Source organism: Triticum aestivum, chromosome 1A (assembly GCF_018294505.1).
Source record: "Triticum aestivum cultivar Chinese Spring chromosome 1A, IWGSC CS RefSeq v2.1, whole genome shotgun sequence".
Taxonomy (NCBI): Eukaryota; Viridiplantae; Streptophyta; class Magnoliopsida; order Poales; family Poaceae; genus Triticum; species Triticum aestivum.
Genome location: NC_057794.1, coordinates 551,999,367 through 552,071,455, shown reverse-complemented (window position 1 = coordinate 552,071,455; position 72,089 = coordinate 551,999,367). Strand labels below are relative to the sequence as shown.

Below are 72,089 nucleotides of genomic sequence, written 5' to 3'. Positions count from 1 at the left end.
CTGGGCGCGCCCTCAACCCTCGTGGGCCCCTTGTGGCTCCCCTGACGTACTTCTTCCGCCTATATATCTCCATATACCCTAAAAACATCCGGGAGCACAATAGATCAGGAGTTCCGCCGCCAGAAGCCTCCGTAGCCACCGAAAGCCAATCTAGACCCGTTCCGGCACCCTGCCGGAGGGGGAATCCTTCTCCGGTGGCCATCTTCATCATCCCGGTGCTCTCCATGATGAGGAGGGAGTAGTCCACCCTCGGGGCTGAGGGTATGTACCAGTAGCTATGTGTCTGATCTCTCTCTCTCTCTCTCTCTCTCTCTCTCTCTCGTGTTCTTGATTTGGCACGATCTTGATGTAGCGCGAGTGAGGGAGTCCTGGATTAGGGGGTCTCCGGACAGCCGGACTATCTCCATTGGCCGGACTGTTAGACTATGAAGATACAAGATTGAAGACTTTGTCTCGTGTCCGGATGGGACTCTACTTGGCGTGGAAGGCAAGCTAGGCAATGCGTATATGGATATCTCCTCCTTTGTAACCGACCTTGTGTAACTCTAACCCTCTCCGGTGTCTATATAAACCGAAGGGTTTTAGTTTGTAGGACAACAATCACAACATACAATCATACCATAGGCTAGCTTTTAGGGTTTAGCCTCTCTGATCTCGTGGTAGATCCACTCTTGTAACACCCATATCTTCAATATTAATCAAGCAGGATGTAGGGTTTTACCTCCATCAAGAGGGCCCGAACCTGGGTATAACTTCATGCCCCTTGCCCCTTGCCTCCTGCTACCATCTGGCCTAGACGCACAGTTCAGGACCCCCTACCCAAGATCCGCCGGTTTTGACACCGACATTGGTGCTTTCATTGAGAGTTCCTCTGTATCATCGCCGTTAGGCTTGATGGCTCCTACTATCATCGGTAGCGATGCGGTCTAGGATGAGACTTTTCTCCCCGGACAGATCTTCGTATTCGGTGGCTTTGCACTGCGAGCTAATTCGCTTGGCCATCTGGAGCAGATTGAAAGCTACGCCCCTGGCCATCAGGTCAGATTTGGAAGTTTGAACTACACGGCCGACATCCGTGGAGACTTGATCTTCGACGGATTCGAGCCACAGCCGGGCGCGCCGCACTGTCTCGATGGGCATGACCTAGCTCTGCCACCGGACGGTACTCCAGAGGCCGCGCCCACACCAGCTCTGACCCTTATCTCGGAGCCAACTACGCCAATCGAGGACGGGTGGCTAGACACCGCCTCAGGGGCTGCAATCTCGACGGCGATCGAGCCAAACACCAGCATAATCCTCTGCGCAGCCCGTGACTCCAAGGTACCGGACTCTCTTCCGGACCCAGAACCATCCGCGCCCCTGCCAATCGAATCCGATTGGGCGCCGATCATGGAATTCACCGCCACGGATATCTTTCAGCACTCGCCCTTCAGCGACATCCTGAGTTCACTAAGGTCTCTCTCTTTGTCAGGAGAGCCCTGGCCGGATTATGGCCAACAGGATTGGGATGCGGACGACGAAGAAATTCGACACCCACCCACCACCCACTTTGTAGCCACTGTCGATGATTTAGCCGACATGCTCGACTTCAACTCCGAAGACATCGACGATATGGACGATGATGTAGGAGACGAACATGAACCAGCACCTATAGGGCACTGGAAAGCCACCTCGTCGTATGACATATACATGGTGGATACACCCAATGAAGGAAACGACGATGAGATAGCGGAGGATGACCCCTCCAAGAAGCAACCCAAGCGCCGACGTTAGCGGCGCCGATCTAAGTCCCACCAAAGCAAAAGTGGTGATACCGGCACATGAGATAATAACACTCTAGATAGCGCCGAAGACAACAACAATCCCCTCCAACAAGATTTAGAGCAGAAGGATAAAGGAGCCAGCTCTCCTGAGAGGGCGGCTGGCAGAGAGGAGGAGGATGACAATTACATGCCCCCTCTGAAGACGAGGCAAGCCTCGGTGACGATGAATTCGCCGTACCAGAGGATCCCGTCGAACAAGAGCGCTTCAAGCGCTGGCTTATGGCCACGGCAAATAGCCTGAAGAAAAAGCAGCAGCAGCTTTAAGCTGATCAAGACCTGCTAGCTGACAAATGGACTGAAGTCCTCGCGGCCGAGGAATATAAACTCGACCGTCCCTCCAAGAGTTACCCAAGGCGCAGGTTACTACCCCGACTGGAGGAAGAAGCGTATGATACGGCTGATCGGCCACCTCGTGGCCGCGATAGAGAGGCATTCCAGCCAAAAGCTCAGCCTCCCCCCAACGCCATCCAAATGAAAAGGCATGGGGAGATACGCCAGACCTGCGAGACATATTGGAGGACAAAGCAAAGCATTCAAGATCGATCTATGGATCACGAGGGCGCACCACTCTACGAGACGGTAAATGTCACGCCGGATACAGTAAAAGCAAATCTGGCCGGGCCGAACACAGTGGGCAGGACTCATACGAGCTGCATCGCGATATAGCCCAATACAGAGGCGCCGCACACCCCTTATGCTTCACAGACGAAGTAATGGAACTTCAATTCCCAGAAGGTTTCAAACCTGTAAACATTGAATCATACGACAGCACAACAGATCCCGCAGTATGGATTGAGGACTTCCTCCTCCACATCCACATGGCCCGCGGTGACGACTTACATGCCATCAAATACCTCCCACTAAAACTCAAAGGACCAGCGCGGCATTGGCTTAATAGCTTGCCAGCGGACTCCATTAGCTGTTGGGAAGATCTGGAAGCCGCATTCCTCGACAACTTTCAGGGCACTTATGTGCGACCACTAGATGCCGATGACTTGAGCCACATAATTCAGCAGCCAGAAGAGTCGGCCAGGAAATTCTGGACTCGGTTCCTTACAAAGAAAAATCAAATTGTCGATTGTCCGGATGCGGAGGCCTTATCAGCTTTCAAGCACAACATCCGAGACGAGTGGCTAGCCCGGCACCTTGGTCAGGAAAAGCCGAAATCTATGGTAGCCCTCACGACGCTCATGACCCGCTTTTGTGCGGGAGAAGACAGCTGGTTGGCTCGCAGTAATAACATATCAAAGAACCATGGTACCCTAGATACCAAGGACGGCAATAGTAGGTCACGTCGCAACAAGCATAAGCACCGCATTAGCGGCGAAAGTACTGAGGATACGACAGTCAATGCCGGATTCAAAGGCTCTAAACCCAGTCAGCGGAAAAAGCCATTCAAACAAAGTACGCTAGGTCAGTCCAGCTTGGACCATATACTCGATCGCTCGTGTCAAATACACGGGACCCCAGACAAGCCAGCCAATCACACCAACAGGGATTGTTGGGTGTTCAAGCGGGCCGGCAAGTTAATTGCCGAAAACAAGGACAAGGGGCCGCATAGCGATGACGAGGAAGAACCCCGACAGCCGCACACTGGAGGACATAAGAGGTTTCCCCCACAAGTGCGGACGGTGAACATGATATACGCAACCCACATCCCCAAGAGGGAGCGGAAGCGTGCGCTCAGGGACGTATATGCGTTGGATCCAGTCGCCCCAAAGTTCAACCTTGGTCCTTCTGTCCGATCACATTCGATCGCAGGGACCACCCCACTAGTATCTGTCATGGCGGATTCGCCGCACTGGTCCTAGACCCAATCATTGACGGATTTCACCTCACTCGAGTCCTTATGGACGGCGGCATCAGCCTGAACCTGCTTTATCAGGACACAGTGTGCAAAATGGGTATAGATCTCTCAAGGATAAAACCCACAAAAATGACCTTTAAAGGCGTCATTCCAGGCGTAGAGGCCCACTGCACAGGCTCAATTACACTGGAAGTGGTCTTCGGATCCCCAGACAACTTCCGAAGCAAAGAGTTAATCTTCGATATAGTCCCGTTCCGCAGTGGTTACCACGCGCTGCTCGGACGAACCGCATTCGCTAGATTCAATGCGGTGCCACATTATGCATACCTCAAGCTCAAGATGCCAGGACCCCGCGGAGTTATTACAGTCAATGGAAACACAGAGCGCTCTCTCCGAACAGAGGAGCACACCGCGGCCCTCGCAGCAGAAGCGCAAAGCAGCCTCTCAAGGCAATCTACCAGTTCGGCGTTTCAAAGCCCGGACACCTTCAAGCGCGCTCGGGGCAATCGGCAAATAGACCGCCTGGCACAATCTGAGCTCGCATAGCAATACGACGGCCACCTCAATCCCATCCCAACAACGTTGTTTGTGCCGCACGTACATAACTACGCATTAAAAATACCATGGGCACAGATGGGGAGGGGGAGGCACAACTACGGCACGCCCCAAAACGCGGCCTAAACCGCACCAAGGGCTTCCCATTTGGTTATTTTTCTTTTTCTTTCAGGACTTCAATCTCTGGAAACACTGTCCGGCAGCTCTATTGCCGAACACATGATACAGCAACCAAGGAGGCCAACAACTACGGAATTCCCAGGTGGATTACAGATTTCATATAATTCCTCAGCTCGCCCTTGGAAGGGACATAGTCCTACTCTTTTGCTTATTACACTATCTGTATCACTCTGCTTTAATGCAATTCTTTAATATACAATGCATGACATTACGACTATTATCGCATTTTTGTTATATGTATACATATCTACGTGTTCATTAATGACGCCTAGCAACCGTACACTCTGGTACGGCCAATGCACCAGTGGCTTACGTACCTACAATATGGTGTGAAAAGTCCGAACACTTTCACAAGTGTGGCTACCCGAACTTATAGCATTATATGCATTAGCTCTGAATCATGTCTTTGGTCAAATGTTGGGTTTGTCCGGCTCCTATGTTTTGGTACCTTATGTTCCGCTCCATCAGCTAAGGTAGCGCTAGGAGAACTACTGCGATTGTGCCCCGGTTCTGCTGGGCCGAGCACCTCAGTAGAGAAAGCTAAAACTGACTATCATGATAAGGCGAGAGACTGGTCGCTTTTCGGCGAGGTTTTTTGAGTCCCTAAAGACTTATGCCGCTTAGGGCGAGGGGCCTGCTCCGTCTGGCTTACAGGCGTGTATCGCTCCCTGAATTCGGCCTTCCGAATACCAGGGGCTTCGCTGAAATTTAAAATTATAGAATTCTATGGCGAAGTGGGAGTGATAAAGCATTATTAGTCTGGTTGCCTTGTTCGTTGTGCTGAGCACCTCCCTCGAAGGACCCAAACATGGGAACAAGAGTGCTCAGGTTTATCCCGAACACCCCAGCACTCGTGGCATGGGGGTAGAAGCCGAGGACTAGCCATCTCTCAGATTGGATAAACAGCCAAACAGAAGGTAATATTTTAAATTCACACAAGCGTTGCATAGCGAAAATGATACAAGTTTTCATACATACAGGACAAAATGAGCAAGTCTCATTCAAATATTACATTTTGCGAACACTCATTCGCGATAAGACGGGCGCCTGGCAGAACACCCTTGTAGTACATCTCGGGGTGGCGGTGCTCCTTGCCCTCCGGCGGCCCCTCCTTGACCAGCTTCACGATGTCTAGCTTGACCCACTGCGTCTTTACACGGGCGAAGGCCCGGCGTGCACCTTCAATGCAGACGGATCACTTGACGACCTCCAGCCGTGGGCAGGCATCCACAAGCCGCCTCACCAGGCCGAAGAAGCTGTTCGGAAGGGCGACTCCAGGCCACAACCGGACTATGAAGCCCTTCATGGCCTGATCGGCCGCCTTATGTAGCTCGGCCATCTGCTTCAGCTGGTCGCTCATTGGCACCGGATGTTCGACCTCAGCATACTAAGACCAGAATAGCTTCTCCGTCGAGCTTCCGTCCTCGGCCTGGTAGAATAGTGCGGCATCGGACACACTGCAGGGCAAATCTGCGAATGCTCCTGAAGAGCTCTGGATTCGGGTAAGTAATCGGTAATTCACCTTTACATGCTTGCGTCGCATATAGAAAGCCTTACCGGCCGCTATCTTCTTCATTGCGTCGCTCTCTTGAAGGGCCTTCTGGGCCTCGGCCTTGGCACTCTTCGCGCTCTCACGGGCCGCGGCAAGCTCAGACTCTCTCGTCTTCAAGTCAAGCTCCAATGCCTCGTGCTTCGTCACGAGAGCTTGGAGCTCTTGCTGCACCTCGCCCACCCGAGCCTCGTGCCTCTCTCGCTCGGTGCGCTCCTGGGCCGCCTTTTCTTCGGCCTGGGACAGCGCTTGCTTCAGGGTCGCCACCTCGGTCGTGGCCCCTGGCAAACATACAATGATCCTGTCTTTTAGCAATCGCGTCCTTTTTCTCATCTACAGACGGGGTATCACTTACCCTTGTTCTCCTCGAGCTGCCTCTTAGCAAGGCCGAGCTCCTTCTGGGACCCCTCGAGGGCCTCCTTCAGTACGGCGACCTCCGCAGTTAGTGCAGCGGACGCCAGCAGTGAAGCCTGCACATGCATATTGACATACTTATATTAGACTCTTGCGATATTATTTGATCCTCTGTTCGGCTTTTCTTTGTGAACACTGAACAAAGCATCAGGGGCTACTGTCTATGCGGTAACACTTCTACTACATTTTAAAACACTTACCTCGAAGCTTGTTAGAAGGCTAGTACAGGCTTCAGTCAATCCGCTCTTGGCGGACTGAACCTTCTGGATCACCGCACTCATGATAGTGCGGTGCTCCTTCTTGATGGAAGCGCTATGAAGCACTTCCAACATAGTGTTCGGCGCCTCTGGGTGGACAGAGGTCACCGGCACAGGCGTCTCACCCTCCTTAGAAGGGGACCGCCTGCTCGAGCTCGGATCCGTTGGAGGGTTCGAGCGGTGTTCGGCTGAGGGCCGAACTCGGAGCTCTCGGGGACCCCGTCCCCTCGGCTCCCGGAGTCCGGAAGGTCGCCTTGAGGCGCCTCCGGGACTATCCCCCTCGATCCGGTGCCTCTTGAGACAGCACCTTGGCATCGTCGGCTGGATGAGGGGAGGTGGCGGTCGGGACTGGATCGCTATCCATGTCTGACGAGCCCAGGGAGCCGTCCGAGGATACCTCGATATTGGCTCGGGGCGGCCTGTACAATTGAGTTCGGCGCTAGGGAAAGCAATGTGACAGAGGAATCCTATGGGTTACTTTGGTATCCGAACACTTACGATCTCCCCTGGGGCTTGCCCCTGGGCAACCACTCGTCTTCACTTTCGTCGGCGGTGGTGGAGCTATCCGGAAGGAGCGTCCTTCCCTTCTTGGACCCTTCGGCCTCCCCAGTTGGGGCGGCCTTCCTTTTCTTGTCTCCCCTAGTCGGTGGGGGAGCCTCTTCTTCCTCTTCCTCATCTTCGGGGGAAGAGTGCGCCGCAGAGTCATCGGACAGTGAGTCCGACGACGCCTGGCGTCGGGAACTCTTTCGAGCTCCCTTGGCCTTCTTGGTCTTCTTTGGCACCTTATAAGGGGCCGGAGTCAGCATCTTCGTCAGAAGAGCATCTGCGGGGCCTTCGGGCAAGGGAGCCGGACAGTCGATCTGTCCGGCCATCTTCTGCCAGTCCTGTCAAAATTACGGGAGTTTAGATCCCGCATAGAGCCAATATATATATATATAACAAATATCCTGTAAGAGGTAAAACAACTTACCGCACTAGCATGGCGCTTCGCGCTGAATCCGCGATCCTCAGTAATGGGGGGAGGGACCGCGGCGCCCTTGAACAGCACCCTCCAGGCATCTTCATGAGTCGTGTCGAAGAGCCTGTTCAGAGTTCGGTGCTGCGCCGGATTGAACTCCCACAGGGTAAACTCCCGTTGTTGGCACGGGAGTATCCGGCGAACGAGCATAACATGGACTATGTTGACAAGCTTGAGCTTCTTATCCACCATGTTCTGAATACATGACTGGAGTCCGGTCAGCTCTTTTGAATTACCCCAGGACAGGCCCTTCTCTTTCCAGGAGGTGAGCCGCATGGGGATGCCAGATCGGAACTCGGGGGCCGCTACCCATGCGGGGTCGCGCGGCTCGGTGATATAGAACCACCCCGATTGCCACCCCTTTATGGTGTCCACGAAGGTGCCCTCGAGCCATGTGATGTTGGGCATCTTGCCCACCATGGCGCCTCCGCACTCCGCCTGGCGGCCGCTCCCTACCTTCGGCTTGACATTGAAGGTCTTCAGCCATAAGCTGAAGTGGGGCTTGATGCGGAGGAAGGCCTCGCACACGATGATGAACGCCGAGATGTTGAGGATGAAGTTCGGGGCTAGATCGTGGAAATCCAGGCCGTAATAAAACATGAGCCCCCGGACGAAGGGATGGAGAGGGAATCCTAGTCCGCGGAGGAAATGGGTGAGGAATACCACCCTCTCATGGGGCTCGGGGGTGGGGATGAGCTGTCCCTCATCTGGGAGCGGGTGCACGATGTCGTCGTGTAGGTATCCGGCTCTCCTCAGTTTCTTGACGTCTCCCTCCGTGACGAAGGAGACCATCCACTTGCCTCCCGCTCCGGACATGGTTGGAGAAGGTTGATATGGAAGTGAGGACTTGGGCGCTAGAGCTCGAGTATGCGGGAGCGGATGAGCAGAGGAGGAAGAAGGCGTGGATGGAAAGGTGAATCCTTATCCCTTTATATGGGCGGACAAAATTAAACATCCCCACTTGCCTAGTAAAACTCACTTATCCCCCAAGCTCCGCAATTGATGGCGCGGTTGGGTTACCCACGCCCGTATTGATGAGAATCCCGTAATAAGAGGACACGATCTCTGCTTTGACAAGACATGTTAAAAAACTGCCTTGTGTTATGTGCGGGGCTTGCTAAAAGAAACAGTTTGAATAGTCACCGGGCCATGACATGACATCATGCTATCAAAACAAGCCAGCAAATTAGACCTGCGAAAAAACATTATTCTCTCTATGGTGAAATGTGGGACTTATTTTGCAGGGTCTGACACTATCCTCGTATTCAACTTCTTCTGTAATGTATTTGGAGAAGGAACTCGCCTTGCAATGCCGAAGACAACTGCACGCCGGACTCATCGTCATTGAAAGTATGAACCCTAGGCCTTGTTTCAACACATTGCAATACCGTTTACGCTCACTTTTATCATTCGTTACCTTGCTGTTTTTATATTTTCAGATTACAAAAACTATTATCTACCATCCATATACCACTTGTATCACCATCTCTTCGCCGAACTAGTGCACCTATACAATTTACCATTGTATTGGGTGTGTTGGGGACACAAGAGACTCTTTGTTATTTGGTTGCAGGGTTGCTTGAGAGAGACCATCTTCATCCTACGCCTCCTACGGATTGATAAACCTTAGGTCATCCACTTGAGGGAAATTTGCTACTGTCCTACAAACCTCTGCACTTGGAGGCCCAACAACGTCTACAAGAAGAAGGTTGTGTAGTAGACATCAAGCTCTTTTCTGGCGCCGTTGCCGGGGAGGTGAGTGCTTGAAGGTATATCTTTAGATCTTGCAATCGAGTCTTTTAGTTTCTTGTTTTATCACTAGTTTAGTCTATAAAAGAAAACTATATAAAAAATGGAATTGAGTCTACCTCATAGGCTTCATCTTTTTAATATGTTTCATGAGTATGATGGAAAGGAAAATTGTGCTCAAATGCTAGAAGAAGAATTACATAGAATTATTGGCATAAAATATGTGAATGATGAGCATGATTGCAATGTTGTTAGTACGAATTCTTTGAATATCCATGATACTAATGATGATTGCACTAGTTATGATGAAAATGTCTCGTATAAACATGTCAATTTTTGTGGAGTGCATTGGGTTTGCAAGTACACACCAAATAGGGAAGATAGATATTGCAAGAGGCATAAGTACTCAGAGACTAAATTGTTGCAAGAAAGTCTAGATGTTTGTGCTGAAGATTTAAATTTTCTTGGCCATACTTGTGAGCTTTGTAATGAACGTGGTCATTTAACTATCCAATGCAACTTGTTTCATGATCTAATCGTGTCCAAAAATTGTGATGACTTGATTTCCCTTGCACATTATAATGAACTTAGTTTGCTTATGGGCTACGAAGAAATGAAACGTATAACTAAGGATATTCCAAAATTTTCCCTTTATAGTGTTCTTCATTTTGATCTAGAGGAAATTTATATATATTGTGCGGTAAATTGCATTGAAAATCCTTATATTGCCAATTACATAAAGAAAAGAAAACAAATAGAAGATGAAGAGAATACTAATTAAAGGGAAGAGACTTCCCAATATCCTCCTATTATTTCTTATGATGAATCAGGTAACGAGGAGGAGCTTCCTATTCAACCAATCTCATTAATAAGGAGCTCCAAAAAGAGGATTGAACCCACACATGATGTGGTGAAGAAGAAGAAAAGAAAAAGGAAGAGAGGTAAAAGATATCTCTCCCAAATAATGCTGCTCCTATTACTATTGTGCCTCATGAAAATATAATTGTGGAAGATAATGATACTTCTTATGATCTTGAAAACCTTTTTGGCACTTGCTTGGAAGAATATGATAATTGCTATACTATTGGTGCTATCCATAGTATTAATTATGAGAGTGATTATGCTTATGATATGAAAAGGCCCAAGCTTGGGGATGCTACGTTTAATGAAGATGATATTTTTAGTCTCCCAAGTTTTGATATTCAAGTTTATAATGATGATAGCATGCCTCCTACCTATGATGATTATTGTGATGATACTTATGCTATAAAAAGTAGTGATTATATTTATAAAACTTGTCATGATTATGATTACCCCTTTTCTGAACATTACTCTTTTAATGTGGAAACAATTTATAGTATTCGAGTCTCTTATGATACTCCCACTATTCCGAATGAGAAGAATTTTGCTTATGTGGAGAGTAATAAAAATTCTATGCTTATGCATCATGAAAATAATGCTTTAGGTGCTGGTTATATTGTTGAATTAATTCATGAAGATACTGAAAAAAATATTATGAGGGAGGAACATATGCTTGTAGGAATTGCAATAATATCAAGTTTCCTTTCTATGCGCTTAAAATCTTGAAGTTATGTGTTTTGCTTTCCTATGCTAGTTGATTATTGTTCCCATAAGTTGTTTGCTCACAAAATCCCTATGCATAGGAAGTGGGTTAGACTTAAATGTGCTAGTCATACTCTTCATTATGCTCTCTTTATGTTTCAATTCTTATCCTTTATGTGACCATCATTGAAATCATCATGCCTAGCTAGGGGCGTTAAACCATTGCGCTTGTTGGGAGGCAACCCGATTTTATTTTAGTCCTTGATTTTTGCTCCTGTTTAGTAATAAATAATTAATCTAGCCTCTGTTTAGATGTGGTTTTATGTTTTAATTAGTGTTTGTGCCAAGTAGAACCTTTGGGAAGACTTGGGTGAAGTCTTTATGATCATGCTGTAAAAAACAGAAACTTTAGCGCTCACGAGAATTGCTGCCATTTTTTATTGGGGATTGATATTTAGTTAATTCGTTTTGCAGATGATTAATAGATAAATTCCTCAGGTCCACCAATTTATTTGATAATTTTATGAGTTCCAGAAGTATATGTTTGATCCAGATTACTACAGACTATTCTGTTTTTGATAGATTCTGTTTTTCGTGTGTTGTTTGCTTATTTTAATGAATCTATGGCTAGTAAAAGAGTTTATAAACCATAGAGAAGTTGGAATACAGTAGGTTTAACACCAATATAAATTAAGAATGAGTTCATTACAGTAACTTGAAGTGGTATTTGGTTTTCTTTCGCTAACGGAGCTTACGAGTTTTCTGTTAAGTTTTGTGTTGTGAAGTTTTCAAGTTTTGGGTAAAGATTCGATGGACTATGGAAAAAGGAGTGGCAAGAGCCTAATCTTGGGGATTCCCAAGGCACTCCAAGGTAATATTCAAGGACAACCAAGAGCCTAAGCTTGGGGATGCCCCGGAAGGCATCCCCTCTTTTGTCTTCGTTCATCGGTAACTTTACTTGGAGCTATATTTTTATTTACCACATGATATGTGTTTTGCTTGGAGCGTCAATTTATTTCATTAGGATTTGCTTGCTGTTTGAATAAAATACCAAGATCTGAAATTATTAAATGTTAGAGAGTCTTCACATAGTTGCATAATTATTCGACTACTTATTGATCTTCACTTATATCTTTCGGAGTAGTTTGTTGTTGCTGTAGTGCTTCACTTATATCTTTTTAGAGCACGGTGGTGGTTTTATTGTGTAGAAATAGATGAACTCTCATGCTTCACTTATATTATTTTGAGAGTCTTTAGAACAGCATGGTAGTTTGCTTTGGTTATGAAATTAGTCCTAATATGATGGGCATCCAAGAGGGATATAATAAAAACTTTCATATAGAGTGCATTGAATACTATGAGAAGTTTAATACTTGATGATTGTTTTGAGATATGGAGATGGTGATATTAGAGTCATGCTAGTTGGGTAGTTGTGAATTTGAGAAATACTTGTGTTGAAGTTTGTGATTCCCGTAGCATGCACGTATGGTGAACCGTTATGTGATGAAGTCGGAGCATGATTTATTTATTTATTGTCTTCATTATGAGTGGCGGTCGGGGACGAGCAATGGTCTTTTCCTACCAATCTATCCCCCTAGGAGCATGCGTGTAGTACTTTGTTTCGATAACTAATAGATTTTTGCAATAAGTATGTGAGTTCTTTATGACTAATGTTGAGTCCATGGATTATACGCACTCTCACCCTTCCACCATTGCTAGCCTCTCTAATACCACGCACCTTTCGCAGGTACCATATACCTTCCTCAAAACAGCCACCATACCTACCTATTATGGCATTTCCATAGCCATTCCGAGATATATTGCCATGCAACTTTCCACCATTCCGTCATTATGGCACGCTTCATCATTGTCATATTGCTATGCATGATCATGTAGTTGACATTGTATTTGTGGCAAAGCCACCATTCATAATTCTTTCATACATGTCACTCATGAGTCATTGCACATCCCGGTACACCGCCGGAGGCATTCATATAGAGTCATATTTTGTTCTAAGAATCGAGTTGTAATTCTTGAGTTGTAAGTAAATAAAAGTGTGATGATCATCATTATTAGAGCATTGTCCCAGTGAGGAAAGGATGATGGAGACTATGATTCCCCCACTAGTCGGGATGAGACTCCGGACGAAAAAAAGAGGCCAAAGAAGCCCAGATAAAAAATAAAAAAAGAGGCCATAAAAAAAGAGAAGGCCCAAATAAAAAAATGAGAGAAAAAGAGAGAAGGGGCAATGCTACTATCCTTTTACCACACTTGTGCTTCAAAGTAGCACCATGATCTTCATGATAGAGAGTCTCCTATGTTGTCACTTTCATATACTAGTGGGAATTTTACATTATAGAACTTGGCTTGTATATTCCAATGATGGGCTTCCTCAAAATGCCATAGGTCTTCATGAGCAAGCAAGTTGGATGCACACCCACTAGTTTCTTTTGTTGAGCTTTCATACACTTATAGCTCTAGTGCATCCGTGGCAATCCCTACTTACTCGCATTGATATCTATTGATGGGCATCTCCATAGCCCATTGATACGCCTAGTTGAGGTGAGACTATCTTCTCCTTTTTGTCTTCTCCACAACCACCATTCTATTCCACCTATAGTGCTATGTCCATGGCTCACGCTCATGTATTGCGTGAAGATTGAAAAAGTTTGAGAACATCAAAAGTATGAAACAATTGCTTGGCTTGTCATCGGGGTTGTGCATGATTTAAATATTTTGTGTGGTGAAGATAGAGCATAGCCAGACCATATGATTTTGTAGGGATATCTTTCTTTGGCCATGTTATTTTGAGAAGACATGATTGCTTGGTTAGTATGCTTGAAGTATTATTGTTTTTATGTCAATATTAAACTTTTGTCTTGAATCTTAAAGATCTGAATATTCTTGCCACAATAAATAGAACTACATGGATAAATATGTTAGGTAGCATTCCACATCAAAAATTCTATTTTTATCATTTACCTACTCGAGGACGAGCAAGAATTAAGCTTGGGATGCTGATACGTCTCCAACGTATCTATAATTTTTTATTGTTCCATGCTATTATATTATCAACCTTGGATGTTTTATATGCCTTTATATGCTATTTTATATGATTTTTGGGACTAACCTATTAACCTAGAGCCCAGTGCCAGTTTTTGTTTTTTCCTTGGTTTAGAGTATCACAGAAAAGGAAAATCAAATGAAGTCCAATTGACCTGAAACTTCCTGGAACTTATTTTTGGATCAGAAGAAGCCCAGAAGACTTGGAGTCCACGTAAGGGAAGCTTCGAGGAGGCCACGAGGTAGGGGGCACGCCCACCCCCTAGGCGCGCCCTCCACCCTCGTGGGCCCCTCGTGGCTCCCCTGACGTACTTCTTCCGCCTATATATATCTCCATATACCCTAAAAACATATGGGAGCACAATAGATCGGGAGTTCCGCCGCCAGAAGCCTCCGTAGCCACCGAAAGACAATCTAGACCCGTTCCGGCACCCTGCCGGAGGGGGAATCCTTCTCCGGTGGCCATCTTCATCATCCCGATGCTCTCCATGACGAGGAGGGAGTAGTCCACCCTCGGGGCTGAGGGTATGTACCAGTAGCTATGTGTTTGATCTCTCTCTCTCTCATGTTCTTGATTTGGCACGATCTTGATGTAGCGCGAGCTTTGCTATTATAGTTGGATCTTATGATGTTTTCTCCCCCCTCTACTCTCTTGTAATGGATTGAGTTTCCCCTTTGAAGTTATCTTATCGGATTGAGTCTTTAAAGATTTGAGAACACTTGATGTATGTCTTGCCGTGCGTATCTGTGGTGACAATGGGATATCACGTGATTCACTTGATGTATGTTTTGGTGATCAACTTGCAGGTTCCGCCCATGAACCTATGCATAGGGGTTGGCACGCGTTTTCGTCATGATTCTCTGGTAGAAACTTTGGGGCACTCTTTGAGGTTCTATGTGTTGGTTGAATAGATGAATATGAGATTGTGTGATGCATATCGTATAATCATACCCACAGATACTTGAGGTGACATTGGAGTATCTAGGTGACATTAGGGTTTTTGTTGATGTGTGTCTTAAGGTGTTATTCTAGTACGAACTCTAGGGCTGTTTGTGACACTTGTATGAATAGCCCAATGGATTGATTGGAAAAAATAACTTGGAGGTGGTTTCGTACCCTACCATAATCTCTTCGTTCGTTCTCCGCTATTAGTGACTTTGGAGTGACTCTTTGTTGCATGTTGAGGGATAGTTATGTGATCCAATTATGTTATTATTGTTGAGAGGACTTGCACTAGTGAAAGTATGAACCTTGATGTCTACTACACAACCTTCTTCTTGTAGACGTTGTTGGGCCTCCAAGTGCAGAGGTTTGTAGGACAGTAGCAAATTTCCCTCAAGTGGATGACCTAAGGTTTATCAATCCGTAGGAGGAGTAGGATTAAGATTGTCTCTCTCTCAAGCAACCCTGCAACCAAATAACAAGGAGTCTCTTGTTTCCCCAACACACCCAATACAATGGTAAATTGTATAGGTGCACTAGTTCGGCGAAGAGATGGTGATACAAGTGCAATATGGATAGTATATAATAGTTTTTGTAATCTGAAAATATAAAAACAGCAAGGTAACTAATGATAAAAGTGAGCACAAACGGTATTGCAATGATAGGAAACAAGGCCTAGGGTTCATACTTTCACTAGTGCAATTCCCCTCAAGAATACTAACATAATTGGATCACATAACTATCCCTCAACATGCAAACAAGAGTCACTCCAAAGTCACTACTAGCGGAGAACAAACGAAGAGATTATGGTAGGGTATGAAACCACCTCAAAGTTATTCTTTCTAATCAATCTGTTGGGCTATTCTATAAGTGTCACAAACAGCCCTAGAGTTTGTACTAGAATAACACCTTAAGACACAAATCAACCAAAACCCTAATGTCACCTAGATACTCCAATGTCACCTCAAGTATCCGTGGGCGTGATTATACGATATGCATCACACAATCTCAGATTCATCTATTCAACCAACACAAAGGAACTCAAAGAGTGCCCCAAAGTTTCTACCAGAGAATCATGACGAAAACATGTGCCAACCCCTATGCATAGGTTCATGGGTGGAACCCGCAAGTTGATCACCAAAACATACATCAAGTGAATCACGTGGTATCCCATTATCACCACAGATACGCACGGCAAGACATACATCAAGTGATCTCAAATCTTTAAAGACTCAATCCGATAAGATAACTTCAAAGGGGAAACTCAATTCATTACAAGAGAGTAGAGGGGGAGAGAAACATAAGATCCAACTATAATAGCAAAGCTCGCGATACATCAAGATCGTATCATCTCAAGAACACGAGAGAGAGAGAGAGAGAGAGAGAGATCAAACACATAGCTACTGGTACATACCCTCAGCCCCGAGGGAGAACTACTCCCTCCTCGTCACGGAGAGCACCGAGATGATGAAGATGGCCACCGGAGAGGGATTGCCCCCTCCGGCAGGGTGCCGGAACGGGTCTAGATTGGCTTTTGGTGGCCACGGAGGCTTCTGGCGGCGGAACTCCCGATCTATTGTGTTCCCCGATCGTTTTAGGGTATATGGAGATATATAGGTGGAAGGAGTACGTTAGGGGAGCCACGAGGGGCCCACGAGGGTGGAGGTCGCGCCCCCTACCTCGTGGCCTCCTCGAAGCTTCCCTTACGTGCACTTCAAGTCTTCTGGGCTTCTTTCCTTCCAAAAATGAGTTCCGTGAAGTTTCAGGTCAATTGGACTCTGTTTGATTTTCCTTTTCTTCGAAACCCTAAAACAAGGTAAAAACAGAAAACTGGCACTGAGCTCTGGGTTAATAGTTTAGTCCCAAAAATGATATAAAAGTGTATAATAAAGCCCATAAACATCCAAAACAGTAGATAATATAGCATGGAGCAATCAAAAGTTATAGATACGTTGGAGATGTATCAACATCCCCAAGCTTAATTCCTGCTCGTCCTTGAGTAGGTAAATGATAAAAACATAATTTTTGATGCGGAGTGCTACTTGGCATAATTTCAATGTAATTCTTCTTAATTGTGGCATGAATATTCAGATCCGAAAGATTCAAGACAAAAGTTCATATTGACATAAAAATGATAATACTTCAAGCATACTAACTAAGCAATTATGTCTTCTCAAAATAACATGGCCAAAGAAAGTTCATCCCTACAAAATCATATAGTTTAGTCATGCTCCATTTTCGTCACACAAGAATGCTGTCATCATGCACAACCCCGATGACAAGCCAAGCAATTGTTTCATACTTTAGTAATCTCAAACCTATAAACTTTCACGCAAAATATGAGTGCGAGCCATGGACATAGCACTATGGGTGGAATAGAATATAATGAGGGGGGTTATGTGGAGAAGACAAAAAGGATAAAGTCTCACATCAACGAGGCTAATCAATGAGCTATGGAGATGCCCATCGATTGATGTTAATGCAAGGAGTAGGGATTGCCATGCAACGGATGCACTAGAGCTATAAATGTATGAAAGCTCAACAAAAGAAACTAAGTGGGTGTGCATCCAACTTGCTTGCTAACGAAGACCTAGGGCACTTGAGGAGGCCCATTGTTGGAATATACAAGCCAAGTTCTATAATGAAAATTTCCCACTAGTATATGAAAGTGACAAAATAAGAGACTCTCTATCATGAAGATCATGGTGCTACTTTGAAGCACAAGTGTGGCAAAGGATAGTAGCATTGTCCCTTCTCTCTTTTTCTCTCATTTTCATTTTTTTCATTTTTTTGGGCATACTCTTTTTTATGGACTTTCTCTTTTATTTTGGGCCTTCTCTTTTTTATGGCCTTTCTCTTTTTTATTTTATTTTTATTCCTCACTTGGGACAATGCTCTAGAAAATGATGATCATCACACTTCTATTTATTTACAGCTCAATGATTACAACTCGATACTAGAACAAAAGATGACTCTATATGAATGCCTCCGGCGGTGTACCAGGATATGCAATGACTCATGAGTGACATGTATGACAGAATTATCAATGGTGGCTTTGCCACAAATACGATGTCAACTACATGATCATGCAAAGCAATATGACAATGATGAATGTGTCATGATAAGCGGAATGGTGGAAAGTTGCATGGCAATATATCTCGGAATGGCTATGGAAATGCCATAATAGGTAGGTATGGTGGCTGTTTTGAGGAAGATATAAGGAGGTTTATGTGTGACAGAGCGTATCATATCACGGGGTTTGGATGCACCGGCGAAGTTTGTGCCAATTCTCAATGTGAGAAAGGGCAATGCATGGTACTGAAGAGGCTAGCAATGATGGAAGTGTGAGAGTGCGTATAATCCATGGACTCAACATTAGTCATAAAGAACTCACATACTTATTGCAAAAATCTACAAGTCATCAAAAACCTCGGCACTATGCGCAGGCTCCTAGGGGGATAGATTGGTAGGAAAAGACCATCGCTCGTCCCCGACCGCCACTCATAAGGAAGACAATCAAATAACACCTCATGTTTCAAATTTTTTACATAACGTTTACCATACGTGCATGCTACGGGACTTGCAAACTTCAACACAAGTATTTCTCAAATTCACAACTTCTCAACTAGCACGACTTTGATATTATTACCTCCATATCTCAAAACAATCATCAAGCATCAAACTTCTCTTAGTATTCAAAACACTCATAAGAAAGTTTTTACTAATCTTGAATACCTAGCATATTAGGATTGTTTAAGCAAATTACCATGCTATTTAAGCCTCTCAAAATAATATAAGTGAAGCACGAGAGTTCATCTATTCCTACAAAATAAAACCACCACCGTGCTCTAAAAAGATATAAGTGAAGCACTAGAGTAACAACAAACTACTCCGAAAGATATAAGTGAAGATCAATGAGTAGTTGAATAATTATGCAACTATATGAAGACTCTCTAACATTTAATAATTTCAGATCTTGGTATTTTATTCAAACAGCAAGCAAAAAAAATGACATCTAAGAATAGCAAACATCATGTGAAGAAGCAAAAACTTAGGATCAACCGATACTAACCGATAGTTGTTGAAGAAGAAATGTGGGATGCCAACCGGGGCATCCCCAAGCTTAGACGCTTGAGACTTCTTGAAATATTATCTTGGGGAGCCTTGGGCATCCCCAAGCTTGAGCTTTTGTGTCTCCTTAATTCCTCTCATATCACGGTCTCCCTAAATCTCAAAAGCTTCATCCACACAAAACTCAACAAGGACTCGTGAGACAAGTTAGTATAAACATTGCAAAAACCTTATCATACTCTACTGTAGCAAATCACTAAAATTATTATTCAACATTGCATACTAAATGCCTCTGCATATTTAATAGTCATATCCTCAAATATAATCATTAAAGAAGCAAACATATGCAAACAATGCAAACATAACAGCAATCTGCCTAAACAGGACAGTCTGTAAAGAATGCAGCAACATCCATACTTCCCTAGCTCCAAAAATTATGAAAGAAAATTCCCACTATAGTAAATTTATAAGAGCTTAATATGCAAAAGGTTTCAACATTTTATCGCATTCTGACTTTTCTAGGGAATTATTGCAACGGCGGTAAACTTTCTGTTTTCAAACAGCAACAAGTGGACTTCTATCATAGGCATAGTAAAGGCTATCAATGCCACTTATATTGAAATAAAAGATGCAAAACATTGTTCTAAATAACAGCAAGAAAATCTAAAAAAATAAATTTATGCTCAAGCAAAACACATATCATGTGGTGAATAAAAATATAGCTCCAAGTAACGTTACCAATGAACGAAGACGAAAGAGGGGATGCCTTCCGGGGCATCCCCAAGCTTAGGCTCTTGGCTATCCTTGAATATTACCTTGGGGTGCCTTGGGCATCCCCAAGATTAGGCTCTTGCCACTCCTTATTCCATAGTCCATAGAATCCTTACCCAAAACTTGAAAACTTCACAACACAAAACTTAACAGAAAACTCGTAAGCTCCGTTAGTATAAGAAAGTAAATCACCACTTCAAGGTACTGTAATGAACTCATTATTTACTTACATTGGTGTTAAACCTACTGTATTCCAACTTCTCTATGGTTTATAAACTATTTTACCAGCCATAGATTCATCAAAATAAGTAAACAACACATGAAAAACAGAATCTGTCAAAAAAAGAACAGTCTGTAGTAATATGGATCAAACGTATACTTCTGGAACTCATACAATTATAAAATAAATTGATGGACCTGAGGAATTTATCTGTTAATCATCTGCAAAAATAATTAACTAAATAGCACTCTCCAAATAGAAATGGCAGCAATTCTCGTGAGCGCTAAAGTTTCTGTTTTTTACAGCATGATCATAAAGACTTCACCCAAGTCTTCCCAAAGGTTCTACTTGGCACAAACACTAATTAAACACATAAAACCACATCTAAACAGAGGCTAGATGAATTATTTATTACTAAACAGGAACAAGAATCAAGGAACAAAAATAAAATTGGGTTGCCACCCAACAAGCGCTATCATTTTAACGCCCCTAGCTAGGCATGATGATTTCAATGATGCTCACATAAAGGATAAGAGTTGTAACATAAAGAGAGCATCATGAAGAATATGACTAGCACATTTAAGTCTAACCCACTTCCTATGCATAGGGATTTGTGAGCAAACAACTTGTGAGAACAAGAATCAACTTGCATAGGAAGCTAAAACAAGCATAACTTCAAAACTTTAAGCACATAGAGAGGAAACTTGATATTATTGCAATTCCTACAAGCATATATTCCTCCCTCATAATAATTTTTAGTAGCATCATGAATGAATTCAAAAATATAAGCAAAATTCTTACTCTCCACATAAAGCATTCTTTTCATGATCTACAAGCATAGAAATTTTATTACTCTCCACATAAGCAAAATTCTTCTCATTCGGAATAGTGGGAGCATCATAAGAGACTCGAATACTATAAATTGTTTCCACATTAAAAGAGTAATGTTCAGAGAAGGGGTAATCATAATCATGACAAGTTTTATAAATATAATCACTACTTTTTATAGCATAAGTATCATCACAATAATCATCATAGGTAGGAGGCATGCTATCATCATTATAAATTTGCATATCAAAACTTGGGAGACTAAAAATATCATCTTCATTAAACGTAGCATCCCCAAGCTTGGGACAAACATTAATTGCAGCAAATATATTCTCAAAAACATTATCTTCATCAAACATAGCATCCCCAAGCTTGGGCCTCTTCATATCATAAGCATAATCACTCTCATCATTAATAGTATGGATAGCACCAATAGTATAGCAATTATCATATTCTTCCAAGCAAGTGCCAAAAAGATTTTTAAGATCATGAGAAGTATCATTATCTTCCACAATTATATTTTCATGAGGCACAATAGTAATAGGAGCAGCATTATTTGGGAGAGATATCTTTTTACCTCTCTTCCTTTTTCTTTTCTTCTTCTTCACCACATCATGTGTGGGTTCAATCCTCTTTTTGGAGCTCCTTATTAATGAGATTCGTTGAATAGGAGGCTCCTCCTCGTTACCTGATTCATCATAAGAAATAAATAGGAGGGTATTGGGAAGCCTCTTCCCTTTCATTAGTATTCTCTTCATCTTCTATTTGTTTTCTTTTCTTTATGTAGTTGGCAATATGAGGATTTTCAATACAATTCACCGCACAATACATATAAATTTCCTCTAGATCAAAATGAAGAACTCTATCAAGGGCAAATTTTGGAATATCCTTAGTTATACGTTTCATTTCTTCATAACCCAAGAGCAAACTAAGTTCATTATGATGTGCAAGGGAAATCAAGTCATCACAATTTTTGGACACGATACGATCATGAAACAATTTGCATTGGGTAATGGGTATTGAAATGATCATGTTCATTGCAAAGCTCACAAGTATGGCCAAGATAATTTAAATTTTCGGCACATTCATCTAGCTCTTCTTGCAACAATTTAGTTTCTAAGTACTTATGCCTCTTGCAATATCTATCTTCCCTATTTGGTGTGTTCGTACAAACCGAATGTACTCCACAAAAAATGACATGTTTATAGGAGACATCATAACTAGTACAATCATCATTAGTATCATGGATATTCAAAGAATTCATACAAACAACATTGCAATCATGCTCGTCATTCAAAGTTTTAGTGCCAAACATTTTATAGATTTCTTCTTCTAGCACTTGAGCACAATTATCCTTTCCATCATACTCACGAAAGATATTAAAAAGCTGAAGCGTATAAGACAAACTCAATTCCATTTTTTTATAGTTTTCTTTTATAACCTAAACTAGTGATAAAACAAGAAACTAAAAGACTCGATTGCAAGATCTAAAGATATACCTTCAAGCGCTAACCTCCCCGGCAACGGCGCCAGAAAAGAGCTTGATGTCTACTACACAACCTTCTTCTTGTAGACGTTGTTGGGCCTCCAAGTGCAGAGGTTTGTAGGACAGTAGCAAATTTCCCTCAAGTGGATGACCTAAGGTTTATCAATCCATAGGAGGCGTAGGATGAAGATGGTCCCTCTCTCAATCAACCCTGCAACCAAATAACAAAGAGTCTCTTGTGTCCCCAACACACCCAATAAAATGGTAAATTGTATAGGTGCACTAGTTCGGTGAAGAGATGGTGATACAAGTGCAATATGGATAGTAGATAATAGTTTTTGTAATCTGAAAATATAAAAACAGCAAGGTAACTAATGATAAAAGTGAGCAAAAATGGTATTGCAATGATAGGAAACAAGGCCTAGGGTTCATACTTTCACTAGTGCAAGTCCCCTCAACAATAATAACATAATTGGATCACATAACTATCCCTCAACATGCAACCAAGAGTCACTCCAAAGTCACTAATAGCGGAGATTATGGTATGGTACGAAACCACCTTAAAGTTATTCTTTCCAATCAATCTGTTGGGCTATTCCTATAAGTGTCACAAACAGCCCTAGAGTTCGTACTAGAATAACACCTTAAGACACAAATCAACCAAAACCCTAATGTCACCTAGATACTCCAATGTCACCTCAAGTATCCGTGGGCATGATTATACGATATGCATCACACAATAACAGATTCATCTATTCAACCAACACAAATGACCTCAAAGAGTGCCCCAAAGTTTCTACCGGAGAATCATGATGAAAACATGTGCCAACCCCTATGCATAGGTTCATGGGCGGAACCCGCAAGTTGATCACCAAAACATACATCAAGTGAATCACGTGGTATCCCATTGTAACCACAGATACGCACGGGAAGAAATACATCAAGTGTTCTCAAATCTTTAAAGACTCAATCCGATAAGATAACTTCAAAGGGGAAACTCAATTCATTACAAGAGAGTAGAGGGGGGTGAACATAAGATCCAACTATAATAGCAAAGCTCATGATACATCAAGATCGTATCATCTCAAGAACACGAGAGAGAGAGAGAGAGATCAAACACATAGCTACTGGTACACACCCTCAGCCCCGAGGGAGAACTACTCCCTCCTTGTCATGGAGAGCACCGGGATGATGAAGATGGCCACCGGAGAGGGATTGCCCCCTCCGGTAGGGTGCCGAAACGGGTCTAGATTGGCTTTCGGTGGCTACGGAGGCTTCTGGCGGCGGAATTCTTGATCTATTGTGTTCCTCGATCGTTTTAGGGTATATGGAGATATATAGGCGGAAGGAGTACGTCAGGGGAGCCACGAGGGGTCCACGAGGGTGGAGGGCGCGCCCTAGGGGGGTGGGCGCGCCCCCCTACCTCGTGGCCTCCTCGAAGCTTCCCTTACATGCACTTCAAGTCTTCCGGGCTTCTTTCCTTCGAAAAATGAGTTCCGTGAAGTTTCAGGTCAATTGGACTCCATTTGATTTTCCTTTTCTTCGGAACCCTAAAACAAGGTAAAAACAGAAACTGGCACTGGGCTCTGGGTTAATAGGTTAGTCCAAAAAATGATATAAAAGTGTATAATAAAGCCCATAAACATCCAAAACAGTAGATAATATAGCATGGAGCAATCAAAAATTATAGATATGTTGGAGACGTATCAAACCCTAGGCCTTGTTTCAACATATTGCAATACCGTTTACGCTCACTTTTATCATTCGTTACCTTGCTGTTTTTATATTTTCAGATTACAAAAACTATTATCTACCATCCGTATACCACTTGTATCACCATCTCTTCGCCGAACTAGTGCACATATACAATTTACCATTGTATTGGGTGTGTTGGGGACACAAGAGACTCTTTGTTATTTGGTTGCATGGTTGCTTGAGAGAGACCATCTTCATCCTACGCCTCCTACGGATTGATAAACCTTAGGTCATCCACTTGAGGGAAATTTGCTACTGTCCTACAAACCTCTGCACTTGGAGGCCCAACAATGTCTACAAGAAGAAGGTTGTGTAGTAGACATCAGTGTGGCACACCTTTCATTTGGGAACGCTTATCACTGGCCTTGTTGTGGACGGCTAGCCATTGGGGAGAGCACCACTCATCCACGAACGCCTCCCAATAGTCCATCCTATCCGCACACCATATCGGGGGCACCTAAGTTAGGCAAAGAGAAATTTCAGCGCTACACCTACGAATGAAATCAAGGAAACTAAATACAAGGCCTTAAGAATAGGTAATTACCTTCATGTACTTCTCCTTACTTAGATACCTGGCACATCACTTCTTCTTGGCCCTCCTAATGTTAGTCGAGGCGCAGTAGTCTCGAACAGCCTGCACCCTAGCCTCGTGACGTAAGTTCTGAAGTAGGCGCTTGCACTCGGCTTCGAGAACCGTAGCCGCCTCCGCCTCATGTTCCTCAAGACACCTGTAGAAGGCCTGCAATCGAACAAGACAACACTGATTACTACAATCACTAGGTACTATTCATTTTTAATTCTGTAAAGGAGAAATTACCCAAAACCGCCGCCTCACAATGTAGGCCACCGTCTCGCACAAGACACCGTTGACCCTCTCCTCCGGCGGGGCCGGGGCAGCCACGTACAGCTCCCAGCTCAGTGCTAGTTGTAGAACCGGACCCTCACCGGGCAACGTGACCCACCTCGGGAAGTGGTGCCAGCAAAGCACACCAAGGACCTGGTTGGGCCTGCGGATACCATTGTCTTATTTCCAACCCCTGCAGTATGACAAGGCCAACACATTAGATATTAATTTGAAGAAACATGAAGGACAAAGGTTAAAAAGGAGTAAATGCACTTACTTCTCCCCGTTAGGCTCAATCAACCACCTCTGATCACGGGTAGCCGACATGGCCGGGAGCTTCGTACCACCACACTGGTAGACCTTCTTGCCCCCCTCAACCAGCTCGCCCTTGCTATAACTATCGTCAGGAAAGGTGTCCTTGCCATCAACATGGCCACTAGTCTCCAGAGTCACGTGGGACAAAGACCCCTTGACACCTCAATCCTCGACCCCTAGACCCTCGACTCCTTTTCCCCTCGACCTCAAGCCCTTGAACACTTGGCGACCCTTAGTTTTAAATACTTTGACATGTTTGGCTTGGACAAATACTTTAGTTTGAATACTGATTGTACTACATCAGTCTAACAAGGACCAGACCAGAACAAAGTCAAGCTAGATAGACCAAGCTCCAGTTGAAGCACTGCCAATTTGCTCTCAAGTAAGTAAACATGACCTAACAAACCATTTGATAGAGTAGAAATAAAAATACAACTTTGCCGCTAAACCAATAACACACTGGAATAGGTCGAGCATCACACAACTTATCCAACAGAACAAACAACACGTCACACTACAAAAAAATACACTTCCGTGGTGATACGTGTTTGTCAAAGTAGGTCACGTTTTCTATCATGCATGTACATCCATGACGATTTTATGACAGAATCAAGATAGTTATACTTGTGTTGTCGTAGAAGTGTTCCATGACATTACCAAAATTATCATCACGGAAGTGTCCACTTCCATGATGATAAATGGCGCGTCATGGAAGTGTTTTCGTCAAGGGTAACCGACACGTGGCATCCACCGTAATAGGTCGCCGTTAAGCTACCGGGTTTGGTTTTGGATCTGATAACCCATTAACAACTCTGACCAATGGGGATTTTCCACGTGTAAAATTCTCACTGGCCGGAGGAAACACGTGTTGGCTCACTGTTGGGACAGATGTCATCCACTCATTGGACATGAGGCGCCTATGATACGTCGACACGTGTCACGACCCAACAGAGGCCCATTCCGGTGAAAAGGCCGACCCGTTTGACTTGGTTAAAGGGTAACGGGCCAGCCCACGGAAAGCCTGTTAACGGCCTGTTCGTATATAGCCCATTTATGGCCCGCTAACTCACGGCCCGTTAAGGCCTATCAGAATTAAGCCCAGTAGCTTCATCTGGACCGTCCAATATGATTCCAGCCTGTTGTGGCCCATGATGTCTTTCGGCCCATATGAGGCCCTTTGTAACTCTGGACCCATTAAAGGCCCGAGATGAAACTAGCCCATAATGAATAGTGTATCGCTTTATATCCATTAACGGCCCATTATTCCGTTGGTCGTTTCCAGCCCGTCACTACTAGGGAAAAGCCTAGCAGCAGCGCGGTTTTTAGGCCTATCAGTAGCGCGGGAGGGAGCGCTACTGGTACGACGCTACAGCTAAAGGTTAGCAGTAGCATGGGTCAACCCACGCTACTGCTATATCGACTTAGTAGTAGCGCTTTCCCCAAGCAGCGCTACTGGTAATTAATAGTAGCGCTTCTACCATCCCGCGCTACTACTATTATTCTGTATTTTATTTCATGCTGTATTCATACACCTTTATACAAGTTTTCATACAGCAGCAATTTAGAGATTGTTTTTACGTCACAATGAGTTATTACATCACGGGGTGAAAGGACCATGGACTAGTTTCAAGTGGATGGACCTCCACTTGAAACTAATCCGCGGTTCTTTCACCCAACGATATAATAAATATCATCATCATCATCATATCATTAACAACTTATCATCATAATACATCATTGTCATATAGCACCTCCTCATGATCATCGTTTTCATCAATGAGACATCACATAGCAAGTTGGTCACTAGTCATAATCACAACTACTCCTCATCATCAACTCTAACACATTGTACCACATAATAAACATTGTACCTCATAGGACCTACTACATTCTCTTAAAACCTACTATATTCTCTTAGGTAAAATAGCATAAAACAAGATAGTCCCTGACTCTCCATTACGGAGAATGGAGATTATCCTGTCTCCAATTCTTGCCTTTCACACAATGTTGCTTCCAAGTACCTCCTTACGACTGTCCATACATTTTTTCCATTCTTTGATTTTCATGTCTTCACTGGTTTTAGAAATCCGATATGGACAGGTGAGATTCGTAGGATGACCTGGCCGTATGTTCAAAACATCAAGGCGACCATTCTGATACATCAGATGAGGCACACAATTCTTCGGGATTTTCTGTTGAAAAACATAGTAATAAACTTCGTAGTTAGCAATGTAGTTCAGTTTTAGAAGTATGCAAAAGATGCACATATGTCGTAATAGTAAAAAATCTTACCATGGCATCTCCATGGATGTTACCGTGGTTCAACACGTGCACTAGTGGCACGTATTGACCATAATGTGGAGGAGTTCCATAATAGACATTGTAATTCTCAAGTTTAGTACAAAATGCGATCAGATGATTTTTCTCCTTATAAGTTAATTCGGAGCCATCGGTGTAGTGGGTTTTTTCTACCATCTTCCGCACATTGTTTGAAGAATGAAAATAAGCTGTTAATGGAAATAAGCTCTCAACTATTTTGAAATAAACAATATAAATTAGTTAATAACTATGTTTGAGAAACTCACATAGCGGTAGAATCGGAAGCGTATCAACAAGGACCCAAATGTCCATATTGTCTTGCTCGATGTCAGGATCACCAAGATCCATGGTGACAATCATATCCTCATAAAAACCATACATCTTGCAAAGTGCTTCCCAATTTTGGCAACCAAAATAGGTTACGCTCTGAGAATTGTACAGATTGACTTCAAAATCCATATCATGATGGGTCCTTAGGTGTATTTTCTTTGTTTCGAAATTTCCATGGTCTTCAAAACCCATCCTTTCCAAGACATAGCGTCTTGCATCGCATGGGATAAGCTAGTAGAATTGTAAAAGATGAAAAATACCCATTGAAATAGTTGAAGTCGTGCTTAATTACGAAAAAACACTTGTCGTCGTTGCGTATCGTTTCAACATCGAAGGTCTCCTGGAGCTTAATGCTGAAGCGTCGATCTTCGTCCAGGTGAGGCCTGTCGCATAGACCTCGGTCGTCGTTGCACCAGTCGCACTCCCTGGGAGACTTTCGTCGTCCGAGTACGACATTTTCTATGTTCATAATTCAAAGATTAAACTTGTACAACTAAATATATGTACTACAAAAACTAAATTAGATCATTATTATTCGTCACGAGTTGACTATCAGTCTGTCAAGTCTTTTCTTGAAAACTCTCAGCTCATGTGGTGTATACATTCAACCATTGGTGATGGTCGCTCCTCCTTTTCTTCCCAAGTGCATTACACCAAAATGTCTAGCACACGGGAACGAAGGAGAAGCGACCCCCACGACAACAGTCGGGATTCTTCGTCCTCTCATATATCGTTTAATTATCTTTCTAGAAAATCCAGGCCACTCGATATTTCCTACATATTCTAGCACAAGTCATGCCAAAATTCACGGAAAATTCTGGCATGATCTTTGCTAAAAAAGGACATATCAAGCGCCTGAAATTTGCTGAAACGAATCAACACTCTGGCAAAACATAGGCCACTCAGAGGTGTAACCTGCAAACATGATCGGCCACTTGGGCAACCACATATCCTATTTGAGCAACACAATATACACATGTTTTTATCTATATCATATCTTATAGACTCATATTGACATGGAGATTTGGCTGGTCTCACCTTGAGGTCGGAGGGGGGCGGTGACGGGGACGACGACGGGGATGATGGAGGGGCTCCTAGATTTCTGCAAAAATAAAAACCATATAAATTATCACTAATACATCCCGAACAGTACCATACATATAACATCACTAATACAACTAAAACCCTAGCGAACGACGGGTATCGACGACGAGGATGCGGGATAGGCATCGTCGACGTCAATGCAGGAATAATTGCTTAAACTAAAAAATAACAACAAATATGACATGTTCAACTAGTTCTATTAATTCAACTAGTTCTTACTAAAAATAAACTTACTATAAATAAAGATAAACTAGTTCTTTCTAAAAATAAACTAGTTCAACTAGTTATATTAATTTTCTTACTAAAAATACATTAGTTCTATTAATTCAACTAGTTCTTACTAAAAATAAACCAGTTCAACTAGTTTTATTAATTTACTTCCTAATTATTTTAAACACTTACTAAAAACAGTAAAAAAACTACATTATACAATAGTAAAAAAGCTACAGTAAAAAATAGAAAAAAAAGAGATGGAGGGAGGAGGGGAAGGGAGGAGGAAGGAGAGAGGAGGAGGGGAGGAGGCCGGTGGGATCGGAGGAGGGAGGGGGAGGGGGGAGGAGGGGGAGGGGCGGCCGGAGGAGGAGGAGGGAGGGGTGGACAAAGGAGGAGAAGGGAGGGGTGGTGGGAGGAGGGCGGCCGGAGGAGGAGGGAGGAGGAGGGAGGGGAGGAGGGACGGAGGGAGGAGGGAGTACCTCGGTGGAGGAGCAGCGCGGTGGCGGACGACGGGTTCGGCGCGGGCGAGAGTGAGTGAGAGGGTCGGGCACGTGGTGAGGATAAGGTACGTAAAGTAGTAGTGCGTTTCCGAGATACGCACTACTGCTATGGAACGTAGCGGTAGCGGTGGTTGCAGATACGCGCTACTGCTAAGTGGGGCTAGCCATCTGCGCCCAGTACAAACATAGCAGCAACGCGTTTTCCTAGAATGTGCTACTGCTAAAGTAGTAGCAGTAGCGCGGTTTATTTAAACATGCTACTACTAAGTAGCAGTAGCGCATTGTTTTATCTAGCGCTACTGCTAAGATGTTGTGTATAAGGTTTTCCCTAGTAGTGCGTGTTAACTTTTGGCCTTCTAAGGGTCCATTTATTCTTGGGCTCATTTCTAGAATTCGGTTAGGTACGGTCCGTTACTGGCCTATTCCGTTTGTGGGCCAAATTCAGCCCGTGGTTACATTCGGCCCATTTGTGGCCCATTAACCCGTTGGGCTGTTTTCATAGCGTTATCAAATACGGCCTATTAACGTCCCGTTATTGTCCATGAATAGTACGGCCCATTTGTGGCCCATTAACCCGTTGGGCTGTTTTCATAGCGTTATCAAATACGGCCTATTAATGTCCCGTTATTGTCCACGAATAGTACGGCCCATTTGTGGCCCATTAACCCGTTGGGCTGTTTTCATAGCATTATCAAATACGGCCTATTAACGTCCCGTTATTGTCCACGAATAGTACGTCCCATGTTTGGCGAAATGATTATACGCCCCGTAGAAGGCCAATGGATCCTACGGCCCGTAGAAGGCCCATGGATCATACAGCCCGTAGAAAGGCCATGGATCCTATGGCCCGTAGAAGGCCCATGGATTCTACGGCCCGTAGAAGGCCCATGGATCCTACGGCCCATAGGAGGCTCATGGTTACAACAGTCCGTGTGTTGCCATGGTTATTGTGGCCTGGTTATCAAAAATAGGTTATTGTGGCCACTAAAGTATGCATCTGAATGCTCCAGGGACTTTCGCAGTCCTTCCGCTTCTTGTCGCAGCACAGCTGATCGATGTCTTTCAGCTTGTAGTTGAGACTCAAGAAACCGAACTAATTCAGACAGTGAGTTTGAATAGCTTGTGTAAGCGGTAGTGCTCAGTAACTCGAACAGTAAACCAAGACATGACTTTGGGGTTGTCTCACTATCCTCAAGGTAGTTTTCCTCAGTTATTTTATCAGCTTTGTTGGAGACCAACAAGGATGTCTCACTATCCTGAACCTTATCTGTATTACTTCCTTTACCATTGCTTAATAAGGCACTCTTTCCCAATATTCTGTCAGCATTCTAAAAGAAGAAACAAGCAGACAGATAACAGATTTAGCATGTACTAGTATATGAAACTCATTTTGGTGAACCAGTTCATTAGTAAGATGAACAAGATTAAACTACCAAGTCTTCTATTGCCAAGTAGTACATTATAAAAGCATCAAACAAATATATAGGTTTCTGAGTTCATCAGGTGTGCTCGTGCCTGAAATGCTTTTCACAAGAAGCTAGTCAGAAAAAGGGGCACGCAGCTACGTGATTCTATGTCCTATGGTCACTGCATTGTCTTGCCAAATCAAAATAGAGACACGGTTTAAATCATATTAGTTCAAGAGAAAGCAACACTGAAAGAATACAAAGCGTAGGAAACTACATGGCACAACAAGATTTCAGATGGGTACCACGGGTCTACATGTACAACAGCACTATTGGCTCTGTTGTGATGCAAGTAATGTGCATGATATGAGAAGTCAAATGTTACATAATTGAAATTGAAATCAACAGATCTATTTATAAGAGCAAACTATTAAAGAAACATGCGTAAACAAACATGTTGTGCCATTGGAGTTTCAATTGGATCGTTCAATTTAAAAATAAGTTTGTATGAGTAAATATAGTGATACAAGAGCAAAGCAGTATGCACGATTGCAATGGAATCTTAAATGAGAACAATTTTTCTTCGGGTTTAAGCACTTGTTCTACATGAACAGAGTACAGTAAGACGCAAGCATATAGTACTTACAAAAAATGAGCTCATAGACCTTACCACATTCCTGGCTCGGGACTAGTACAGAACAAGGCGCTCCCAGTCATTGTCCAGTAAATGTGTCTCAGGAGAACGTAAGGGAATTTAATGAGTTTCTTTGCCAATGAAGTATGTTTTCTTCAGGTAATTCCGATATTACCACCAAGCATTCTTGAAGATAGCAGAGGTATTAGCACAAGTTACCTCATCCCGAGTTTCCAAATCGGTCCTTCTCTATAGAGAAAAATGGGAAAATTTGCTGTTTTATAATCATCATGGAGGTAGAATGTATGGGACAAAGCAAAGTAATTGTCATGAATAACATTACTTACACATAACTCCTGGACAAACACCTGCAACTAGCATTTTCCTTCATCTTCAGTATAATATTTCCATGATGGGAAGATACACACATATGATTTAATAACATCAAATGTGATAGATGCTAAACTATGAATGACTGGTTGTGCTTCCTCCACAGGAATAGGTGTACTAACTAGTGGAGTTGGGGTTCGCCGTGGTAGTACTGGCGCTTTGGGCACTGGAGCTGCCTTACTAACTACTCTTGTTTGGGAGCTCTGTGGTGGATATGGTGTTGTGTCAACAGGAACTGGGTTACTATCTACTAGGGTTCGGGTTAGATTGGGTGAAGCTGGTTCTCTGTCCATCGCAGTGGGGGTACAATCTGCGAGAGTTTGGGTTATGTGTGGTAGGGTTGGTTCTCGTGCATGTACAACCGGGGTGCTATCTCCACCAAGAGGTAGCACCGTTTTATTTGAAGACCGTGTTTTTACTCCGCTAGATACTGCCATCACCCGCTCCAATTCAAATGGCTGATAAACAGGAAATATAGTTGAATGTATAGACATTGTATGAGAGACAGATGCAATAGATAGTGTGAAAAAAGAGGGCATGAAATAGTTGACATGTATATTGTTTAACTAAAACAGATAGCATGACATAATTTCACATATATGATGTCTATCTAAACTGGATAGCATAGCATAACATAATTTAAAGATATGATGACTAACTAAACAGGATCGCATGACATAATTCACATACATGTTATCTAAGTAATCAGGATCGCATGATTTAATTCACATATGTGATTTATATGCTAAGCAGAGGGCGCTCACATATATGAATTATGAATTAAGAACATGGTGTTGAATATTGTGTATATGTTGTCTAAACTATGCAATGCAAGACACCATATGCATGATATGAGTAGTATAACCATGTCAAGTTAGAGCATACACCTCGGTGGGGGAATATGACTGATCATCTGTCTCTGAATCCATCTCCGAGGAGCTATCGGGACCCAACAAGAGATCTACTTTGACAGTTAGCACTGTCTGCTCTGAAGGCCTTGTTTTAACTCCCGATTTTTCCATCACCACTCAAATGGCTGATTCATAGGAAGATTAGTTTAATGTACAAACATTGTCGACAAATGGAAATGTAATGAAGAAAAGGATGGGCAAGATATCATTCAAATATATGATGCCTGGTTAAACAGGATGGCATTGCACATTTCACATATATTATGGCTCGCTAAAAGACATGAGACTGCATATTTTCCATATATAATATAAAAACTAAATAGGTGACATTACAGAACATGTATAAACTAAGAAGATGACATATATGATGTTGAAAGTAGGCACTGCAAGGCAACATATGCATGATATGACTAACATCATCATGTCAAGTTAGAGCAAACACCTTGGGGGGTAAATAGGAGTGGTCAGCTGTGTCTGAATCCGCCTCAGAACATATATCTTCCTCTGGATTACAATCTGGAGAGGGGGGAGGGAGGGTTTGTCATTGAACCCACCATGGAGCAATGTCTGCATGACATTGTATTGCCGCGCAAAACTCTTCTCTTTTTCTCTACATGTTCAGCATGACTGTGTACAATATATGACATACATACAAAAAATATAATGAGATTATGTAAGAAGAGCATGTAGAAATCTAGAGTGAAGGTAACAACCAGTGGATGGATCCAAAAATAATGATAACAGACTAGTGATTGCTTTAATTTAATAAAAAAATAGATGATGATTGCTTTACTATTTGTTTCCCATCCAAGATGAACAACATAGGCATACCCTAGGTGAAGCAGATATTAGACAGAGATACTATTCATTGTTGCCTCGATATGTGCCCCACAACTAATTTAGAACTCAAGTTTGAACATTAATTTGGATCTGACTTGGAGTCTAAGAGGTGAACAGGACGATAAAGTAATAGGTAATATTAAGCAATGCATAACATAAGTAGAAACAAAAGAGTGTGACCTCTCTTATGGACCCATGTACTCCTCAGGTTTATCTGCTGAGTCGATAATGGTGATGCCATTGCGGTGGGTGCCGGCGGCACGAAAAGAGATCCAAGGTGGCGAAAGACAGTCATGAGTCGTGATGTCTGGTTTAGTGGATGCTTTTGTCGATGGAGCAGCTCAGGTGAGGTGTACGACGTCGCGGTAGGAGCAGGACAAACCACACAAAGTTTTCTTCTACACGTACCTGTAACCGAAGTAATTCTGTAAGGGCTCACTTGGCTTGCATGATTCTAAAAACGCAGGGATAGGAAAAACACCGGAATAGGATAGGAATGCACATGGGAAACATAGCATTTGCGAACACAAGATTTCTGTTAACTTGGGTGTTTGGTTCACAGGAATTGGAAGAGCAGAGGAATGCAAAGAAGCATGGCCAAAATAAAGTGAAACCATATGAAAGCATGTACAGTTAGAATGTTATTCTGCCACTAATGCACTTGGTCTTGTTTTCATGCATAGGATTTTGAAAAGTAGGTTCAAGTGGATGTTTTGCTCCATTATTTTCAACAAAATGCATGAAAAATTGAATAGTAGAGTGTCATAGAAAAATTTCCTATTGCTATGTTTTTCCGTTGAACCAAAATAGCCCTAATGGATCGACATGAATGTAGAGTAATAAGTGATGCAACAAGTGTACAATCTCTTTGCCGTAGCCGTGTCGACCTCAGCATCATTGGGTTGGTCGGTGAAGAAGTTGAGGCAGAGGTGGCTGTTGGAGGTGTGGAGGAAGATGTGAGGAATTTGTAGACGACGTCCAAGGCACCACTCTGTTATGATGGATAGTTCCATCGTTGGAGCAGCTCCGGCGAGTCGTAAGACGTCGAGGCTGAAGCAGCACAAGACAAACATCGTTAATCTCAAATGGGATTTTAATAGCATTTTCAATAGATGATGTAAAAATACATTATCAAAAAGTGATAGATGTAAAGTTTACATCACCAAAAACCACCAGATTACAACAGATAAGGTAAAAACTGTTGACTCTAAACTTAACTATTGAAACTGAAATTTACTATGGAATCTAAATGTTACTATCGAGACTGAACGCAATGGTAGTAAAGAGGTACTTTACATGTAGTTTAGGAAGGGCCTGCAGTTAATTTTCAACCTACATCCCCCTGGGCCGCCAGCCACCACCGGCCGAACCGCCGCCCCTCGCCGCCCCGAAACCACTCCCCACTGCCGGTCCGCCACCGCCCCGGCCAACCCTCTAGGCCCTCCCCTCCCCCCCCCCCGCGTCGAGATTTTTCTCCGGCGATCCCCACACGACCGCCCCACCACCGCGCCCCCCGTCCCCATCGCCGGCGACCAGCGCCCCACCCTGAATCCCAAGATAGATAGTGGGGTACCTCTTCGGCGAGCCCCCCTCCCCGCTGCGGGTGATTCTTCCTTAACTCTGGCGAGCCCCCCACCCCCGGAAAATCAACTGACCCAAAAGTCGATTCAGTCGACTGAAGTGTAGCTAAATCGAAGCAGAGCAGCAGCACGAGCGAGGGGGAGATCAGCAGCAGCAGCGCAAGCGAGCGAGTAAGAGCCGGAGCAGCAGCAGCAGATCCGGCTGGTACGGCCGCCGCCGAAGGGGCCTCACACTGGTGGAGAGCCGCCGTGGAAATGTCGCCCGCGGCGCCGGCTTCGAGGTAGCCGTGCCATGGGGGTGCGGGATGGAGCACTGTCGGCGCCGGGAGGTCGAGTTAAGGAGAAGGTGCGATGCGATGAGTGTACAACCTCTTTGCACTACTTGAATCAGGGAATTTGTCGTCTGCTAGTTCTTTGTCATCTGCTTGTGGATAGCAAAGGTCTTTACCATCAGCTACCAAACAACAGACGTCAAAGAACTAGTAGACGGCAAAGAACTGATAGACAGTGAAGAAGGTCTTTTTCATCTGTCATTTCTTTGCTGTCTGCTGGCAGACGGTAAAGAGGGGGGCTATCTTTTTTTTGCGGGTAAAAAAAAACCGTTGCCCCCACCTCCTTTATCTCTATCCCCTCTCTCTCCGTCCCTGCCCCACAGCCGAGCTGCCCGACCCCGCCTCCCTCGACCCCGCGCCGCTGCGCCACCTCGCCTCCACCCGCCGGTGCGCGCCGCCACCTCACCGGGCCCTAGGAGCCCTGCCGCCTCGCACTGCCGCCTACGCCGCGTCGTGCGCCGCCACCTCCCCACAAGCTCGCCGCACCGCCGCGGAAGCCTCGTCGCCGGTCACCCCGACCTTGAGATCCGCCGCTACCATGGGAGCCGAGCACCGAGCTTCTCTGCGCCCCGCCCGCGTCCCCACGTCGCCGCCGCCGCACCACGCTGCCTCGCGCCCGGATCCGGCCACGGGAGGTCCGGCCACTCCGGATACGGCCTCCTCCTCGCCGCACGGGCCTCCTCCTCGCCGGAGTGACGCCCCTCGCCGGAGCAGCGCCGGCCAAGCCCATCGGCCACCAGGTTCGTCCTGGGATCAGTTTCCCACAGGCAGCATGTTGTTCCTACTCCTCTACCTACTACAGCAGCACAATGTTCTTCTGTATTGCAATAGAGTAGGAGTATTTGCTAGAGTAGCTAGGACGTACAGCTATGGTTAATTGCCGCCATGTGTATTGTTTTGTTAGAGCAGATGGCTCCCATGATCCCATCAATTTCGCATCGCTGGATGCTTTATGTACACATGCACGGATCTATCCTATTGCCACCGACTAGAAACTATATTCTGATATTCATCAGATTTTCTAGCTAAATTAGTACTGCTGCTGCATAAAAGTTGAAGATTGGATTAGATTAATGGCTGCATAAAAGTTTATATTTCCTCCCAATCAGTAGTCCTCCGTATACTCCGGTGTTTCTCATCTTTAGTTTTTTCTCTTTTTCCATATGGATGCAAGCAATCGTGACGGCATAAGCGCTACATTGGTGCCTTCCAAGAAAGACTGGTGTTCACATTCAGACATGTATGTCAGCGTCTCCTTCCTCTTTTCCAGCGTATATGTGTGGTCTGTATAATACATATGTTGAGGCCTTGAGACTATATACAGAGTGGCATAATGGCAGACTGATAGCGCCTTGATTTACCTCTCCAAGATCGTTTGAGTCTGTTGCCGGTCGTTCCTACCTCACAGCATGGGGAAGTAACCTATTATACGATTGAACCTTTGCTGTATTATGCAGCCCATTGAATTCTTCACAGAAATTCCAATGAATCAGTTTGATCCCTAATTCCTGAAAAAACAAACTTGGTCTTATATGTCTATATATCAACATTGTTGCCGCCTCACCATGCGTGTATCGGATTGGTCTGCATCTCCTCCAGAGGCACCATGTAATTTCTGCAGTAGCACTGCTACATGAACAAGTAGAACACACCTGACAAGACAACTATCAATGAATGCTATGAGGTTTAGGAGAGACTTTGTGGATGTTTTTGCCTGTTACCATGTGTTGGCCACTAGAACAAGTAGACATTTTATATGGCCCTTTTTGTCTGTACGTTGTGTATGTCATGTGTTAGAACTGGGATTGTTTTTGGTTTTGTCCTTGATAATACTAACTCTACCCTTTAGTTCAATCAGTTTCAAGGCCACCCTTTTGCTCTCCACAATTCAGCCCTCTATTTTCCTGTTTGAAAAAGATGTGCTTATGTCATTGTGTTTGTTGAACTGTACATGATAACAAGAGTGGAGTGACTTGCAGGTGCCTCATGTGGATTTTTGTTCAGTAAGATCGACCTGACGCCTCATATTTTAATTTGGACAGTGGGACTTGGTTTTATGTATTTAGTGGTTCTACAAATGGTTCTGCTATGGTTGACATCACAATTCTTCTAATGAGTAGGTAATTTTAACACCCTCTACTATTTTATTGGTGTTCAGTTCTGTAATACCCATTGGCGTTGGCTGGCAAGTATTATTAGTTTATATGAGCCAGTTCATTTATGCTGATGTAACTGATCTGAAAGGATTGGAGTAGTTTGGAGAAATCAACTTAAATGGTGACTCCACATATTTTCACAAGGAGGTTATTACACGCAAAAAAAAAAGTTCCTCTTAGAGCATTGCCTTCAGTTTCCCCCCTTCTACCATATAGTAGTACTGATTATATGTGTCATCTCGATATTAGTTTAGTTGCGACTTTTGCGTATGCCTTGAGAGTTTTGTATTTGCGTCTCAATTGGTTTAGTGTAGTTACAGCAGTATGCCAAATAATCCAAAAATAATTAATTAAATCATTGGACCGTCCGGATATAAAGAGCATGATTTATACCATCAAATGAACATATATTTTTATATGAAATGAAGGCACAATCTTAAACCTGTGGGTGCATGCATTGCTTCCTGCCTCTGTGCTCGCAATTTAAATGCACTATATTTTACTCACTAATACATCTTGAACAATCTAAAAAATATATAGCTTGGTTTATCTTTGTAACTCCTTATCTGATTTTTCCATTTTCCACATTGTTGTGTCTATTTTGTCAGTTTGGTCCTGTGTAAATAGTTGTCTTAGGGGTCTCGGTATTGCATACACACGGAATCTTCAATTTGTCTCAAATGCTCAGTGGTAAAAACCAGCCATGCTGGCGGTTCTTATCAGTGTGATGGTATGCTAACTGTTTCTGATATAATTCTGCTCTAAAAGCCCTACACTATTTTTGTCTTGTGGATATGCCGTGCAAACAAATGCTGAGTTAAAAGGTCATATCTTTACACTAATTTAAGATTGTCTTTATCTCAAGTGCTGGCTCCTACATCATTGCATTTCACCAAGTGAAATGCTACATTTCTACTCCTAACCCATTCTCTTTTTCTTAGTGTTTTTGTTATGCAGGTTGGACGAAAAGAAGAAGATCCAGAAAAGATCTTAGTAATAAGATAGTTTTGACTTTGTGAAACTTGCTACCTATCCATGAAATTGTGTAATATTGATGAAACTATGTATATATATGGATGAAACTTGCTACTATTGGTAACATGTGTTGGATATATATGTGTTCATGACTATTGGTAATATGTGTTGGATATGCTATATATGTTTGATTTTCTATGAAAATGAATTTATATAAGAAAAACAGAATTAAATGGGGCAATATAGGCTCTTCGCCATCTGCCAGCAGATGGCAAAGAGCCATGCCCTTTGCCGTCCGCTGGCTGACGGCAAAGGCCTTTGCATCTTTGCCGTAGCTCGTTTAGCCAGACGTTTTGTCGTCTGCTGGCTGACGGCAAAGGCCTTTGCTGTCTGCAAGGCATGCCTTTGTCGTTCGCCATGGCATATGGCAAAGTTCCTGATTCCTGTAGTGTTGGTGGCATCGAGTAGGCCTTGGCTTCGTCCTAGGAGTCGGTGAGGATGCTGTGATTTTGGTGGAGCAGGTTAAGGCGGCGCTGTATGGATGGAGCAACATCGATAGACGAAGCGATCGTCAGAGCAGCTCCTTGGAGGTGGAGGACGGGGTGGCTGAACCGGCGGGACGACGAGATGGAAGATGGATCCTCATCCGGGGAGGTGGATGAGGGACATCATGCTGTTGCGGTGGATGACGTCGTCGGGGAAGAGGCTCCGGCTAGGTAGCGGTGAGGTGGCGGACGGAGGAGGGTGGGGTTTCGCAGCTAGAGCGGAGAGGTTATGGCAGCCTGGATTTCGAATGGCGAAAAGGAGGCAATGGGAGGGGGGAACCATGACTTAGGGACGCGCTTGTCCAAAATGTAGGGTGTGTTACAAAAGTACCTTCATCGATTTGAACTAGCGGCCCTTTCGGCTTAGGGTTAGAAGGGGGATTTCGCGTGTCGGAATTTGGCAGCTGGAGGGAATTTTCGCAGACGTTGTAATTTTGGGATAGCAAGGTGCGGGTTGTGAAGACGCGAGTTTTGGGAGCACGGTACCTGAGGCCTCCTTTGGTTTAGAAGAATCTTGTAGGAATTTCATAGGATAGGATTTCTATAGGAAAAATTCCTTCAAAGCCCTTTGGTTTGTAAGAATGGAATCCTATTTCTATGGAGAAATTCTTCATATCCTTCACATTTCATAAAAAATAAACATCAACCTAGACTTAATGAAAAAAAAAAATCCTATAATGTGAATTAAAGGGCATCTCCTTTCCTATTCCTACTTATGGGATTTGAGATACATGTCATCTCATTTCCTATGACTTTTCTATTCCTATGATTTTTTTACCCTATGAACCAAAGTAGGCCTAAATTTTTGGGATATAACAGAGCGCAGGTTGAATTTTAGGGACAAGCCTAACGTGTAATATTGTACTTTTACATAACAAACCAATTCGCACTTCCGTCAACGAAAAAAATATAACTATTTACACCACAGAGAGAGAGAGAGAGAGTCTTGTCCCGTTTTACTATACAAATGCTATTCAAAGTTATGAATCCATGTTATGTTCAATTAAATTTTTTCGCTGGCTGTATAATGCATGTAACCTACTCATACCAACATTTTAGTGCATTCCAAATGTCTATACTACCGCTGCAATTACAACTAAATTTGAATTCATTTATCTACTTGAATAAGAATCTACAATCATGATTGTTGCCAACTTCAACCATCATTTATGTATTACCTTAACAACACACCACATGATTACTATAGAGATAGATATGAACTATGTGTACTATATAAACTCGAATTCAATTTTTTGAATACATTTGATGTTGATTCTAGATAATAGTACATTTGATGTACTATCTAAATATTCATAATCTAAACCATGTTCCATACGTACACCGTGTTTATCACACAAAGTATAATGCCCCGCCTCCTACATTATGACAAGTATTTAGCCCTGAGCTGCAAAAGCCACACATTATCCCAAGCTATAATCAATGATCTACAATAAGATATCTTCTTCAAGTATCCGTATCCACTTTTCTATAATGATTTATGACCTCTGTTCATCTTTTACACCTTCACGATCATCTTCTCTTTGTAGCTAGGTAGCGCTAACTTTCTATCGTGCATGCACACACCCGCCCCCTCTCACCCTCCCTCAGTGTCCCCTCATCATGCACATTCATTATTTCTCTTTAGGTCGTTCACCCACGGTGTGTGTAGGTCCCCCGACTCCTTCTTTCCGGCTCACACCGGTCGATATACCTCTCTAGCCAAGTGTGCCTACCACAAACACACACTTCCCCTATTCTCTTCTCACCGTCCATGCCCCCCTATGTCAAATACGGTTCGACGCAGGTGCACACTCCCGCCCCTCTTTTCATCTATCCCATACTCACACACTCCCCCCCCCTCGACACAGTAGGCCTCTCGCACCACCTCCTAGCCGCACCCCTCTCCCCCTGTCCGTCTCTCCAGACCTTATTTGCTTCTAACACATGCATGCATGTATACGTACCGATCTCCCCACATAGCTAGGTCGACTATAATTCTTTTTCCCCACACACCGATAGACTTACCTCACTAGTTATGTCTCTCCCTTTCTCGGACACACGACGGTTGATATTCCTATGTAGTTACGTATGCTTACCACAACCATATCGTCCCCCCTCATCATCCTTGCATACCTCCCGACCCGTCTCTCACATGGACGTGCATAGACAGGCAGGCATCCCCGGCCCTCTCTTATTGATATTGCACTTGCATGTCTACCTTTCTGTTTGCTCTTAAAAAATCAGTTGATACTTATTAAAGTCGGATCAGCCTGGTTGTTAGTCTACCATCATTGATGTATTATTATTCGCAGTGTGAATCGGAAAGTCATGTGTCTTCTTCACTTGGTTACACATAGTAGGACTGCTAATCGATGCTCATTTGATCAATTTGTTGTAGGACTGCTTCTGGATTTCTGGTGGTGCTGCTGCTGTCGAGGGCTCGAGGCTATAGACGAGTCTGAAGTTCCTATGTAATGTTGCGTAGTCTGGTGTTTAACTACAGATAGTACGGTATGGTGTAGTAATGCTTGGGTGATGGTTCTCAGGTGTTTTACTGCCGGATTCACATTCAAGAAACTTACTCCGAACATTGTGTTAAATTCTTCTTTTACCACTTTATCACAATTATCGGAATTCATATTTTTTAAAGCTTCATGAAGATAAAGAATTTGATGCAATTTCACTTAACATCTTTTGTGTAGCTTCCTTTTGTAAACCCAACTAGCAAATAAACAAGAAATTAAAAGATTCAATTGCAAGATCTAAAGTTAACCTTCAAGCACTCACCTCCTCGGCAATAGAGCCAGAAATAATTTGATGTCTACTACACAACCTTATTCTTGTAGACTCTCTTGGGCATCCAAGCATGGAGTTTTGTAGGACAATAGAAAATTTCTCTCAAGTGGATGGATGACCTAAGATTTACCAATCTGTGGGAGGTGTAGTATGAAGATGGTCTTTCTCAAACAACCATGTGCTTAATTAAATTCAATTTACTTGCCCTCCTCCCCCTCCCTCCCCGAGCCGCTCCCGCGAGCGTCCTTGGGAGAAACCCTAGAGCGTCGCCTCCTCCCCTCTCCCCCGCGCTGCCGCCGGGCAAAGCTCGGCTGGCGTCGATGGCGGCGGGGATCTTTTCCTCTTCTTTGCGGTTGCCTGCCAGAGCGGCACGAGGAGGCGCTGGGCTGGTGCAGCGGCGACCTGGGGTCCTGCCGGCGTGCGGCGGCTGCGGTGTGGCGTCTTTCTCGATTAAAAGAAGGTGTGGCCGTATTTAACACCACATCATTTCTATGCTTCCAATCTCCCATAACACAAGGAGTAGCATGGAGTGGAGGTCCTTTTGGGTGCTCGTCGACAGCTCCAATGAAGTGCACCAAAGCAATGATGGCGTGCTACCTGGCAAAAGCATTGTGTGACACGAACCAACATATGATCGGATGGTTGGGAGGACAGTGATATTCCCATCACACCAGAGTTCAAGTCCTAAACTTGACATCGGTGCTTGCATTATTCCTCGATTTATTTCAGGCTTCCAGCGATGTTCGTTCAGTTGGAGGAAACATTCCCGTCAATTGCGAGGCGCGTGTGATGACTTTGTAAAATCTCAAGATGCTATGCTGGCTCAGTCTCTCGAAGGTGGTCATATGGGTAGGATGCAATAATGCTACACGCACGTAGCTGTGACGGGCGTTTCACGGATTGGTTAACGCTAATTGGCCTCTCCCTCCCTGATTTTCAGGGGGTGGGCCCTTGTCTCTCCCTAATCCCAATTAGAAGATGCCACCTGTGCTGGTCCGTGAAGTATGTAAAAACTTTTTCGTGTGTCTAGCATCTCTCGGTAGGATGTGCGTGTGTGCGGTCATGTGGATAAGTGTATGTGAGTGACTCCGATTGTACATAGTTAAAGAAAAGCATTGTGTGTGTGTGTGTGTGTGTGTGTATAAAGGATCGTCAAAAAATACATTCACGGGACGTTGCTACATGTTACGAACTCACCAAGGCGGGCTACCTTCGCGCGGGGAGACACGGAAGCGTTCCATGCCACACGATATGTGCGGGGTCGGACGGCGCTGGACGCGGCTTACAAAAGTAAGAAATTATCCCTCAAACATTTTTCTAGATTGATAGGTCTCGATCGCAATAAGGGAGATATAGGGTTCGCGCGGAATCCTACCCCCGGAACGGGACGCTGAGTCGCTGACAACGTGGGCCTGCTACTAAAAAAAAGCAGTGCTATCAGGATTAAGGACGATGGATCAAATCATCCGTAGATTGCAAATCCGTTTGAGATGGACATCGTCCAGATCCCGGAATCGTGTGGTTACCGGATACTACTCCTACGTCGTGATATATATCCCCGAGTTCGTTATTAGAATCCAAAACTGTAGAATACGGAGCACGCAGCCCCAACAAGACGCCGTCCGTCGACCCAGGAAACCAAGCCATTGTGCAATTTGTGCCCAAGTCCAGCCAGGTCTTTCTCCTCTCTCCCACTTTTGCTTTCGCCTTCTACGTTGCAGGGTTTCGACTTTCAGGGCGACCTAGTATCAAGTACTCCCTCCGTAAACTAATATAAGAGCGTTTAGATCACTAAAGTAGTGATCTAAACGCTCTTATATTAGTTTACGGCGGGAGTACTACTGTATTGACTTTCTTGTGATCGTCTGCAAAAGAAATCGGGTTTAGGTTATTTTCAGGTTCATCTCTTGTACCTCTGCATTGCGGTCGGCAATATGAATAATTTTTGTATGCCTTAGTAACTGTGTGATCAAGCTATGGCTATGAGGCATCATTATCAAGATTAGATATTTTCCTCATTGTGCCCTTACTACTATGGCCCGATGATCAATTTCACTTGCAGGAGAAGAGGAAGGGGCGGAGCTATGGGCAACTCCGGCAGCACAGGTATGTTCGCCCGCCCAATTGAACCTCAGATTGTTTCTGCTATAAACGAAAAGTCAGACACGAAATTCACAACAATTAATCCCTTGTAAGTACACTGTGAGATCTCTCCCTTAACTTTCTTAGGTAGAAGTGAGATCTCTCCGCGAATAAACTCGGATAGTACCCTAGCGGACTCCCCATGGGGAGGATTCGAACACCGGTGGTTAGGTGGGCCACTTTACCACTATTAGTTTATACATATGAGAAAAGTGGCCTCTTCAAACCAAGCAAAAAAGAAGAGAAAAACGCATGTACTGTATCTGTATGCAAGATTTTCATCCATATAACCTGAACATAGAGAAGTATTCTGCACCCTTCTATTCTCCCCATGGTGAATATTGCAACTTGTTTATCTGGAACTGCAAACCTGCACATAAATTTGCTACCCTTTTTTTTCTCAGTTGTATAATTTTGATTTATGCACTTGTCAAATTTCAGCTCCCGCGCGTCTAGGAAAGACCCATGTTCCACATTTGGAATGGAAGGTGCATGACTTCTCAGCGCTGCTTGAGACGAAAGCTACCTCGGCGATATCTTCTTTTTTTCACTGCTCTGGGTACAAGTGGTACGCATCATAACTCAAAAGGAACTTTGCAAAATTAACGTATTAGATGTGTAAATATCATACGGTCATGTTTCAGTCAGGTTGAAATATCAATCACAATCACGCGAACCCATGAAAATAGCCGGACAATGAAGCTTGAGGATGCATCAAGTGAAGAAATTAAACTTATACTCATTTAGTTATGACTTCTAGGCTTACTTCGTTTTTCTTCAATTCCCTTCGCAGGTGCCTGCAAGTGACTCCAAAGCACAATCAAGATGCTCAAGTGTCTCCAAATCGCAAACAAGATGATAAAGGAAATCCATATGTTGCTCTTTCTCTTATGATATTCCGGGAAGGCTTGGAGCCAGGTCACACGGTGCATGCAGTGTTTGAGTTGTCAATATTCAACCATTCGAAAGGAATGTATCGTGGATGCAAAGGTAGACTCGTGAATGTGTTTGTTCAAGTACATCCATACTATTTCCCCTCAAAAACTAATACATCCATCATCTTAGCTGGGACGGAGTACATGGTCTTGACTGCATCACCAGTTAGAGCTATAGATTCCATCATTACAAATCAATACCTATCAATGTCGTAACATGATCAATTACTTTGCCCATTAACAAGTCGTTTCATATTTTCTTCGCTGTTAAGTTTATCCATTGACCTTCTGTACTGTGTGTCACACTTGAGACTCTTTTTGATTGGGACAACATTCCAGAGTACATATGCATGTTCGCTTTTTAAGAATCATTATTTAGATGGATTTCTCTACTTTAAACTCAGTTGATTGTATTCTTTTTGCGGGAAAAGGTTGATTATTTTTTATTTTGGATATTTCAAGTGTTTATTTCTCTAATTTTCAACTTTTACCTAAACACAGCTAGCTACAACTTCAATGTCAAGAATACCTACTCGAACAAGGAATGCTTGATTCCTCTTGAGGAGCTACTGAAATCATCTGCTTTTCTAGTTGATGATAGTTGTGTCTTTGGTGTGGAGATATTAAAAATTGACGTCTCTTCTTCCGAAATGAAGTCTGTCGTGGTTCAGAAAAAGGCTATCACAGTTCAGAACCTCTTTGTCCAGAAGAAGGGATTCATGGAAGGGACATACACTTGGACCATGAACAATTTCCTAGAATTGGACTCTCAGCACTTTGTCCGTTCTCCTACATTTGAAGTTTGCGGGCATAAATGGTATTCACCTGTTACCAGTTGCATCACAAATTCTCTCTCTATAAATACTATGCATGTGTTATCCGACATTGTTGCTTATACATATGTTTTAGCTTACCATACCTTGTTAGTAGTTACTTCACAGTGGACAGAAGCATTTTTTAGTGCTTTGTGTCAATGGACATCACCGATAGCCAATGGTCATGTCTTTGTGCAAGGCAGCAAGGTCTATTTTTAGTTTGATCTTTAAGCATGGAACCAAATAACTCTTTTCTTCTAGTATATTTACAGTAACATTATTATTAAATTGTACTGTAGTCATGTTTTGCTCAGATTTTTTGTATAATTGTAAGACTCTAATTGTAATGCCACCAAGTCGTGTTCAAAGTTAATGGGTGTACCTGCCTACGCCCAAGCTCAGCCACAACTTTCTCATTTCATAACTAACCACATTCTTCAAATAAATTTCCGCGGGTACCCAATTGTATGTGAAGTATCACTTCCCATTCTTGTCAACAGGTACATGGGCATGTATCCGCGTGGTGACAAGAGCAGCACTGATTGCCTCGCCTTGGGTTTGTACCCGGAGTCCTCGGATGAGCTCTTTATCGAGTCCAGGAAGGTGCTTCGAATGAGTCTGTCCATCCTGGACCAAAAGAATGGAAAATACTTAAGAAGAACTTCAGGTTAAGTTGTTCTTAGCAACTACCAGTGCAGTGTGTGAATTACTGTTTGTAACCCCCTGATAATTACAGTTCATCTTACTTTTCTGGTGATGGCAGGTCTCTTGGTGTGTTTTAGTCAAGGCTGGTCATGGTCCGACTTCTTGCCGCTCAAGGAACTCCACGATCTGTCAAGAGGCTATCTTATAGAATCGAACTGCGTCGTCAAGGCTGATCTTACTATCTTTGGGTCATCCAGTGATGGCTAGATGCTTACCTCGTGGCCTGGTGTAGAGTTAATATGCCTTCATCCTACTACTATATATACATATATATGAGATGGTGGTGTTGATTTATTTAAAGTTCTTATATAGTATTAAAGATGAACTAGTTCACAAGAAGTCAAGAAATGAGTACTAGGTATATTTTCTCTAATATATTATTTGCAAGTACCTCAATTTGTGTATGGATGATGTTCCATCGATCATGTCAGTTTGATGAGTTTCATTTGCATTTGGTTCCATGATCCCATCTTCACGGCCTCAAGCATTTTCAAATGTCGGCCAAAAACGTTAGTGGACTTGCTACAAATTCTTATAAACTGTAAGGCAATGATTTTGGTCTTCTATGTCTTCTTCTCTTTGAGAGCGATCCATTCAAATAAGACTAATTTGTTTCCTTTCACTTTTTACCACTGTATCACTACCACATTTATTTACATCCATTTAATATTGCTTCCTCTACATGATTATCTGCGTGATTTATCACTGCCACATTTATTTATCCTTTTTTAAGTCTTCATGTTGCAAATGAGACTTCATTGGTTGCCCTTGGTGTGATGTGGTTTACGTGAGCATGCATCGGTTATATTACGGTGCTGCAGTTGTGCTGCCTATTTCCTCTTTTGAAATGTCAAATTGCACTTCTTCCTGTCCTGTGATAACATTCTGGTAATATAGGATGAGCATCCTTGTATTTTTATTTTATTTTGAGGGATCCTTGTACGTTTCTTGCTCAACACAGCAGAAGCTATCATAATTTGGTTACTGTTGCTTTTGTTGAGTGAGTGGTACCCCCTCCCGTGTGATCCTTTTTTTGGTGTGCAATGGTGTTATGGCCGATTTAGCTAGGCCCACAGGGCAATCTTAGCCCACAAGTTATCTTAGATTAATTCTTATGTAAGTTATCTTAGGTTAATTCTTATGCAAGTTATCTAGGTTATAAATATAGGTTGTAAGATTTTTTTTGAAATTAAGCAATAAGAATATTATTATCCCTATTGCCCAGCTCCCGGAAGAGCCGGAACCCTAGCCGCCGCCGCCATCTCCCTCCGACGCGACGGCGCCCAGCCGCCGGCGCGCCCGATCATCGCCCGTCCCACTCCATCCTTCCCCTACAACCTCCGGAGCAAATAAGAAATAAGAATTGTAACATCACATTGTGATCAGTATTAGCGTTATGAAAGCAAGACTTCTGAATGCCGTGGACAACTGCAGTATGGCATTTCTGAGCAAGCACAATTGCATCACGGCAACATAACTTGATGATACTCGTAGCAACCACAACATAACATGTGAATCAATCATTTGCAATATGAAGCATTGACGTCAGGTCAATCATGGAAACAATCTTTAAAAGGACCTATAATCAAATGTGATAATCTGAACCGGCAGTGTACTCTTGAATTGCATTTGATTAGATGTCGAATCGCTAAATGTGCAAACATAGAGAGAAATAACCGAAGCGGTAATCAGTATTTTTCTCTAACAGGGTAGCTCCTCGGCAAAGCAGATCAGAGAAATTACAACTCTAACATCACAGTAATCAGTATTAGTGTCATGAAAGCAACAAAAAAATTGCAAGAAAAGTGGAATAAAAGAAAGGAAAGGCATGGATAATTATTGTCATACTTTTGTACACAATACACAAAGAAGCAGGAGATAATACAACCTGGTCTCTCGCAGGGCAGAGATAAGTTGGTCAAGGGAAAGGCCAGCCAATGACTCATGCAATGCAGCTAATATAACCATCCATCTTCCATCAGTAAATCCCAAAAGCAACCTGAAGGAACATGTAAACATCCTCAAGAACAATTTATAACCACAATGCTTTGTCATACTCAAGAACTTTTTGTCTGAACCAAACACTGTTAAACAGGGCGATGGCTACTGGACATGCCACCTCCTCCGTAAAGCAAAAATGCAGACCAGAGAAATAACAAATGTAACACCGTAGTTACAAGCATAAGCATTCTGAAAGTGAGAATGGCATGCAAAGAATTTTATTAATATACCAAAAAAAATGCTTGAAAATGTGAACATGAAAAGTAAGAAAGACAAGGAAAATGGATGAATATCTGTAGAAGAGAACTTTCAGAAACATTACACATAAAAGGAGACTAAGACAAGATGCAAACTTTATCTGACAATTTGCATGGATTTACACTTGTTACTGAAAAATAGAGAGGCCACGGTTAGTCGGCCATTATATTCTATCACAAGTACTATGAAGCACCTATTAACCATGTCCAATTTTATATATGATATGTCTCCTGCCCGAGTAATATTCAAGTTGGTGTTTCATCTGTCGTCGTACAATGAAGCGCCTGGTCCAGGTCAACGACATTCAGTTGTCCCAAGCTGGTGCTCAGCAGTACATGTCGAAGTATTTTACTATATATACTGTTTGGGTGAAATTTTGTTGTGAAGTCTGGTCTTTAGTCAGCTTTTGGCGTCTGGGTATGGGTTTAATCATTTCTCCTGCCACTGCCCATTTGCCATTTACCTTTAGGGCCGGGATACCATGTGATGATTGGTATTGATAGACTCTTTTTATTTATTTATTGGTATTGATAGACTTCCCACGGTGTCAATTAGCGTCATTATGTTTTTTACTCGCTAACCCTCAAGACAATTGTGCACTAACAGGCAGTTCTTTATCATTTTCTGATGTTTGGCTTAGGCGGTGGATAAAGGTTTTGCCAGGTTGATCTGGTGATGTTTTGTCCTCGAATCCTGACCAACATGAGCCAATGTAGGCAACTAGGGCCGATGTTAGTCGAGCTCGACGGAGCCCAGCCACAGCTCCTCTCAGTCACCTCACTGAGCCACGGTCACTGTCGGAGTCGCACAACCGTTGAACACAAGTACACAACTACTCCCTCTGTAAACTAATATAAGAGCATTTAGATCACTATTTTAGTATTCTAAATGCTCTTATATTAGTTTACAGAGGGAGTAACTGTTAACCTGTTCAGATGGCCTTGACCTGGGACTAGGACAGGATGGGCGACAAACCATGTACGGCCTGATGAATGCTGTCAACAGGTTGACACAGCAGCAGCTTTCAGGCTGCTTCCTGAACACTGAACAGGTCAGTATGGCATTTCAAGTGAACTGCAGCACAGTAACATAACATGATGGATAAACTCACAGGAACCACAACCGCAGCACAGTAACCTAACATGCTGGATAAACTCGCAGGAACCACAACACAACACAACATGGGGGTCAAGAATTCAACATTTGCAACATGAAGCATTATCATCAGGTCGATCATGGGAACAATCTCTCATAAAAGGGTCGATTATGAGTACCCCGCACTGATTATAAACCAGGAGGTACAAAACGGAAACTCCCAGGCTCATCTACATCGTCAGAATACCAGGATATGGTTCTCAAAACCAAAAAAACATTCACCTTCTCCCATCAAAATCCATCAGAAATATGATTAAAAACCTTATCGACAGAATGCTCATCAGATTACCTGTCAGAAACAGATTTGTTAACATGTCGAATTGCTGAATGAGTAAATGTGCAAACACATATATAAGAAAAAAAATTACAAGCGGCGATGTACTCTTGAACACTAGGAATCAATTTGTGTTCAACTCGATGAATATAGGTTCAGTCAAACGAATAAACACTGTTACAAAAATATGATGACTGCTGAACATGGCAGCTCCTCTGCAGAACAGAATAGCGTTATGAAAACTCTGACATAACATTGTTACAAAATGAAAGCAATAATGGCATGCACCACCTTTCCTTGTATATTGAAAAATGCAAGACAGCATGAACAAGATAAGTAAATAAGAAAAAAGATAGCATGAACGAGAGATGTGAAATAAGAAAAAGGAAATGAATGGATAACTATGGAGATACTTTTGTACACATAACACAGATAAGCAGGAGATTAATACAACCTGGTCTTGAGCTAAGTTGAGCCAGGGAGATGCCTGCCAAAGAGTCATGCTATGAAGCAAAGAGCTGACGAGTATCTATCTTCCATCATTAAATCCTGAGAAACATGTAAACATCCTCAAGACCACTTCATAACCAGAATGCTTTGTCATACTTAAGAATTTTTTTTTGTCTGAACCAACAACTGTAAAACAGGGTGATGGCGGGTGAACATGCCACCTCCTCCGTAAAGCAAAGATGCAGATCAGAGAAACAATAAATGTAACACCGCATTTTACAAGTTTAAGCATTCTGAAGTTAAGTATGTCATGCAGCAATATATCAGAAAATGCTTGCAAACGTGAACAGAAAAACTGAAAAGCGAAGGAAAATGGATTAAGAATTACTCCCTCTGTAAAGAAATATAACTAACTTTACTGATCTAAGTGCTCTTATATTTCTTTACAGAGGGAGTATGAAAGAAAACTTTCAGAAACATTACACATAAAAGGAGATAAGACAAGATGCAAACTTTGTCTGATAATTTGCTTGTATTCTTCCCTGATTTACACTTATTGCTGAAAATTAGAGAGGCCATGGTTAGTAGGGCATTATTATATCACAAGTATGAAGCACCTATTACTTTCACTTCCAATTAGCCATGTCCAGCACTATTTGATAATTTAAACAATGTACAAAACATAGCTGCTTCCCATTATATAAGAATATTATCATTTCTTACAAGCTGCAGGAACTATACTCCAAACCAACATAGTTAGTGTGACGCCCGGATAATTAGGCTATAGTAATCACGTGTTAATGATGCCAAGCCATCAAAGTTACTGTCGTTAATCTCGCGTTAGTTCAGAACCGATCCAAATTCAAATTTGAAAGAAAGGCAAACAACAAAACTTTTGAAACATTAAAACCAAAATGTTCGGTTTGTGGCAAATAATCCTTACTAAATATTTGTGAAGGAACCACACTTTTATTATGTGTTTTAATGCACTAAAATGATTTAAATATTAGCAAACCTGGTTATTTAAATGCCTTTATAGATTGATAAAATATCAAACCAAATTAATTGGGGTCTAGACTTTTGTGGCGGTGGACTAAATCGAAATGTTCAAATTAGATGCAAAGTATATATTTTTACAGAACCTAAAATAATAGGAAACAAAAAATAAAACAGAAAAGAAAAGAGGAAAATAAAGAAAATACAAAAGAGAAAACAGAAAACAAAAATAAGAGCAAACCCCCCCCCGGGCCGTGGCCCAACTGGGCCAACACCCCCAGGCCCGGCCGGCCGGCCCACCCCGCTACCCCCCTCCTTATCCACTCCCTCCCCCAAACCCTAACCGACAGCCACCCACTCGCCCCCCCCCACTCGCTTTCTCCCTCTCCCCCCGATCCAATCGGGATCGGGCCCGACGCCGACGCCGCCCCTCCCGCACTCCCCTGCGCCCCACGCCGCCTGGACCGCGTCGGCCACCTCAACCGCACGCCGTGCGCCTCGTACCCGCCGTCCCCAGCGCCCGTGGACGGCCCGCCGTCGCCGCTCGACGCCGTCCCGCCGCCAGGAACCTCCCCCGCCGGACCACACCTCGCCGCCTCGACCGCCTCCTCGCCGGAACCACGTCCCGTCGCCGAGTCACCACCTCGCGTCCTCGTCCTCCTCCCGGAGCTCCTCCGCCTCGACTCCGTCGACGTCGTCCCCAACCCTCCCCGAGCCCACTGCCTAGTCCCCACGATCGCCGGTGAGGCCCCCGGCCTCTTCTCTTCCTCTGTCCCCGTATGCACGCGCTCGCGACCACCGCCACTGTTGGCATCGCCGTCGGCCACCGCGAGCCCCCTGCCCCTCGCCCTGTGCTGCTCCCCACGGCGCCCGCAGCACCCGTCGGCGCTCCTCCTCGCTGGTCGTGTCCACCCCAGCCCCGCGCGCCACTGTCCGCGCCGGCGCCACCCCCCCTCGCCTCCGCCCGCCGTGGCCCCGGCTGGCCGCGCCGGCGTGCCCCATCGTCGGTGCCCCCGGCGGCCTCGTCCCACCCTGCGGGCGAGTGCCCGCTCGGGTGCGCCCGCGCCCAGCGCCCACGCCGTTCGGGCGAGCGCCCGCACCCATGCCCGCTAGCCCCTCTGGGCCACAGACACATGGGGCCCACGCCCCAAAACAAAAAAAAGAGGGATTAAAATAATAATAATAATAATAATAAAATTAAAATTAATTAAAATAAATATAATTAATAAAAATAAAAATGATTTAATAAAATTAATTATTAATTAATTAATTATCTAATGAATTAATTAAGTTAATTAATCCGGTTTAATTAATTTAGTTAACTAGTTAGGTTAATTAAATAGTAATTAAATTAACTAATCTGTAATTAACCTAAACAGAGAATGACAGGTGGGTCCCACTGGACCCACATGTCAGGTTGACCACGTCAACTCTGTTGACTGCTGATGTCAGCATGACATCATGCTGATGTCATTAATCTGTTTTTCGAATTAATTAAATAATTAATTAAATTCCAGAAATTAATAAAATCTTTAGAAAATCATATCTTTTAATCCGTAACTCGGATTAAAATATTTTCAACATGAAAGTTGCTCAGAACGACGAGACGATTCCGGATACGCAACCCGTTCGTCCGCCACACCCCCCTAACCTATCGAACTCGCAACTTCCCCCCCCCTCTGGCTCCTCTGCCCGAAAACACGGAACCCCGGGAATACTTCCCGGATGCTTCCCCCCTTCACCGGTATCACCTCCTACCGCGTAGAACACGTCTAGCTCTGCCTGTTATCCTGTTATGCACTTGCTTGCTATGTATTTACTGTTTCTCCCCCCTCTTCTCTCCGGTAGACTACGAGACCGACGCTGCTGTTGACCAGTTCGACTACGGAGTTGACGACTCCTCTCTCTTGCCAGAGCAACCAGGCAAGCCCCCCCTTTGATCACCAGATATCGCCTACTCTTCTCTATACTGCTTGCATTAGAGTAGTGTAGCATGTTACTGCTTTCCGTTAATCCTATTCTGATGCATAGCCTGTCATTGCTGCTACAGTCATTGATACCTTACCCGCAATCCTAAATGCTTAGTATAGGATGCTAGTGTTCCATCAGTGACCCTACACTCTTGTCCGTCTGCCATGCTATACTACTGGGCTGTGATCACTTCGGGAGGTGATCACGGGCATATACTATATACTTTACACTGTTACATTACCTGTGATACTGTTCGGAGTTGGGGGCTGAAGGGGCAGGTGGCTCCATCCCGGTAGAGGTGGGCCTGGGTTCCCGACGGCCCCCGACTGTTACTTTGTGGCGGAGCGGCAGGGCAAGTTGAGACCACCTAGGAGACAGGTGGGCCTGGCCCTGTTCGGAGTTCGCGGACACTTAACACGCTTAACGAGATCTTGGTATTTGATCTGAGTTGGCTACGAGCCTATACGCACTAACCATCTACGTGGGGTAGTTATGGGTATCCCGACGTCGTGGTATCAGCCGAAGCACTTCAGACGTCAGCGACGGAGCGGCGCGCGCCGAATTGGACTGGAACGCCACTAGGCTAGGTCTGCTTTCGGCCGCGTACGCAATGTGCAGGTGTGCTATGGGCGATGGGCCCAGACCCCTGTGCGCTTAGGTTTAGACCGGCGTGCTGGCCTCTCTGTTGAGCCTAGGTGGGGCTGCGACGTGTTGATCTTCCGCGGCCGGGCATGACCCAGGAAAGTGTGTCCGGCCAAATGGGATCAAGCGTGTTGGGTAAGTTGGTGCACCCCTGCAGGGAAGTTAATCTATTCGAATAGCCGTGATCTTCGGTAACAGGACGACTTGGAGTTGTACCTTGACCTTATGACAACTAGAACCGGATACTTAATAAAACACACCCTTCCAAGTTCCACAGACAACCCGGTGATCGCTTTTCCACAGGGCGACGAGGGGAGGATCGCCGGGTAGGATTATGCTACTGCGATGCTACTGGAGATGCTACTTGGAGATGCTACTTGGAGATGCTATTTGGAGGACTTCAGTCTACTCTCTTCTACATGCTGCAAGACGGAGGCTGCCAGAAGCGTAGTCTTCAACAGGATTAGCTATCCCCCTTTTATTCTGGCATTCTGCAGTTCAGTCCACCGATATGACCCCTTTACACATATACCCATGCATATGTAGTGTAGCTCCTTGCTTGCGAGTACTTTGGATGAGTACTCACGGTTGCTTTCTCCCCCCTTTTTCCCCTTTCTTTTCTTTCTGGTTGTCGCAACCAGATGCTGGAGTCCAGGAGCCAGACGCCACCATCGACGACGACCCCTACTACACTGGAGGTGCCTACTACTACGTGCTGCCCGCTGACGACGACGACCTGGAGTAGTTTAGGAGGATCCCAGGCAGGAGGCCTGCGCCTCTTTCGATCTGTATCTCAGTTTGTGCTAGCCTTCTTAAGGCAAACTTGTTTAACTTATGTCTGTACTCAGATATTGTTGCTTCCGCTGACTCGTCTATGATCGAGCACTTGTATTCGAGCCCTCGAGGCCCCTGGCTTGTATTATGATGCTTGTATGACTTATTTATGTTTTAGAGTTGTGTTGTGATATCTTCCCGTGAGTCCCTGATCTTGATCGTACACGTTTGCGTGCATGATTAGTGTACGATTGAATTGGGGGCGTCACAAGTTGGTATCAGAGCCGACTGCCTGTAGGAATCCCCCTTCCACACTCCTTGGCCGAATTCGAGTCTAGACATTGCAAAACTTTTACTAACATGGTTGTGTGCCTTACGGGCCCACGTCGCCATCCGGATGGTATTAGGATCTTTTACTCCTCGATCCTTACTCTGGGACTCTGAACTCTCTTCTATTCGGGTTAAATGAATTTTGCTAAATCTAACATTAGGATCTCGTTATCACTTTCACCCGGAGAGCCCCTTATTATGGATGATCGTCTGCTGTACGTGAAGACTCTGAAGATACTCTCCGCTGTTAACCCGAGAACTTGTGTTCATCGCGTTTGCAATTCCCCTTCCATCGTCAACCCTTATGGATAACTACTTGCAGTTGTTATTCTTACATTCATCCCCAGTTGGTCTTGTTATTACAAGATACCCCGTAATACTTGTCGTTGTTTCGATAATCCTTTGAGCTTACTGCCTTGCTGTTCCTTGTCACCTGAATACCCCTATGGATAATTCTCGCACTTATCGAGTATCCGCTCACCCCCCAGTTGTTCATGTGTTTCACAATGGTCTTCGAAATACTATTCGATCTTCCGAAAATCCTCAGCAACTTATTGCTTTTGAAATTCTTTGCTTGCTTGCATTATGGTTAATCCCATAAGTATAGTAATCTTATTGGCATTCTTTGCCACCGTCATTTTGATCCTATTGATTCAACATGAGTGCGAATGCACGCAATCATCAGTCGGATCCTAGAATTCATCCTTCCGGCTCAGACGTCGTTTTAATCATGAGCTGGTTCTCGCTAATTAAATTGTCGTCGATTTTGCCCCTAAGTCTATTGAACCTATCCATCCTTGATCAGAGCGTCTGCTTCTGATTCTTCGCTTTGTAAACCATAACCCCTTAGCAATTGAGCTCTAAGTTATTCAGTTGTTTCGATAATCCAATGTCTTTGCCTGGCTTCTTCCTCTGGTTGTGTGTCGATACTCACCCCAGATCCTTTGCTGGATTTTATCCGACAATGTCCTTCATATTCAATAACCTTGAGCCTTTCCTAGGATATATACCGCCTTTGGTAAATTGTATCCTCTACTTTGCCAACCATGCTCTGCTATCGAGCTTGTGTTATTTACTCCTGAAGTTTGTGGTATATGTTCCTAGGAGGCCCTGATGGGTTGGACATATGCTTTTCTTTAAACTGTGTGAACCCGGAAACCACTACGGGTCATACTCTACTAGTGTTATGTCAGATAAAATTTCAACACACAATTTCGTTGAAGGCGAGAAGTGAATGAAAGGTTATGCATTAAAGAAGTGGGAGTCGACCTTGAACTTTGTGTTCATGCCCATGGACACGATGTAGATCCTGTCATAGAAGCTTCTTGTAATAATAACTATTTCCTTGATATGAAATCATCTGGTATTTATGTATTGGTCATTTGCAGTCGTGGTCCCGACCACATTTTCTCCTTGATTCAATTTCTCGGACAAGTTAAAGTGCTTGCCTTTTGCAGATCAATACGCTTGCCCAACCTCTATTTTGATCTTCCTCGATTATTAACCTTTGGTATCTCGAGAACTATGTTGCTTCCTGCGAGTCTTCATCTAGTATTGCTTCTCACCGATCTCGGATTCCCCCCCAGGGTCTGAGTTATTAGTCACTCGAGAACACCGATAACTGAATCGAGTCCGCACTGCGATTCAACAACTCTTAGTAATCTTCATCGCTTACGAGTTTGTACTCGATTATGTCATTCCTAGCTGATTGACTACATCATCATCGTCAGGTTGACTGCTTGACGATTTTACCTATGTCCTTCATCCTTGGGGCACAATCCGGACAGTGCTCTAAGCTTACATCGAACTTTCACCATCATATTGTTTGTCTTGAGAGATAACTCTAAATTTTGGGATGACATCTTATCTACGGTTATAATAGCCTTTTGCTTCACCATTCCCTTGGCTTGATGCCGTCGCCGAGCGATTGCATCTTCATGGAGCCTCTCGACAAAATTTGTCGTGATCATCATCAACATTTTAACTCCTTCCAGGATATCAATCAAATTCATGATGGGAAATACCATCCTTGCCCCTCGATGATCGTGTTATCATTGACCACATCCTTGTCTTCCCTCAACACAAACGTGTTCATGTTTTGGATTGAATCTTGAGTTCCTTGCTATCCAGCATTTGTTCTACTTCACCTTGAAGTATTACCATCTTTTATGTCAAGAAGGTTGTGAGAAGTGCTCCGCCTCTTAAAATCTCTTGGTATGGTGATACTTCTCACCATCACCATTCTTTCTTGGCCCCAATGCTGATTCTAACCGGAATACTAGCAAGTGAACGGTGCTGCTTGGATTCTGTACTCCTAGCAACCCTATTGCTTTGAAGTTAATGGCCGACAGCTCATCCTCAGGCTATTGGTTATTGATTCACCATTCTGACATTGGTCGTGCAACCCAACCCATATTTCGGGTGCACTTTTCAACCAATGTTTAATTGTGTATGTGTTCCTCAAGCATACCCCATTATATTATTTGATCTGACAGCTGTTATCTCCTTGTTCACATAATTGTGGAAATCCATTTTTGGAAATCTCGATGAATTGTCGCTGAGTTCATCAGCCACCTCCTCACCCTCTCCTTGGTCTAATGATGAGCTTTTGTTTGGAAACTCGCTTCCGTAGTAAATTTCCCGAGAATCTTGCAATGTCATCTCATCAATTTGTGTTGCACCTTTCTTCTCAGGCATCCCGAGTCTGAGTTATCCTGACACCAATCAGATCTGAATCTCGGTCAGATATGATGGTTGGAACATATTTTCAAGAGTTATAACATTGATCCTTTGATGACCCGGTAACATGATGTCATGCCTAGCACCCCCCCCCCCCGGCTGGAGGACCTATCATTATAGATTCCTTTTCAGCAAGGTTATCCATTCATCCATGAGGAAATTGTAAGACTTATTCTACAAGATATTCCTGATGGATCCTTCGTGTTTCCAAAGTCTGATCTTCACACGAAGACCATGTCAAGGCTATCTCGAAGCATGTCAATGGTACTCCGATTTTCAACAGGAACATTTGAAGCACGATGCTAAATTTTATTTATCATTTATCCTAACACCATTGTATGGGTAATGTCATGATATTTCTCTCCCCTTTCCTGAAGGGTTTTCTACGTTATATCCTATCATGGATATCATGCTCTGCTTGTCCTTGGGAAGGATTTACCCCTGAAAGATGTGTTTAAACACATTTTCCTTTCCATTGTTCTGTTTAAACATAATAATCACTTTTCCTTTCCATTGGTTTGTTTAAACCTTATTGTGATCTATATAATATAAGCAGTAATATCCCTGCTCAAGTAAACACCTCGGTGTACCATCTTGTCTGGTGTAACCCTGTTACTATTGTTGATGACATTCCGGTAGCCACCGATGGACGAGAACTTTGCCTATTGGTCCGCCTCGTTCAACGAGCAGGAATTGGTTCTCTTCGTCCCTCGCCCTTGGTATCGATGTTGTTGCCGACATATCTGACAGGCTACCCTTTGACACGCCTTACTATCATGACCGTGCAAAATGTCGGCCCCCTTCCTACTTTCAACCACATGGTGGGCCCATAACCCACAGTTCCACATGATCGAAACCTGACTCTCCTGCACCCCCCTTCCCAAGGTTGTTCCTCGCGTGCGGCCTCGTATGTAATTCACGGGCCACCGTCCCAAGTGATCTATTTTGGTAGCAGACGCAATACTCAATCTCATTGCTCTGGACCCCTTTCGCATGTTGTTTCAGACATCGAACAATGGCCTATCCGTTTGAAACTTCTCATGGTACCTTCTTACTTTACTCTCGATATTTTCTTAAGTTCAATTCGAGAGTTACTTCCTACCCCATTCCCTGAGTTTTGTACCAGATAGTCAACCTGGTAAGGCCCGCCCTTCCCGAGTCTTCCCCCCATATCCTTTTCGTAAGTACGATGAAGATCCCGAAGAAAGGATGGCGACTTCATCATTTTGACCTGAAGCAGAAGTATGAAGGCATCAATATATTGGATCGACCTCTTCAAGAAGAGCAACCAAGACTGAGAAGATTCGTTAGCATTTCGTAACTAGACCTTTCCCCCTTAGTCCCCCTCTTAAATCTCGGGACGAGATTTCTTGTAGTGGAGGAGAATTGTGATGCCCGGATAATTAGGCTATAGTAATCACGTGTTAATGATGCCAAGCCATCAAAGTTACTGTCGTTAATCTCGCGTTAGTTCAGAACCGATCCAAATTCAAATTTGAAAGAAAGGCAAACAACAAAACTTTTGAAACATTAGAACCAAAATGTTCGGTTTGTGGCAAATAATCCTTACTAAATATTTGTGAAGGAACCACACTTTTATTATGTGTTTTAATGCACTGAAATGATTTAAATATTAGCAAACCTGGTTATTTAAATGCCTTTATAGATTGATAAAATATCAAACCAAATTAATTGGGGTCTAGACTTTTGTGGCGGTGGACTAAATCGAAATGTTCAAATTAGATGCAAAGTATATATTTTTACAGAACCTAAAATAATAGGAAACAAAAAAAATAAAACAGAAAAGAAAAGAGGAAAATAAAGAAAATACAAAAGAGAAAACAGAAAACAAAAATAAGAGCAAACCCCCCCGGGCCGTGGCCCAACTGGGCCAACACCCCCAGGCCCGGCCGGCCGGCCCACCCCGCTACCCCCCTCCTTATCCACTCCCTCCCCCAAACCCTAACCGACAGCCACCCACTCGCCACCCCACTCGCTTTCTCCCTCTCCCCCCGATCCAATCGGGATCGGGCCCGACGCCGACGCCGCCCCTCCCGCACTCCCCTGCGCCCCACGCCGCCTGGACCGCGTCGGCCACCTCAACCGCACGCCGTGCGCCTCGTACCCGCCGTCCCCAGCGCCCGTGGACGGCCCGCCGTCGCCGCTCGACGTCGTCCCGCCGCCAGGAACCTCCCCCGCCGGACCACACCTCGCCGCCTCGACCGCCTCCTCGCCGGAACCACGTCACCGTCGCCGGAGTCACCACCTCGCGTCCTCGTCCTCCTCCCGGAGCTCCTCCGCCTCGACTCCGTCGACGTCGTCCCCAACCCTCCCCGAGCCCACTGCCTAGTCCCCACGATCGCCGGTGAGGCCCCCGGCCTCTTCTCTTCCTCTGTCCCCGTATGCACGCGCTCGCGACCACCGCCACTGTTGGCATCGCCGTCGGCCACCGCGAGCCCCCTGCCCCTCGCCCTGTGCTGCTCCCCACGGCGCCCGCAGCACCCGTCGGCGCTCCTCCTCGCTGGTCGTGTCCACCCCAGCCCCGCGCGCCACTGTCCGTGCCGGCGCCACCCCCCCTCGCCTCCGCCCGCCGTGGCCCCGGCTGGCCGCGCCGGCGTGCCCCATCGTCGGTGCCCCATCGGCCTCGTCCCACCCTGCAAGCGAGTGCCCGCTCGGGTGCGCCCGCGCCCAGCGCCCACGCCGTTCGGGCGAGCGCCCGCACCCATGCCCGCTAGCCCCTCTGGGCCACAGACACATGGGGCCCACGCCCCAAAACAAAAAAAAGAGGGATTAAAATAATAATAATAAAAAAAATTAAAATTAATTAAAATAAATATAATTAATAAAAATAAAAATGATTTAATAAAATTAATTATTAATTAATTAATTATCTAATGAATTAATTAAGTTAATTAATCTGGTTTAATTAATTTAGTTAACTAGTTAGGTTAATTAAATAGTAATTAAATTAACTAATCTGTAATTAACCTAAACAGAGAATGACAGGTGGGTCCCACTGGACCCACATGTCAGGTTGACCACGTCAACTCTGTTGACTGCTGATGTCAGCATGACATCATGCTGATGTCATTAATCTGTTTTTCGAATTAATTAAATAATTAATTAAATTCCAGAAATTAATAAAATCTTTAGAAAATCATATCTTTTAATCCGTAACTCGGATTAAAATATTTTCAACATGAAAGTTGCTCAGAACGACGAGACGATTCCGGATACGCAACCCGTTCGTCCGCCACACCCCCTTAACCTATCGAACTCGCAACTTTCCCCCCCTCTGGCTCCTCTGCCCAAAAACACGGAACCCCGGGAATACTTCCCGGATGCTTCCCCCCTTCACCGGTATCACCTCCTACCGCGTAGAACACGTCTAGCTCTGCCTGTTATCCTGTTATGCACTTGCTTGCTATGTATTTACTGTTTCTCCCCCCTCTTCTCTCCGGTAGACTACGAGACCGACGCTGCTGTTGACCAGTTCGACTACGGAGTTGACGACTCCTCTCTCTTGCCAGAGCAACCAGGCAAGCCCCCCCTTTGATCACCAGATATCGCCTACTCTTCTCTATACTGCTTGCATTAGAGTAGTGTAGCATGTTACTGCTTTCCGTTAATCCTATTCTGATGCATAGCCTGTCATTGCTGCTACAGTCATTGATACCTTACCCGCAATCATAAATGCTTAGTATAGGATGCTAGTGTTCCATCAGTGACCCTACACTCTTGTCCGTCTGCCATGCTATACTACTGGGCTGTGATCACTTCGGGAGGTGATCACGGGCATATACTATATACTTTACACTGTTACATTACCTGTGATATTGTTCGGAGTTGGGGGCTGAAGGGGCAGGTGGCTCCATCCCGGTAGAGGTGGGCCTGGTTCCCGACGGCCCCCGACTGTTACTTTGTGGCGGAGCGGCAGGGCAGGTTGAGACCACCTAGGAGACAGGTGGGCCTGGCCCTGTTCGGCGTTCGCGGACACTTAACACGCTTAACGAGATCTTGGTATTTGATCTGAGTTGGCTAGGAGCCTATACGCACTAACCATCTACGTGGGAGTAGTTATGGGTATCCCGACGTCGTGGTATCAGCCGAAGCACTTCAGACGTCAGCGACGGAGCGGCGCGCGCCGAATTGGACTGGAACGCCACTAGGCTAGGTCTGCTTTCGGCCGCGTACGCAACGTGCAGGTGTGCTATGGGCGATGGGCCCAGACCCCTGTGCGCTTAGGTTTAGACCGGCGTGCTGGCCTCTCTGTTGAGCCTAGGTGGGGCTGCGACGTGTTGATCTTCCGCGGCCGGGCATGACCCAGGAAAGTGTGTCCGGCCAAATGGGATCAAGCGTGTTGGGTAAGTTGGTGCACCCCTGCAGGGAAGTTAATCTATTCGAATAGCCGTGATCTTCGGTAACAGGACGACTTGGAGTTGTACCTTGACCTTATGACAACTAGAACCGGATACTTAATAAAACACACCCTTCCAAGTTCCACAGACAACCCGGTGATCGCTTTTCCACAGGGCGACGAGGGGAGGATCGCCGGGTAGGATTATGCTACTGCGATGCTACTGGAGATGCTACTTGGAGATGCTATTTGGAGGACTTCAGTCTACTCTCTTCTACATGCTGCAAGACGGAGGTTGCCAGAAGCGTAGTCTTCAACAGGATTAGCTATCCCCCTTTTATTCTGGCATTCTGCAGTTCAGTCCACCGATATGACCCCTTTACACATATACCCATGCATATGTAGTGTAGCTCCTTGCTTGCGAGTACTTTGGATGAGTACTCACGGTTGCTTTCTCCCCCCCTTTTCCCCTTTCTTTTCTTTCTGGTTGTCGCAACCAGATGCTGGAGTCCAGGAGCCAGACGCCACCATCGACGACGACCCCTACTACACTAGAGGTGCCTACTACTACGTGCTGCCCGCTGACGACGACGACCTGGAGTAGTTTAGGAGGATCCCAGGCAGGAGGCCTGCGCCTCTTTCGATCTGTATCCCAGTTTGTGCTAGCCTTCTTAAGGCAAACTTGTTTAACTTATGTCTGTACTCAGATATTGTTGCTTCCGCTGACTCGTCTATGATCGAGCACTTGTATTCGAGCCCTCGAGGCCCCTGGCTTGTATTATGATGCTTGTATGACTTATTTATGTTTTAGAGTTGTGTTGTGATATCTTCCCGTGAGTCCCTGATCTTGATCGTACACGTTTGCGTGCATGATTAGTGTACGATTGAATTGGGGGCGTCACAGTTAGCACCCTGAAGCATAAACTTTCCCATGGTTCTGGCAGCTCTTCTAAAAGGGAAATCTGTATACAAAACCACTCAAGGAACCTAACTAGACCCAATTTGCTGTCCTCTACCTCAGAACCAACACCATCCAGTAATGGGCATCAGGGCGTGTTAGCCATCACAGGAAGAAAGAGATATGGGAGCAATTGAGAAGTTGCTCCCGTCTGAAGTTTCATCACGGCAACCATGAATCACCTCTGCAAGAGGAAAACAAACGCACATGAAGAACAAGAACCAACTTTGTTGGAAACAGCAGCCTAACTGATGGATCAGTATCTTAGATTATTGTTATCATCGATCTTGTAGTTGTCCAGGTCCACCGTCGAGAGGAAGAATCCCGGGCACAGCGCCTGCAGCTCCAATCCAAGGAGCGAGAAAGAATCTCTTAATTAAACACCGGAGGCGGACCCGAGATCGGGCATGAGGAAGGAAGAAAGGAACGAATCGCAGGGAGTCGAGGTCTCGAGGATCGGATGCTTACGTCGATCTTGGCCTGCTGGGCTTTGGACCGCTTCTTGCCGCGGCGCGGCGGGCGCTTGCAGCGGACGGCGGCGAAGTCCCGGGCGATCTCCTGTTTGGTGAGGGCGACGGCGAATCCCCTCTTCCTAGGCTGCTGCGGCTCCGTCAGCGGCGGCGGAGGCGCCGAGGCGGGCGAGTGGAGCGCCTGCCCCGCGCCAGCGTCCGTTGATCTGGACGCGGGATGCGTCGCGGGGTAGCGGAGCGGGCGGAGGTGCCGGGACCGCTGCGGCCGGGAGGAGGAGCCGGCGGCGTCGCCCTGGGGCGGTTTCTCCTTGTCCGGCGACGGGGTGGCCGGGTGCTGGGGAGGAGACGGCAACGCGGTCGCGACGACGGGGGCGCCGTCCTTGGAGCAGCGGAGGCGGCGGCGCACACCCCAGGTGAAGGAGAAGCAATCGAGGGGGGACGTGGACGGAGACTCTGGCTGGGGCTGGGGCGGGGGCGGGGGTGGCGTCGGCGAGCGTTTCGCCGCACGATGGCGGCGGCTGCGGTGGTGGTGATGGTGATGCTCGCGGTGGCGATGGTCGTCGGAGGCGGCCGCCATGAGAACCATGGATGATTGACGAGAGTCGCGCGGCGCGGCAAGGGGGCCGGGGGGGGGGGGGGGGGGGGGGGAGGAAAGGGCGAGGTTTTTGAAAAGGAAAAGAGTAGCTTTGCCCCTGGATTCCCGGTCTCTCCGCCTCCATCCCACCAGAACTCGGCCGCCGAGTGCGATCCGATCGGTTCCGGTGCGGCGCGCGTCGTCGCTCGCGCGGTTTCTCTCTCGCCACGGCCGGGCTCGCACGCACGCGACGTTGGGTTTGCGACTCCCATCCCACCATGGCATGAAGGGTGTGCACACTCAAAAAAGAAAATCTATATAATCGAAATGTCATAGTAGTATATATGGTACGATATTTTGCAAAAGAATAGCATAAGTAATTCAATCAAGTTTCACAACAAAGTGGCGGCGGAGGAGGGGGAGCGGCGGCGGCGGAGGGGAGTGACGCCGTGATGGCGTGCACTGATCGGGGCCTTGAGCGGACGGGGTGGCGGCAACGAGAGGAGGGGGTGGCAGCGGGGTGAGGGGAGTGTCTGGTTAAGCGGCGGCCGGCCGATTTAGGTCACGCTCCCTTACATACCGAGAGGAAATAGACGGTGCGTTGGGCTATTAGGTTGTTAGGGTTGTGGGCTTGTTGGCCAAAATAGCCAAATTGTGACAAATTCTGGGTGGGCCATGACCCATCGGTCTGTCAATGGTACTAACCCCATGATGAACCCACACGCCAGAACCCTTGTGTGTCTCACGGTCCAATAAGGCGTACGGTGAAGCGTCCATATTTACTCCCTAGTTTCATGAGATGTATAAATAATGTTGATGATTCACGACCTTTTGAATGCGTGATCTGTGAGTACTGACAACTGGCAGTGGTGGGCTCCGAGGTGGGCCGCGAGAGCTGCTGGTTGTACACAGGGTCGGGGGATCTGGTGCGGGTTCGAGTGGATCGTTGCTGTCATTAGGCCCACATGTACTTTTTATGCGCCTGACGCATCGCTCTCACGATTTCATCGGGAGTGTTTTGTCGCCACAGGCTCCTCGACTTTGTATTTTGGGTTGGGTTGATGCCTCCAATATATATCTATATTTATATCTATACCAATATAAAAGACGAGTTGCAGATATTTAAAAAATCTCACTCTTTCTATCCAATAGTATGCATCACTATGATGTTTAGCGCTAAATGTGTTTAGTAGCATCTTTCATTAATTACTACCATGTCTAATATCAGCAGCATTAACCAAGTAATTATATCCTACCTAATTTTGAAATACAACGTATATCTTAGGTACTCCCTCTCTCTTAGTTTATAGAGCGTGCGCATACCCCTAGGTCGTCAATTTGACCAACCTAATACAAAGTCATATATTACAAAAAATATACCAATATAAACTTCAGATGTTCTATTTTCAAACGGTATAATTTGTGTGTTATATAGTTTATATTAGAGTGATAAAATTCACAAACTAGGTATGCGTGCAGGACTTGTAAACTGAAACGGAGGGAGTATCATTAATAACACAATTTATATCTTGCCTAATATTAATGATGCAATTTATATCTTGTATTAATATTAATGTACACTATGATAAAATAATAATAATAATAATAATAATAATAATAATAATAATAATAATGTAAAATACAATTTATATCATGTCTAATATTAACGTGGATTGTACATACACAATTACTAGTTAGTACTAGTACTCTAGTAGTACCCCCAGAAAAAAACTAGTATATTAATCTTTAGCTCTCTCCGTTCCTTTATATAAGGTGTATTTGTTTTTTCAACAGTAAAACGAGTACATGTTTGACCTAGTTTTTATAAAAAAAATATCAATAATCACAATACGAAATTTATATCATTCAATCCATCATGAAAAGTAGTTTCACATTTTATCTATTAGGTATTGCAGATGTTGTTATAATTTTGGTCAAACATTCAAATGGTTGACTTACACGGAAATCAATACACCTTGTATTTTGAAACAAAAGGAGTATCCTAGTAAATGCTTATGTGCATGATGATATTTGGTAGAATATTAATTATTTACACATTGATATTAGGCATGATATTAATTGTACGCCTCCGTCCTGATTTATAAGTCATGTTTGTTTTTGGTGCCAAATTTTGATTAGAGATTTAACTAATAAAATATAATGCATGTCACCAAATATTATATCGTATTCATATTTTGAACATAGTATCCAATTGTATTATTTTTTATGACATGCATCAACATTTTGTTAGTTAATTTTAAGGTCAAAATTTGGCATAGAATATAAAGGGACTAATGAACCAGACGGATGTAGTACTACACATGTTTGTTTATATTAATTGCATTAATTACACGTTGATATTTGGCAGTACTATTAATTTGGTATCATATTAATTGCACACTAGACATGTTGAGTGCTTGCCATTGAAAAATCTACGGTCTAGATGTAGTTTTTTATTATTTCAGTTGTTCGTTGTACTGCCATGATTGAAGATGAATAGATCGGAAGTTTTCTCACAAAAGATTTCCCTACTCGCTGCTACCTCTTGAGCACTTGCGTTGGTTTTCCCTTGAAGATGAAAGGGTGGTGCAGCAAAGTAGCGTAAGTATTTCCCTCAGTTTTTGAGAACCAAGATATCAATCCAGTAGGAGGCTATGCGCGAGTCCCTCGCACCTACACAAAACTAATAAATCCTCGCAACCAACGCGATAAGGGGTTGTCAATCCCTACACAGTCACTTACGAGAGTGAGATCTGATAGATAAGATAAGATAATATCTTTGGTATTTTTATGATAAAAATGCAAAGTAAAATAAAAGCAATGAAAATAACTAAGTATTGGAAGATTTAATATGATGAAGATAGACCCCGGGGCCACAGGTTTCACTAGTGGCTTCTCTCAAGAGCATAAATATTTTACAGTGGGTGAACAAATTACTATTGAGAAATTGACGAAATTGAGCATATTATGAGAATATCTAGGTATGATCATGTATATAGGCATCACATCCAAGACAAGTAGACCGACTCCTGCCTACATCTACTACTATCACTCCACACATCGACCGCTATCCAGCATACATCTAGAGTATTAAGTTCATAAGAACAGAGTAACGCCTTAAGCAAGATGACATGATGTAGAGGGATAAACTCATGCAATATGATGAAAACCCCATCTTGTTATCCTCGATGGCAACAATACAATACATGCCTTGCTGCCCCTACTGTCACTGGGAAAGGACACCGCAAGATTGAACCCAAAGCTAAGCACTTCTCCCATTGCAAGAAAGATCAATCTAGTAGGCCAAACCAAACTGATAATTCGAAGAGACTTGCAAAGATAACCAATCATACATAAAAGAATTCAGAGAAGATTCAAACATTGTTCATAGATAAACTTGATCATAAACCCACAATTCATCGGTCTCAACAAACACACCACAAAAGAAGATTACATCGAATAGATCTCCACAAGAGAGGGGGAGGCCTTTGTATTGAGATCCAAAAAGAGAGAAGAAGCCATCTAGCTAATAACTATGGACCCGAAGGTCTGAGGTAAATTACTCACACTTCATCGGAGAGGCTATGGTGTTGATGTAGAAGCCTTCCGTGATCGATGCCCCCTATGGCGGAGCTCCGGAACAGGCCCCAAGATGAGATCTCGTGGATACAGAAAGTTACGGCAGTGGAATTAGGGTTTTGGCTCAGTATCTGATCGTTTGGGGGTACGTAGGTATATATAGAAGAAAGAAGTACGTCGGTGGAGCAATAGGGGCCCCACGAGGGTGGAGGGCGCGCCTGGGGGGGGGGGGGGGTAGGCGCGCCCCCTACCTCGTGGCCTCCATCTTGGTTGCTTGACGTAGGGTTCAAGTCTCCTGGGTCTTGTTCGTTCCAAAAATCACGTTCCCGAAGGTTTCATTCCGTTTGGACTCCGTTTGGTATTCCTTTTATTCGAAACCCTAAAATAGGCAAAAAAAACAGGAATTCTAGGTTGGGCCTCCGGTTAATAGGTTAGTCCCAAAAATAATATAAAAGTGGATAATAAAGCCCAATAATGTCTAAAACAGAAGATAATATAGCATGGAGCAATCAAAAATTATAGATACGTTGGACGTTGGAGACGTATCACTCGCCAGCCAACCGAGCAGCTACCTGTTAACGATTTCCTCAATAATGTTTTTTATATTGCTATAGATATAGATATAGACATACTACTTATTTTAAAACATATGTAAGGTTCATTTTCATGCTAGCAAAACTCTTCATCAATCGATTCCCCTCCACCCACCCCCCATCGTGTTCCTCCGCTGATTTCTTTTCTTGAAACTATTTATTTCCCACCACATCATATTTGACTGCACCTTCCGGTACGTCCCTCAATCACATTAATAAACTTAACTTTTGCACCACTGCATCAATTCCATCTTAATTAACTACATGGTGCAACACATGCAACAATGTTATGCTATTTAGTTTCAGCACATGACGTGGCTAAAAGAAAGGGAACTAAATTTAGGCTTACAAGGTTTGAGCTATGGCAACCACTTGATTTAGAATGCAAAAATCATAACAAATGGCGCCAACAATCATGTTGTAGATTGTTCTATAAAGGGGTTTTGCCGGTAAGTTTATACTAGCTTTAGTGCATTAAGGTGCAGGAGTACACGGAACAGATAGAGCCACGACAAGTAGAATTCATGTGGTAGCTTGAGAAAATTAGTGTTGTGCATTGGTTATTCATACTGAAACCAATTTTAACATCGTTGCTTGCAAAAAAAAAAAAATCGGGCCCTTATAGGTTGCAAATAAGTAACTCTCTTGTACTCTTTGCAAACGAATTTATTTAAATTGATTTATTTGGTCCCTACAAATTTTCTGAAGATACACTCTTATGAGTTACAAGATTGTGCAAATATATTTCCAATTATTTCTTCTTCAAAAAGATTTCTCATAGACAACATTAGAATAGGATGAAGCAAACCAACCTGCGGTTGGATGGCTAAGAGGACAATGGTATCCTGAGCCCACTCAAGTCCTAGACTTGACATTGGAGCTCGCATTTTCTGGATTTATTTTAGGCCTTTCGGTGATGTGCGTTTAGTAGGAGGAGACGTTCCCGTCGACTATGAAAGCGTTTACGGCGACTTTGTTAATCTCAAGATGATGTGCTGGCTCACTCTCTTAGAGGTGCTCACAAGGGTAGGGTGTATGTGCATGCGTTCATAGTGTTGAGTGTATGTGCGTATGTTTGAGCGTCGTGTATTAAAATATATATAGCAAACAAAAATACAATCACTTTTGTGCTAGGCGACAGTCAGATGGCTATCCAAGAACCATTCATAATTCTGTCAGTAGCCAAGGTACACAAATAATGAAGTATCATAGTTTCTCTAGGAACACAAAATCTATTGAGATATAATCTTGCACTAACGTTCACACAGTTGTGCGGATGTGAGACTTGTCATGGGTCATCCGTTGGCCCAACGTGCGGCGCATTGCCGAGTCAGACACCTAGCTAGGCATCGTGTGACGTGTGAGGAACCATACATTCGCCCAAATCTCATCGCATTGAACCAGCTCCCTCTAGCTAGGCAAATGTTCTTCTGTTTTGAATGTCCTGGAGCTGGGCCAACAACATCAAGCCTTAAACATCGAAGCTCGCGCAACACAATAAGATTCATAACCCTGCAGCGGTTCGATCTGCCAGCCGATTTATGTTTATGGTGTAACGTTTTGGAAAGGATTACAGAAGTCACAAGCCAGATGAATGAATTTTGAGAAGGTCAGATGCATCACGTGACTGAATTACTTTTATCTCTAGTATAAATAAATATAAATGAAATAAAAGTTCCAGTCATGCAGAGTTGTTCCTTTTCGAACCCGAAACCGATTTGAAAATGCAAAACCTGTAAACTGCTAGTCTGTCGTGGTCGTGGGTATCAGCCTCTGGGTCAAGGAACCGACAGGGGAGGATTCTTCGTCTTGGTGGGCACGAAACGCACTTGATTCACCGCCATCGTCTTCCTCTGACGCCATGAGATTCACGGTGTCTCTGTCCCGGGGGTAAGTGCAGTACAGGAGGGCATAGGTCAAAGAGCAGATGGCCATGGGCACCGCCAGCTCCACGTACATCGCCTTGGCCAACGCAGCCGCGTTCTCCCTGTCCATGTCCACGCTCGACTCGGAAGACACCGGCTTGTAGCCGAACACGCGCTCCGCCAGAATGCCCACCACCGGCGGCGCGAACGAGGCGAACACCGACTCGAAGCACTTGTCCAGCGCGTACACCGTCGTCCTCGCCTTGGCCGGCACGATCTCCGCGAAGATCGGGCTGCAAATAAGAGACATTGATTTGGAGACTGAGCAATGCAATGTATTACTACAGTAGTTGTTGTAAGATGATGTTTGTTGCTGCAGGATTGATTGGGGAAGAAAGAAGGGTTTGTGACTGACTTGTTTGTGGACGAGGCGTTCCAGGAAATGGCGAAGCCCATGACGAAGAACACGGCCGCGTGCGCCGCGCCGGTGGACGGGTCGTTGGGCAGGCCGAGCAGCAGGACGGCGCCGAGCGGGAGCGCGGACGCGGAGCTGATCTGCGCCAGCGCGATCCTGCCGGCGTCGGGGAACCGCCGCGAGACGGCGTCGCCGACGACGCCCCCGAAGAGCGCGCCGAGGGCGGTGGCGAGCAGGTAGAGCCCCGTGATGATGCTGGTCTCCCAGTGCGAGAACCCCATGAGCTCCAGCCACATGGTGGCGAAGTTGAGCCCCGACCAGGCGATGAGGCCGGCGACCCCCTGCGCGACGATGACCTGGAACGTGGGCACCGCGACGACGGCCCTGGCGTCCCGGAGCAGCTCCCGGGCCTCCTCCCTCGCCGACGCCGCGCTCTTGGACTTGGAGTGCGGGTCGGCGGCGAGGAGCCACATGAGAAGGCCCAGCGCGACGCTGATGATGCCCACGATGTGGAACGCGAGCCGCCAGCCGGGGACGCCGAGGAAGGTGACCGGCGCGAGGAGCACGCCGAAGGAGCCCCCCACGATGGACCCGAGGTTGCAGGTCATCTGCAGCCAGCCGAAGGCGGCGCCCCTGGTGTGGTCGTCCGTGTAGTCGGCGACCAGCGAGTTGATGGCCGGAATGACCAGCGCGAGGCCGATGCCGTTGAGCCCCCGCGAGATGGCCATCTGCGCACCACAGATTAAATTAGTTCCATTCAGTTCAATTCTTGCGGGCACCAACGGCGCAAATTTTCGGCCGGCGCCGTCGCAAGAGAAGCATGTGCAGAGTTACTCTGACTTGGCCGGT

The 72,089-nt window shown here is 44.6% G+C and overlaps 3 protein-coding genes across 5 annotated transcripts in view; 1 reads left to right on the top strand and 2 right to left on the bottom strand.

Moving 5' to 3' along the window:
• Positions 1-43,799: 43,799 nt before the first annotated feature.
• LOC123180679 (uncharacterized) lies at positions 43,800-47,235 on the top strand. Of its 3 annotated transcripts, XM_044592787.1 has the most exons (8): positions 43,800-43,917; positions 44,305-44,348; positions 44,472-44,555; positions 44,826-44,952; positions 45,178-45,374; positions 45,821-46,136; positions 46,635-46,801; positions 46,898-47,235. In XM_044592787.1, exons 2-8 carry the CDS (start codon positions 44,327-44,329, stop codon positions 47,044-47,046), a joined length of 1,062 nt encoding a protein of 353 aa, XP_044448722.1. In that variant the 5' UTR covers positions 43,800-43,917; positions 44,305-44,326; the 3' UTR covers positions 47,047-47,235. The 3 variants fall into 3 exon arrangements, with proteins under 3 accessions (XP_044448722.1, XP_044448728.1, XP_044448736.1); XM_044592793.1 differs by lacking the exon at positions 44,472-44,555; XM_044592801.1 differs by lacking the exons at positions 43,800-43,917; positions 44,472-44,555 and adding an exon at positions 44,070-44,140.
• Positions 47,236-63,738: 16,503 nt separating this feature from the next.
• LOC123180673 (WAS/WASL-interacting protein family member 3) lies at positions 63,739-64,833 on the bottom strand. The gene is made up of 2 exons (XM_044592774.1): positions 64,213-64,833; positions 63,739-64,081 (listed from the first exon to the last, which is right to left on the bottom strand). The coding sequence occupies exons 1-2, from the start codon at positions 64,798-64,800 to the stop codon at positions 64,001-64,003; spliced, it is 669 nt and encodes a 222-aa protein (XP_044448709.1). The 5' UTR covers positions 64,801-64,833; the 3' UTR covers positions 63,739-64,000.
• Positions 64,834-70,463: 5,630 nt separating this feature from the next.
• Positions 70,464-72,089, bottom strand: part of LOC123066588 (hexuronate transporter) — a 2,234-nt gene continuing 608 nt past the window's right edge. Inside the window, exons 2-3 of the mRNA XM_044489643.1 lie at positions 71,241-71,968; positions 70,464-71,118 (exon numbers count right to left, since the gene is read on the bottom strand). Coding sequence (XP_044345578.1) covers positions 70,704-71,118; positions 71,241-71,968 — 1,143 coding nt within the window. The 3' untranslated portion in view covers positions 70,464-70,703. The remainder of the gene's footprint in view (positions 71,119-71,240; positions 71,969-72,089) is intronic.

Bases quoted from the DNA above. Each gene is read 5' to 3' on its own strand.
- LOC123180679 (XM_044592787.1), top strand. From the start codon at position 44,327: ATGGGCAACTCCGGCAGCACAG. The intron at 44,349-44,471 runs GTATGTTCGCCC...TAACTTTCTTAG, and splicing joins GGGCAACTCCGGCAGCACAG to GTAGAAGTGAGATCTCTCCG. The intron at 45,375-45,820 runs GTAGACTCGTGA...ACCTAAACACAG, and splicing joins AATGTATCGTGGATGCAAAG to CTAGCTACAACTTCAATGTC.
- LOC123180673 (XM_044592774.1), bottom strand. From the start codon at position 64,800: ATGGTTCTCATGGCGGCCGCCTCCGACGACCATCGCCACCGCGAGCAT. The intron at 64,082-64,212 runs GTAAGCATCCGA...TTGGAGCTGCAG, and splicing joins CCCAGCAGGCCAAGATCGAC to GCGCTGTGCCCGGGATTCTT.